Source organism: Malus sylvestris, chromosome 16 (genome assembly GCF_916048215.2).
Source record: "Malus sylvestris chromosome 16, drMalSylv7.2, whole genome shotgun sequence".
Lineage (NCBI taxonomy): Eukaryota > Viridiplantae > Streptophyta > Magnoliopsida > Rosales > Rosaceae > Malus > Malus sylvestris.
Window position 1 is genome coordinate 25,168,845 of NC_062275.1, and position 71,162 is coordinate 25,240,006.

Here is a 71,162-nt window from a genome sequence, read left to right on the forward strand (position 1 = left end):
ATGACTGAACTGCCGCTTGAATCGGCATCGGAGAGCATGGATTCGGAGTATTCCCTTGGTCTTTCCCCCCTTGGTGCCCTTAGTGAGGCTAAGGTGATCACAGGCTCGTGCCTTGGGTACTCTCGTTCCCTTGGCAGAGTTGATGCAGAGGTGAAAGAGGTGGCAGAAGTAGCTTTTGCTTTGCTTCGAGTCGTGATGCCCAAAGTGACACCACTTGCGACGAGGGCGCCTTTGTTCTTTGCGCCGATTATGGGAATAGCTTGAGCCTTCCTTGATGTCATTGATTTTGGAAGTGTGCTTATATTTCTTGAACGGAGGAAGAGATGAGAGGTAGAAACAATCCCACCGGGCGTGCCAATTTGTGAACACGGAAAATTCCTGAAACGAAAGAGACAATAACAACGTGCACAAACAAATATTTGTATTTGAAAAGTTTGGGTTACAATCTCTCTCAAATTTGATCCTCTGATTCGATCTCCGTAAGGTGTTGATTTGTGGATGTGCGATTGATCCAAGGGCTGTTGGGCTTGATCTAAGGATGAATGTTCTTCAAGGGCTGTGGGCTTGATCTTTGAAGGTGGATTTTGAGCGGGTCTTTAAGGAGCCGTTGGGGCTTGATCTTGAGGATGAGCGTTTCTTCAAGGGCTTTTGGGCTTGATCTTGAAGGTTGATGGATGAACGGATCTTCAAGGGGCTTTTGGGCTTGATCTTGAAGAACAGTTGGATGTGTGGATTTGTTGATGTTGTTGATCCAAAGGGCCGTCGGGGCTTGATCTTAGGATGAACGGATGATGAACGATGAACACTTTCTTCAAGGGCCGTCGGGGCTTGATCTTGAAGGTGGACGATTGTTGGTCCACGGGCCGTCGAGGCTTGATCTTGGAAGAACGATGAACGAAGAACGAAGAGTCTGTCTTGATTCTTCGGGAACCTGGATGCTTGAGAGCTTCGGAGTTTCAGAGTTTCAGAGCTTCAAGGTTTTGGTGTTATATCCCTCCTTTTTCCTTTTCTTAGTGAATGAATTAGCCTTCTATTTATAGAGATTTCCAAGGCCTAATTTTGAATATAATATTCCAGATGAAATAAGTCGTTTCTGCCAGGTGTTGACACGTGTCCTGTTTGATGACTTTTCCAACTTATTTTGATTTTTTGTTTAGACACACGCTACGTGTAAAATTTATGTAGTACATGAGCGTTGAAACTTTGATTTATCGGTCAACATTTATTTACCGAAATTTCGATGTCTACAGTTCTATTTTTATTTTACATAGTTCTTGAATTGTAATTATCACTTTTTATTTGTTTTGGTCAAATCGCAATGAAGACAAACCAAAATTTGGGTGTTCTGGGTAGTCACAAAAGCAATGGAGGTCTCCTTGCCTCCCTCCCACGTTTTGTAGATTTTATTTATCATTATTTGTAACCATGTCATTTATTGATTGAAATTCTCCGCATCACTTTTAATTAGGACTATTGGATATTATCGGATTTAAAAGTTAAACAAAAGTGTAATATTTCAAATACAATAATAAATAATAAATTATGAAAGAAATTTTTTGTTGCAATCAATAATCAATATAGTAATAAATAATCAATAATATAATGATTCTAAATATATTTAAAAAAAAACATAAAAACATCCACACGGGCTGATGGCATGGTGAATTTTCAAAAGGCGGTGTGGTCGTTTGAAGTAACCACTACGAGCATATCGCGTGGTGGTTTTGATATTCCATCACGGAATTAAAAACCGTTGTAAATTATTCACTTTTAACAACGGGCCGGAATCTAACCGTGGTGGATTAATGTTATCTACCACGAGCGACACTTGACCGTGGTAATTGAATAGTTTCTACCACGAGTTGTTGATGCCCGTGATGGAATTGACGTGGTAAATATGCAGTTATGTACTAGTGACCGATGGTATAAAACATTATACCATGATTTGCATGCAGCAGGTATAAATTATGTCATAATTTGCAATTCATTTCTTTAGTTGCATAAGTATTATTTCTCCTATTAGAGTATGTGTTTCTTTGAACAGCATATTATTTGAATCCTTGATACCAATACAGACTCGGTGTTGGAGATGATGGTACCCATATACGTGTTGTACATAATGTATACTCTAAATTAGACCATGCATCACCAACAGTTGGCCAATTTGGAAATGAGCTACACAATTACTTAAATTATAATAATTACTTTGTTGGATTAAACTAACACGATTTATTGAATTCAGCTAACATGGTTTAAAGATGCAAGAAGAACTTTTGGAGAACCAACATCAGTTGCTGCTCGAACAAAAATGTCTCCTAGTGAGTGTAAACATATTTCACGATACGTTTATAATAGAATTTGTTGGAGTTATTAGGCTTATCAACATTGTTTTTCATTGTAGCTGAATGGTGGATCATGTATGGGACTGATGCACCAACTGTTAGAAGGTTAGCAATCAAAGTATTATCACAAACAGCTTCCTCATCTGCTTGTGAAAGAAATTGGAGCACATTTGCACTCATACACACAAAGCAAAGAAATAGGTTGGTTCATAGTCGGTTGGAAAAATTAGTTTATTGCTACTACAACATGAAGCTTCAAATTCGAGATAATGAAGCAGAAATAGGTCATGTCGACCGTGGTGACCCACTAGATGTGTTTGATATTGTTGCTGAAGATGATGATACAGAGGGTAACCAACTTTATCAATGGATTAGACCTCTTCATTTAGATGATGATGAAGGCAACCAAGCTCTTAGAGTTGCTGAAGAAGCACGTAATGAAGGGATAAATGTAGAAATAGTATTAACGAATGAGGTGGGATCTAGCAGCGCTGACTATTTGGAAGAACTTTTGCGCCCAAGACCAAGAAACACTGGAATTCCACCTTCTTCCAATCCTACACAACCACAACATCGTGCTGATACTAATGATAGCTCTAGTACAAGATCAGGAGGAGACTCACTTACCACCGGAGGTGGGAATGATGAAGGATATAGTGGAGTTGGAGGTAGTGGTGGTGGATATGGAAACTATGTTAGACCACCTCCCGGATTTATGAGCCCCTTCACTGGTGAGGCAAACTTCACGCATGCAACACAGGATGAGGACCATGGCAGTAGGCGGGCAGGACCAGGAATTGGTGCCATAGGGAAGGACTATACTCGTAGAGAAAGAGGCAAGGGGATTTTGTCAAGTCAAGAAAATGACTCGTTATCTATAACTTCGGACTCTGTTGGAGTAGGAAGTAGTAACTATGGTTATACTCATAACCAGCCATTTCCCTACCCTTCATATCCCATTCTTGTTGGGATGGAATCGAGCGACTCATGGAAACAATCTGAGACTCAATCTTCAAATGATTTTGCTTATGGACAAGGTCAACCAATCTCGGATCCATATGGGTGGCATGTTAACAATTACATGCAAAACTATTTTGGGGATTTATCATTTGATAACTACTCTTCACAATACACTCACTCTACACATAAAGATGATGAAGATAGTGAAAAATTTGAACCTCATAAGAACTCTATGTGGTACTAAGTCACTTATGTATCTTACCATGCAATGTATAAAGTGTAAAATATTGTACTAATTCATTATATATAAATGATTATGGTGTGTTTAAACTTCTTTCATTAATTACTACATATTTTCTACACTCACAATGTTTGCCAGCTCGCTATATAATCAACTTGATAATGTTAAATCCATCATGCAATGCATTTCCTTCCAATTTTTTATGATAAACTAATAGATAATTGACTAAATAAACATCCTACAAAGTTTCAATAAAAATTTCCAAGTTTTTCTTACAATTTCCGTGGTTTCCATATTATTTTTATCGATATCGATATTATCCCGATATTTCCATCGATATTTCCGTGTTTTCGGACTACCGATATTTCCAATATCATCGATATTTAATACCTTGATTGCAGGTGAGGGATGGATGTAGTTGGCCTGAAAAATGGTGGAAGGTGGCCAGAGTTAGAACCGAGTCGAAACCGATTTTGTTTTGTCTTGGGTGTGGATGACGGGAAGAGGAAGGTTTCTTCTTCCTTTTTTTTTTCCTTCTCCTCATTAGTCCTCTCCCCTCCTTAATTTCATATTGGTCCCTCAACAACTAATCTAATTGGTCCTCAACTTTGATTGGTTACCATTCCCACATGGTAGGAGTTTAATTAATTTAAAACCCATAGTTTAGTAAAACGATTCCAAACGTCCGTAACTATACCGTTATAATTTGAACTGGCAAACGGCTTTCGCCTATATGTTCGTGAGATTGAGTTCTATTCAAAAATATAAATTGTGACCTCGAAAGAACTACGGATTTTAAATAATTAATTTCCAAACTTCAAACTTCGTAACTAGTTTAATTAAAATCTAAATTCAAAGAAATTAATATAAATTTCCAAAAATAACATAAAATTTCAATAATAACAATACGTAGATTATAATAGTGAAATTCGGGAACGGGATTTCACAAGTATACTACAAAATTACTTGAATCTATCAAAAGTGCTACTCTCACCATATTTTCATACCACATTTATACTACTTTTCCAATAGAGATGAAATCCATATGTGTTGGTGAGCTCTACCTCTATTAGAGGGATGTTATAAACGTGGCATGAAAAATGTGATAAATTTAGTATTACTTTGACTCTATACATAAACATGTACTAAATATTTAGAAAGAACAATAAATTACATGTACAAAAAAAATTGAGAGTGTTAGAAAACTTGTAAAATATATAAATTTTCAAATTACATTCCAAACTTTAGGTTACTCCGATTTTGAAAATTTCAAAATTTTCGAGTTTAAAAATTGTGTTCCTATCTAATTCGATCCCGAAATTTTAGATTGAAAAGTGGAAACGTGGTGTCCGATCCAATCCGTCCAAAAACACCCTTAGATTATCCCATCCATTGACCATGGTAAAAAATAAAGTAAAAACCTCAGAAGAAGGAATTTTGAGGGTGGATGAACTCTCATTTTGTCCCTTCTACTATCCCTTGGCTAAAGGGGACTTTAATGAGTTTATATGGGATTTTGAGAATCAGGAGGGACATAGGTGCTTTATAATTGTCTCAGATACCTGATTTCATGAACTGTACAGAGTTGAAGGATCTGGACTTCAACGAGCTAGCCTTTACATGGAGAGATACCATAAACTGTGTTCTTGTAGAGGAACGTATTGATAGGGGTCTTCTCAATACTCAATGGCAGAAGCTTTGGTCGACTACTACTGCCACCTATGGCACGATATTGGGCTTAGACCACTGCCCGATCATCATTCAGTGCGAGTCATGGACTAAAGGAAGAAGGAAACTATTTCAATTTGAAGCCTTTTGGTCCAAAGAGGATGACTGTAGAAAGTTGGTGAGATCTTGCTGACAGAAACCTGGTGAAGAGGATGTGCTTCACAAATGGCACGAAAAGATCAATGATTGCCGGTCAAAACTCATACAGTGGAGCAGGAAGAAGTTTAAAATGAAAGGCCGACAAATTGATGAGCTCCTAAGCCAACTTGGAGATTTCAACAGAAGTGGGGAGAAAATGTAGAAAAAATCAAGGAGACATAAAAAAAGGTTGATAAATTATGGGACAAGAGGAGAGCTTTTGGTAGCAAAGGTCTTGGGTTAAATGGTTTTGGGAAGGTGATGCCAACACCATCTTCTTCCATCAATCTACTTTACAACGGCAAAAATGGAATAAGGTGTTGAAGATCAAGGAGGAGAATGGGAATTGGGTGGAGAATTCGGGAAGGGTTCAGAATTTGGTTGATAACCATTTTATCAACCTGTTCAAATCATCGGGGCATAGAGACTGGGGGTCGGTTTTGGATTGCATTTCCACAACTGTCACTGATGAAATAAATGAGTCTCTAATGACATGGGTCTCAGTGGAGGAGATCAAAGTTGCGGCTCATCAAATGGGGGGCTTAGGGCTCTAAGGCCGGACGACTTTCAAGGTATATTTTACCACTCATTCTGGGAGGACATTGACGTGGAAGTTAATGAGTTGGTTTGGGCTTTGGTAAATGGGAATGGCAGCCCTAGTTAGATTAACTCTACACATATAGTGTTGATACCAAAAGTTCTAAACCTGGAGTCTGTCTCGCAATTCCGACTAATAAGTCTTTGCAACTACTCATAAAAAGTCCTATCCAAGGTACTTGCGAACAAGCTGAAGCCTACTTTACCTGCCAAATCTAATCTTTCCCATGCAAAACACTTTTGTGGCCGGAAGACATATACAACATAACATTTGGATTGCATATAAGCTTTTCCATTTCCTTAAGCTTAGGAAAACAAAATGCAAGTTTGAACTTGGTATCAAGCTTGATATGCACAAAGCTTACGACCGGGTGGAGTGGGATTTCCTTGAGGCAATTATGGAAAAATTGGGGTTTAATCCTACGTAGTGGAGGCTTGTTATGGGCTGTGTCAACATAGTAAATTTTGTCATTATCCTTAATGGGCAGCTCGGGAAAAAGTTTGCTCCATCCAGAGGCCTTTGGCAAGGGGATCCATTATCTCCCTACTTATTTCTCCTTGTTAGTGAGGTTTTATCTCGGATGATTCAATCGGCTGTTGAAATAAGGCATTTGGATGGTGTGAGGATGAACCCCCACGGCCTTATCATCTCGCGTATCTTCTTCGCTGATGACACGTTAATTTTTCTAAAGGAAAACAAAAGGAATTGTAGTAAATTGGTCATATTGTTTGGAGCATATTACTCTGCTTCTGGGCAGGAAGTTAATCTGCATAAGGCAAGCGTGTTTTTTTGTGCAAATTTTCTGATGGCTACTTTCAAGGAAATGGGAGATTTACTTGGAATGCCTACGATGAATGATCCTGGCACTTACTTGGGTGTCCATACTATCTAGGGCTAGCGTGCTCCACGTGAACCCATACGCCACCCGCACGTCCACTCTGAAACTGAGTATCCAGCTTGGGTCGGGTCGGATCCAGTTTGAGTCTGGGCTAGGGTTGTTGGATTGGACCTGGGCTAGGGTTAATGGGCCAGGTTGTAGGGTTGGATCTAGGCTAGGATAAGTGGATTAGGCACAGGAATTTAGGTAACCTTTCCCGAGCTACGTTCGAGCTCAAGTCAACACCATTTGTAATGATTCAAAAGCCAAAATGAAGCTTGACATTAAGGGAAGAGATTTGTACCATTTTGGAGTTGTGTCGTGGCTGGAGTTGGTCGGAAATTAGCTCAAAAGTCGAATGACCTCGTCGGAAAATATGGAAGTGAGTTTTCCGAGGTATATCTGCATTCAATAACCACAAAGACTACTCAAAAGTGTCCCTAACTTATTCCTAAACACGATCTATGAATATTTAGAGTTGTTAATGAGCTTACCTCATCGGAGAATGGCAAGAGCTTGCCGGATCAATGCTTTGCACAATGAACGTACTGTGCAACGAGGGAAAGAGAGAAAACAAGTGATATCTTTGTGTTCAAGGTTCGTAAGACTCACAGGATAGGGAGTAATGATGGAGTGGTGGTCGCCGGATGGAAAAAAGACGATGAAGGTCTCGATGGTTATTCACTTAGAGGAGAAAAGAGTGAAGACGAGAGAGAGAGAGAGAGAGAGAGAAGGGAGAAAGGTTCTAAAGTGAGAGAGAGGTCACGGGAAAGAAGAAGAAGGCACCCACAAAATAGGGGGTGCCACGTGTCAACCATGTAGAGGTCCAAAGTGGGGAAAAATCTCCACTTATAAAATTACCAAAATGCCTTTGTCGTTCCTAAAATCCTAAAATCATAGAAGCTTTGTTTTAGCTCCAAATTCAATTTTGATCGCCCCTATGCGTCCGTATCGACAAAAGCTACGAAAATAAAATAAACGAAAAATTCTAATACATCAATGGATGAAAGTCAATGTTTCCGTCACTAGGGGTATTTTCGTAATTTTAACTAATTAAAATGGAATTTTCGAAACAGGCCGTTACAGCTCTTGCAACGATGGTTGAACTTTTCAAGAGGAGATCCTCCCCTTCCCCAACTTGCCCAATCTACCATAATAGTGATGAATCTGTGGAACATCTCTTTCTTCTGTGTTCGTAGGTGGAAACAATCTGGTTTGATGGGGTGCTAAACTATAGGGTTGACAGGGATGGTACCTTGACATGGGCGTAGTGGCTACATTGCTTTCTCACGTTGCCATCACATGCTGGCATATCTGGAAAGCGAGATGCAACTTCCTTTTTAACCATATGGAAATCAATCCTACACAGATCCTGCTAGCCATTTCGAATGCGACTAGTGCATTTTTCGTGGCAGCCTGCAAATCTATGGATCTTCAAACCCCAAACTCTGGTGGTGCTGTTTTGGTTGTCTGATGGTCCTCTCCAATTTTTTCATTCATTAAAATAAATGTTGATGCAAGTTGGAATACATCGATTGTATCTGGCATTGTGGGGACAGTAGTACAAGACGTTGAGGGTAAATTTATGGCTGCAGCAAGGTACACGATTAAGGTGCAGAATGTTGCTTAGGCTGAAGCCTTAACATTCCTTCATGGATGTCAGCTAGGTATCTCTTTGGGCCATAGATTGGTTATTATGGAATCCGACTCTCTCGAATCTATCTTGTGTTTAAGGGATTTGCTGGAGAATGGCAGCTGGGAGGCCTATCCTACTTTGGCGAAAGTCAAACGCTTAGGGGAATCCTTCTAGGACTGTCGCTGGTCTTGGATTCCAAGATCAGCCAATATGGTGACGAACTTGTTAGCGTCGACGAGATTTTTTGAGATGTGCGATGTTTCATGGGTCGACCGACCTCCATCTTCGTTGGTTCATGTCCTTAACAATGATGGTTTACCTTGTCCACCTTAATTTTGTAATGGCAGTGCAGGGGGCGACACCTTAGCATTTGTTGCAGGATCTTTCCTCCTTGTACCTCCCTGTGCTGCTTGGATTATTTTCTGCCTAGTTAGTTGTTTTGCCTCGGTGCAGGCTTTCTATGTAATCTTGACATCTTTGCCCTGATAATGAATGTCCCAGTTTCCCAAAAAAAAAAATTAATAAATAAATAAATTCTTTTTGAAGGTATCATGGTTCCGAATTCAATGATTTCGTTTGCGGAAAGTTTTATGCACTAATCAACACAATGTTTATTGTTTAATACAATTTATTAGTTTGATAAAACTTGTCCCTTTGTTGGGATGCTTCGAAATATTCCTACAGCCCACCATCCCTCTACTGCGACTCCTACTTGCACAAAACATGAAAAGATTTTGTAAAAAAATATGTTATCTAGGAAAACATATAAAGATTTTGACTGAGTTTTAATATGTCACGCATGTGTCAACAGAACGTTACCCAAGGGATGAACAACATCGAAACCTGAAGGAGTTTTGTGAAAATCACATATTGTAGGAAACTCGGGTTCATTCCGATCGACCTTACACACTCCACTATTTCTTTCTGGCCATGGGATGAACCAGCTCAAACGAAAATCAAGGATTAAAATTAAGAGAAGTAAAAAGGAGAGTGAAAATCCAAATGCATATTGTCATTTGAGAGCAAAGATCACCATGGAAATAAAGACTTGTAAATAGTAGCAGCTTTATTTGTCTATTTGTTTGGTTGAAAACATACACAGCATAAGCTCGCAGGGTTAGGTCAAGTTCGAGAGCGGTGGGGAACACATTAAGATGGGTATAGGTCAAGCATTCAATCCCTTCTAAGCTCCAATGTAACCGGAAAAGAAGATCAAAGCTTACATTACTGGATTAATGAAACTTGGCAGGTCAAGACTCGCTTGGAAGAACATTGAAGAAATGATAAACTTCATCTGCGTCGATTACACCTACCTCAGTTGAGCAAACTAAGCAGCAAACTTGCTTGACGGTCTGCTTACCTGCAGGAGTTGCTTCATGCTCCGAAGATTCTCTCCCTCTTTTGCCCTTTCTAGGTCTTGCTTCTTTTTGATGCACTATTTGATCACTTCCAATCTTGCAGTTCTCAACAAAAATTGCTCTGTACTGGGTCACATATTTTTCATGCCTGCAAGAAATCGAGCTCAGATAAGCCACCTCAAGAAGTACTGCCAAATCCACCAAAGTAATCTAACCACTGCCAGCCAAAACCACTACATTCTACTACTGTTAAAAGACTTCCTTTGTTCAAACCTCGGTTTCATTTCTCTGCTGTCTTCTTATTAGGTTATTCTAGTTTACTCTTCAATGGTAGAAAGAACAATTCTACAAATAATAATTCTTTTAAAGCAGCAAACCTCAATCATCCTAATAACAGTGAAAAACAATGTAATACTTGCAATTTGTCACTAATCTTCATAAGACTTGGAACTTTTCTAATCCCTTGAAAGCAGGAGGGCTACTAACAATGGAATCAAGAACAGTTTATGTCTGATAATGTAAAAGGTGTCAAATTTTCTCAAAGAGATTGGAGAACTTAGCTTCCGTTGAAATTCCATCCTTTAAACCGTGAGACTTCAACAATTTATCTAAATAGTTCAAATCTGAATAACAAAACCTTGACTGGACAGGTTACGAAAATGTGGCTAGACTGGACAGAATACAGCCAATTAAACTGTGAAGCTACTCCGTCTTCATGGTTTCTGCTGATTGGCAATACAATTGACCATGAAAGTTCCTTCCCACGATCAAAGTTCAAACTAATCAGAAGTGCGGGAGAGAGTTCAAGTTTCTTTTTCTTTCCCTTCTCCTTTGGTAACCTAAAAAGAGTGCAAATTATATCCCTAATACTTTCCCACTCTTAGCGTCCACTTTTTCAAATGTCTCGACCTAAATCATAATTTGCCTGGGATCCTAATATTGCATATGTCGAGTGCTTTTATAGCCTAAAACACCCAAACAAGATTGAGAATGCTGCTGTAAAAAGAAAACTCCGAGCTCCAACCAATGCTAAACTCAGACCCACACAAAGAGATTTAAAGAGTAAAATAGATAGAGCGATTAATCCTCCCCATAACTATAACAGCAAGAAAAGGAAACGGCATGCCATAAAGATATTTTCATAGATAGAAAAGAATGCTACTACCAATCAATCCGCGACAATCTTGTAAAAAATAAAAAAAAGTACTGACATTCATGTAGTGTATATACCTTTGACAGTCGAGGCAGAGCGTGGTGAAACAAGATGGACAACTAAGCACAGCATCAGAAGTGCCACCTTTCCTTTTCTTTTGAACCCATAACTCATCTTTGTCATCAATATCTGAATCATAGAACTCTGGTTTGACGGAGTAGTCGATTTCATCATCATCAGAAACTGAAAATACACAACATATCAACACCAGTTAAATGAACAACTTTAAAAGTTTGACTTATTACACTTACACTGATTCCAATTCTATAAAACAGCAGTTAGCTGAGGCTAAAAGCAATGCACAGCTAAAAGAATGATTTGAATTGCAAGATTACAAACCCATTTGGGAAGTTTTCGAGCTTATCACAACACATCATTAATTTGATTTGATGCACAGTTTCATTGCATATGTCGAATATACAAGTAAGACCACTCTCATAAAAGTCATTGATTCAATATCAAACTCAATGCATTACATTCAACACATAATGAACAATACCTATTAAAACATCCCCAGGACTTTGCTAATCAAGTTAAAAAAATAAAAAAAAATCCTTTTCTTCAAAATTTGCTCAATACCTTGGCACTAACAAAAAAATCTTACTAAATTTTAACAGAAAACAATCACATGACAATCCTCAAAGTCGATCAAAAGAATATGCAAATCATGAAATAATAACCCAAATTAAAAAATACATAAAAACCAAGAAAATTGAAAGAAAAAAAATTCTGGGTTTGGAAAAGCAAGCAGTTAGGAGGAGAAAAATACCAGTTTTCTGAGAATTGGATGGAGAGGCCATGTCGTCTGTCATCTTGTCCATCTCCATCTCTCCAGGGTTTAAGACTGTCTCGCCTCTTTCCCTTTTCCTTTGTTTTAATTTGTTTAGTTTTATTTATGGCGGTTGTATTTGGGTTGCTGATATTTTGATGAGCCCACCCAGCATTATCTGGGATGGGCTGGGCTGGCCTGGGCTGGCCTGGACTCTGGAAGGAGTTGCCTCTTTTTGTTTGTCTTGGCCCATTATTATTAATGTAATCCTTTCGTTGTGGTTAGTTTTTGTCTTCCACTTGAATGAATCCCCTTGCCTTATTCGATTCGAATGACATAAAGTAATTAGGGATGTGATATCTACACACCTCTTTTTACTTCTCTCACACCTTATTGGTTTTCGGCTGTCGGATCAGATGAATTGAAACAGATCAATAGACAAAAATTAACAAGGGATATGTGAAAAGTAAAAAATAGTGTGTGGATATGAAGACAGTAATTATTATTGGGTGTTATATGAAGACAAAAGCTTTGCACAAGTCACTTCCCAAATAAGTTAGTACAAAACCATATCATCTTATAAATCTTTAACATTCTTAACGAGCAGCGGAAGACCAATACTTGGCATGGCCATCAAACCGACCAAACAGATTGATCTGAACCATATTAGTCGGTTTGGTTTGATTTTGACTAAAAGAAGTCAAACAATTCAAAAATCAAACTGAACCGCTTTACTTTTGATATTTTAAAAAATGATATAATCGAATTAAACCGAAAATGTATTCAAGTATTAAATTTAAACATGTCAACATATTATAAGTTGTTTGGAGATTCATATGTATTTTAAGTCTCAAAATAATATAAGATTAATGAATAGAACAGTTAGAGATTTGTATGTATTTTATGCTTATGTGATTGTGAGCTTGTAACTAATAAATCGTTTGGTAGTATGAGATTTTTTTTATTAATTGAAACATAGTTTTATTTGATTTGATAAATTTTCTTATTAGTTCCGAAAAACTTAATTCAATCCGAAAAATGTTTTGATCAAATTGGAATGTGAAGGATGTGTGGATGTTTAAAAGATTAAAACTTTTGTAATGTTAGACTTTTCTTTTATTGATGTGTTGGATTGGGGCTTAAACCAACCAACTCAAATTGACTAACAATGACTTGGTTTGGTTTAGTTTCAATAGTGGTATTGGTCAAAAGCCAAACCGAAATGTTAAATGGTAGTTAGTTTGATAATATTTTTTGTGTCAAACCGAATCAAACTGAACCACGCCTATCCTTATCCAAAACCACAATTGAATGTTTGGTTTGATTTCTAAACCATTTCACCTTTTTATTGTAAAAATGGAACCTACAACAACTCATTACAATTTGTGTGTGGCTAGTTTGATGTCCACCAAACAAGTTATTTGGAACGTGTAGTCGTGTGCGGTCTTTTTGTCACAAAGTAGAGCCGATTGAAGAGCCTCAATTCTATGTGTGACTAGACAACCACATGATCCGATGAGTAAAATTTAAAATTCTCCTCACCAAGGAGAGAGCCCTTGAAAACTAAAACCCCTTTCAAATTGAAAAGATATGAAAGTGAAATGGGAGGTGGATGATAAAATCCAGCACATAAACTGCCTCCCCTCCCCTCCCTTCCACTTGCACAGTGGATGGCATGACAGCATTTGGTTATCGTTTCGTGGCCAATAACCTCCCACGCCAAGTGCGATACAAACACTGCCTTCCCCCTTCACTCAAAACCCACTCCTTCTTTCCTCTCTGCCCTCCTCCTTTCTCCTCATTTGAAGAGAAAAAACATGGACGCCAACTTCGTCTCCAAGCTCGTACTTCCTCCGGTCCGTACAGCTACTTAAAGCTCTTACTCTTCGCCCACCGCTCCAAAGCTCTACTCCTCATTCTTCTGCGGTTCTGGAAGCCAAATAAGACAAGCGGGCCTTGGCAATTCTTCTTCTTCTTCTTCTTCTTCTCGTACGGTTCCCAAGTTTTCAATTGCTTCGAGTGCTGGTATTCAGGAAATTAATGAGTCCCAGTTCCGGGATTCGGTTCTTAACTCGGACCGTCCGGTTCTCGTCGAGTTCGTTGCCAGTTGGTGCGGCCCTTGCCGCTTAATCTCGCCTGCGATGGAATGGCTCGTTTGGGAGCCTTTGGATTTCCCATTAGTTTTTTAGGATTTAGACTTGAACTTGAAGTTTGACCACTTGACTACTGTCTGAAATAATGTTTAAGCGGGAGGCTAGAGGTCGGTCCTCTGCACTGTTAAGCGTGAGTAGAAACTTATCGGAGGAAACACTTGTGCTCATATACGCTTTTTCTACTAGAAGCACAACAAACTTTCATTAAAAATCCAAGTGCTTCCTGAAAAAGCAATTGGAAGTGATTTGTGAAGACTCCAGAAAGCACCGAGAGTGCTTTTAGAATCTAGAAGCAGTTATAGATATTCTATGCTAAACACTGCTAGGCTAGAAGCGCTTTTAGTTATTCTGTGCCAAACCCTGCTAGAAGCACTTTTGGAAAGTCTTTGACCAATAAGACCCTATTAGTCTCGCTTCCAGATACAATGTTTGATTTCTTGTCAGAAAAGAAAGACAGAAGCGATGTCATTGTCTTTGATATGTAGGGTCATTTTGGAACAACGTTTGGAAATGTCATAAAGAGATAGGGAGGACAAGTCGTATCTTTCAAGATTTGGACATCAATGTGCCTTTGATTGTTGTCCAAACGAAAGAAATTATCTTAAGTATTAGTTTATATGTTGCGCTCAGGAATACAAAGAAAGGTTAACCGTTGCTAAGATAGATCATGATGCAAACCCAAAACTGATTGAAGAATATAAAGTTTATGGGTTGCCGGCCTTGATTCTCTTCACAAACGGAAGGGAAGTTCCAGAAAGTCGGAGAGAAGGCGCGATTACCAAAGCGAAGCTTCAAGAGTATGTGGATGCGTTTTTGGAGTCCATGCCAGTTGCATAGTTCCACTTCCATTTGAATTTGAAGAGATCCCAAATTCCTCCTTTTCTTTTTAGTTTCTTAAGTGTATTCTCCGAGTACATGTTGTATTTTGAGGAATCAGTACCCAGCCTCCTCCAATTTTCGCTTCTTTTCTTCTCCACCTAGATGGGTGATTATATGGAAGATTACTCCAAATCTAGACCATGTTTCTTAAAGCACGTGAACGTAAAAAAGGCGGTATATTAGTTGCAAAGTTGATGATTAATATTATTGATTGTATCTGATCTACGTGCACGTATAATTTGTGTTTGAGAAGGAAGAATCGTGTATTCTTATTGACTTACAACTCGAAAATGAGTAGGACAAAACAAAGTGATTCACAAATATCATCCCCCGATCCCCTAATTGTCTCTCTATCGAGATTGGTTTCTTTCCCTTGTCGACTTTTCAATGTTATATCAGAACCCAGATGCTTGGATTATTTACAAATCCAACTGTGATTTGCTCCATCAAACTACAACTTTGTCTTGCCTACCATAATTGACAGCCTCATCAGGGATGTACTTGCCCCAGAACCAGTGAGCTTTCCAAACTCTATTCATCTCTTCAATCGGAACATTCTTCGTCTCGGGCAAGAAGAAGGCGATGAAGATGGTCATAATGATCACAAAACCGCCAAAGAAGAAGAAGAGACCAAACTTTAAGTGGCAAAGCATGCTGAGGAAGACTTGACCAATGATAAAAGTGAACAACATGTTCACCGAGACGTTGATGGCTTGTCCGGCTGATCGGATCTCCAGAGGGCAAATCTCGCTCGGCACCAACCACCCCAACGGACCCCAAGACCATGCAAATGCTGCTACATATGCACAGATCGAGAACAAGATCCAATTGGCTTCAGTTTTTGTAAAGGATCCGACTCCACTAAGCCCAAATTTCATGCCTATCATCACTCCAACAGCAACCTACAATGCATGTGTGGAAGTTTGGTAATGTCCTTTACAAATTAAAGGAGGCAAACAATTGTTTTTATTAAATTGATGTGTTTAAGTACCTGGCACAGGAGCATCTGCACACCACCTTGAAGGAATAACACCCTTCTTCCGAACTTATCGACTGCGAGAATGGACACAAAGGTAGCAACCATGTTAACACCGCCGGTGATGACTGCGGACATTAGGGATGCTTCGTCTCCAAACCCCAAAGTCATGAAAAGAACTGGTGCGTAAAACATGATCACATTGATCCCGGTGAGCTGCTGGAAGAATGGAACGAGAATGCAAATGACAAGTTGAGGCCTATATCTCTGCTCTGTGATGTTGGTCCATTGGTTTTCCACTTTTTGGGCAGCGTCAGTAGCATCAAGAAGGTCTTGGAACTCCTCATCAACGTTGTCGGTGCCACGGATTTTTTTCAGCATTTTCCTGGCCTTATCGAGGTTACCTCTTTCTAGGATGGAATTTGGAGTGTCGGGAAGAAAGATTGCAGCGAGAGTCATCATCAAGGAAGGGACGGCTGCAAGAGCAAGAGAGACTCTCCAGCCATATCCGCCTTTGATCTTGGCTGTGCCAAAGTTGACAAGACCTGCCACTAGAATACCAATGGTGATGGCCATTTGGAACCCCATGTTCAATGCTCCTCTAATCTTTGTTGGAGCCATTTCCGCTAGATAAATGGGAACGGACTGCAAATCACGACGAGAATTTTGAACTAGTTAGCTACCGGTCTAGCTCTAAGTTTCAAGGATGCTACAGAGATCATATTTTCATGCAACATCGACCGACCACATTATGAGGTATACGTGGTAATTGATACATTACCTGTCGTCTAAAATGCGTTATTACCTTAAGGATCGTATGTTTTAATCAACCTGTAGTTAAAGATAGAAGATATATGTACCTGATTAGCAAATCCCACTCCAACACCAAGCAAGAGACGACCAATGATTAGAAGGATAATGTTATTGGCAATACCATTTAGAATTGAGCCAACAAGAAAAACAAGGCCTGCCACAAACATGGATATTTTCCGGCCAAATTTCCTAGTCACCGTTGAAGCGAAGAAGGAAGCCACCAAGGCTGCAAGGTAGAGGCAAGACGTGAACAATGTGAGGAGTTGGCTGTCAAATTTGCAGTACTGGTTTTGATTAGCAGTCTCATTCTTCATTTTGTGGAACACAGACGGGAAGAACTTGCTCAAGAACGACTCCATTGAAGTCACACCCCCTGCATATATGCGCGATAATTCAAAACCCGATTAGTACTTGTTTCTCTTGATGACCTCAATTCTTTTAAACATAGAGACAATCACAGATTTAATTACCTGAGATCCCGAGATCATATCCGAAGAGGAGACCACCCATGGCAGCTGCCACACAAGTGAAAAGCACAAAGATGGTCACACCTCCTTCATAGCTCCTCCCTCCTCCACGGCCAATATATGCTCCTCCAGCCATCGCTTTACAAAGTTTTAGAGTCTTACAGCTCTTTGTAGTTTGAATATATTAAACCGATATCTCACAAATCTTTTGATCTTTGTTGCTGACTTGTATCTCAAATCCGAAAATGTTTGAAGTTTATAAAGGTTCGAAGCTGCAACAAAACCAGGCTAGAGTTTCAACAACTTAGACCTAATCTTATTTTCTAGTTTCTGCAACTCCTTACCTCCTTGCTAGTTCTGCCATATTTAGGCATGAATCGTTGGACATGTTAGGACAAGAGGATAATAGCAAAGTTCTTGTTTCGGTTAGGTTGAGATAATACTAGTTCTTGGTATTACACCATTAATCTTGCTGTCTACAGCCCTAATTTTGGCAATGTGTGATGATTGTTATATGTGAACGGATATGGGTCAAAACTCAACACAATTTAACAGGCATGCAGAACTTTTTTAGTGTGTCAAGAACACTGTATGGACATCAAGTGTCATAATAAAAGTGGTTGGAAACTTTTTCTTTTTCAAGTATCGAACCACCTGTATAATGACACTTGGTATACTGAGTCGTGTTCCTGACACCTTGAAAAATCTCTCATTTACATGTAGCATATGAAACGCCGTACTTTAGATTTGAATTTATTTTTTAAGTTATATATCTTAACAACATAATTAATCGTACTTAATTTTGATGTCGAGTCCGACACATCCAACTGTGATGTCGAGCCCTAGCGTGTAGTCCTGCTTGCCTCTTTCTTCCCTTTGCTAGTGAGAAAATTTTCAGTGTCTCAGAAACACGGTCCTGTCCAAGTGTCATAATAAAAGTGGTTGGAAACTTTTTTTTAAAGTATCGAACGACTTGTATAATGACACTTAGTGTATTGAGCCATATTTTCGACACACTGAAAAATCTCTAACAGACATGTAGTATATGAAAAGCAGTACTGTAAATTTGGTTTTATTTTATAATTTATATATTTTAACGAAATACTTAATCGTACTTAATTTTGATGTCGAGTCTGGCACATCCAACTGTGATGTCGAGCCCTTGTGTGTAGTCCTGCTTGCCTCTTTCTTCCACTTGCTAATGAGAACTTTTCAACTCATCATAATACAAGTGGTTGGAATTTTTTTTTTTTCAATTATCCACCACTTGAATTATGACACTTAATCTACTGGGCCATGTTCCCAGCACATTGAAAAAACTCTCATTGTCAGCATAGTTCTTACTTCTCATTGTCTACACTTGTAAAAACCATTGTCCTAAAGTCCCTCCCTAGGCACTTGTCTAGACTCTCATAGGCACCAGCCTAGACTCTCATAGGCACCAGCCTAGGCTACTTAGTTCACAACTCTTACTTAGATAGAAAATGTTTTCGACATTTAACTTTATTTTTAATTTAATATTTGTTAACTATTTGAATTTAATACTTGCTAAATTGTAGACAAACTACAATTTTGACGACATAAACAAGTCAATGGACAACTACCTGAATAAGTTATTCTCGGATCGGTACAAGTAGTGGAAGAGCGACCTCCACAAACATTTTGAGTTGTTCGATGGTCTGGAGGTCGCTCTTGAGGAGGGTTGCCCATTGGAGTTGGAGGACCGGGCGGATGATTGAGATTGGCTTTGCGTCCATTTTCAGGAGCCCGCATGTCTAGTACGTATGTATATATTTATTACTTAATTATTTATAAGTTTTAAAAATTATTATTAAATTTGGTTAATTCTTGCTTTATTTTCTTTAAATATTATACTAATACGTTCATTTTATGTTAACATAAAAAGGCGAAGGCGAACGATCAACCGGGATAAGAAGACTTTTCTCCACCATTCTAGTTCGAGGCCATTCTCTTATAGGATGGACGCGCGATGGCAAGTAATAAAGTGTTTAATATTGGCACTTCCAATTTCTGACAAATATTAATTTTTTTTTTCCACACTAACATTGTTTTGATCTTTTTTTGTTTCAGGGGGGGTTCAGAATTCCCCGAGAAAGATGCATTTAAGGACGTTTATGTTCACCAAATGGATGAGCTCACTGAGTAGCTGGACGTAAGTAAAAGTTAATTTTAAATTAGTATCTTACACTTCCAAGTATTATAACATTTAATTTAATATTAATTATTACCAATCTAAGTCTTATTGTCATAGGCGACGATGGTGGAGAATAGCCCATCTGTGCTTCAGAAGTCTGCCTTCCAGCCTCCCCTGAATACTCCGATCGAGTCCGTGGATCCGCCCGAGGATGCGGGGTTTCAGATCCTGACTGAGACCTTGGATCAGACCATTGGATGAAGGCCAGGGAAGTATTGTCGGAGGATAGGCCATGCTCGTCAACACGCCACTAGGGCCTCATCATCGCCTCAGCCACAAGGCCAGGTCACGACTTTGACGCATGAGGTGGCCGACCTGAGTAGTAAGCTCACGCTTATTGTTGAGGCCCTCAACATCTGTCTCCCACCAGTCGTTGTTAGCCCTTTCACTTCTGAGCCTATCCACCCACAGCAGCCCTAAGACTTGTCAACCACCCAGCCCATCCACCCGCAGCAGTCCTAAGACCTGTCGACCTCCGAGTTCGTCCAGTACCCCTGCCCAGTAGCCTGATGCACAGCCTGTTCCCGTAGCCCACCTTATATAAGGACCAAATAGATTATCACTTCCTTTTTCTTAGTTTAAAACTTTCGGTTTGTAGCCACTTAGTACTACAATCTAGTGGTATTCCTTTTCACTTGTAAGTGAGAGGTCTTAGGTTCGATTCTCGCAAAAAAAAAAAAAAAAAAGCAAATTTGAACCACATTATTGCTAGCCTATTGTGAGGCTAAGCCTACCCCTTGTCTCTTTGTAGATAATATTGTTTGTTAAAAAAAAAAGAAAAAACTTTCGATTTGTACGTACATTTCTCTTTGATTATATAAATACATTATTTTTTACTCTATTTATTATAGTTGCAATTTAATTAAAAAAGTAACTATTATTTAAAATAAAATATGTAACCAAAACCCAAAAAAAAAAAAACAAAAAATTGAACCTTGCGTGATGGAGACTTCGTCGCGCAAAACCTAATACAACTAAAGTTTTTTGTCATGCAATAATTATAACGACAATATTTTAACAATTTATTTATGTTAATTGTTGCTTTAATGTTTACAGGATGAAAAATATTCGTCCCGCGAAGTTTTACCCAACGAAGGTCTTGCGTCCCATTTGTTGTCTTGCGATGAAAGGCTTATGTAGCTTTATTTTTTGCATGGCAAAGTGATGTAGTCCCCCTAACTTTTGTGCTACGAAGAAGAGTTTTGTTTGCGCACTTTGCTTTTTGCGCGACGAAATTTGATTATTCGTCACGCATTGTCATTTTTCACGACCTTTGCACGACAAACATTGCGCAATGAAATCTTCGTCGCTTAGACATTTATGCACGAAATTTGTCTTTACATGACGAATTGTCCTTCATTGCGAAAATTGTTAAATGTAGTAGTGATGTTTTACTCATCCCATGCCATTTGTGATATTCTTGTGACCAAGTTAGCATTGTACAATTAATCTCCATTGGATTTAGGGCTTTACCTTACCAAAGTAAGGAGTTGCTCTCTGTCCACAAACCCCAAATTAACATCAATGCAAGATTAAAACTATCAATGCAAGATTAAAACTATCTCGATAAAGAACCCGCAAGTGCAGCCACCCATTCAATCATATGTGTTGACTATCATTGACCAAACGCCAACTCAGCATAGTTTGCTAAGATTGCCAACTCAGCATAGTTTGTTAAGATTGCCAGCTCAACATGGTTTGTTGAAATATGGTACTGCAACTATTTTAGACAGTTAGAATAGTTGTTAGCGTGTAAGCTAAGACACTGCAACTATATAAGCTGATACTCTCTGTAATTCTCTTGAGTTTTTCATACATTCAATATAATCAATATATTTTCCTCTCTGTCTACTTTCTTCATTGCTTTCTTGTCTCTTAAATCTCCTACAATGGTTATAGTCTATCTTTTCCATATTGTTAATATGGTATAGAACCCAAATTATAGTCTATGAAGCCTTGTTTGGATATACTAAGTCTTAGTATAATCAACCCTATGTTCTTGAGATAAGTCTTGTGCAACCAATCTAGCGTTGTACCTTGAAACAGCACCATATGGATTCTTTTTCACCTTGTAAACCCACATACTACCCACAAAAGATCTATTTTCAGGAGCTGGAACCAAGGTCCATGTACCTTGAGCTCTAAGTGAGTCATATTCCTCTTGCATTGCACTTTGCCATTGAGGAATTGATGCAGTTTTCCTAAAGCATGAAGGTTCAGTTGCATCTGTAATCTCTAAGATAAATGAATATCCTCCATGAAATGAATCCTCATCACTTAATTGCAGTGTTTAAAGCTCAGGAAAAATAGCTAGGTAAGCAGCATAATGTTTCATCTCTATTGCACCACTTCTTAGTCTTGTCACCATTGGATGAACTGATGTAACAATTTGATTCTCCATAGATCTTTCAGATAAAGAATGAGATACTGGTGAAATAGGTGGAAGAATTACCTCAAGTTAAGAGCTTTGAAGAATAGGGAACAAAGGTGATTGAGATGTAGCTTGTGTATCAGAGTGATGGTGATGATGATGAAGACTTTGATTTGCAGAATCAGAATTCACTAAATTCACAGAGTTAGTAGTTGCAGAGATTGATTCGTTTTGTTATGAGAAAATAGGACTTGTAGATCTCACCTGACTTGTACTACTAAAATATAATGTACATGTTGCAGAAACTGTGTCATTGTGTCCTAACACATCATGACTGAATTGTCTTGTGGAACTTGAATCTGCATACTGTGATTTGTTCTCGGTGTTTGATAATGATTCCATATTCTGGATTGTAGAACCAATTGAAGGCAGCTGAGTCATAATTGGAACCTGAGAAACTTTACAAGATTGTTGTTGAATTGTAGCAACTGAAGACACTCTATATTTACATGGAAATATTTCTTCATCTTGTATAACATGTCTAGACAGTATCAACTATTGTATGCATATTATAGCACACTACACCTTTATACCACATTACATAACCAAGAAACACACATTGAGCTAACCTTTACTGCAACTTGTTCTCATTATAAGGCCTTAAAAATGGATATGTAGCTATTCAAATACTCTTAAATGGTGTACTTCTGGAGTATGACCAAACAAGACTTGATATGGTGACTTCATTTGCAGAGTTCTACATGGCATTCTATTAATTAAAAATGCAACATATGAGCATGCATGATACCAGAATGTTGAATTCAAATTTGCATCAGACATCAAAGTTATTGCAGTCTTAACCACATGCCTATGCTTTCTTTCAGGAAGTCCATTATGTTGAGGAGTATATGGACACCATGTGAACAATTCCTTTATTCTCAAGAAAACTAGTAAACAATTTACTCATGTATTCTCCTCTCCCATCAGTTTGTAAGCATTTGATAGACACATTGAACTGATTTAAAACAAAAGCATGAAACTTGACAAATATTTGAAATGCCTATGATTTACTATTCATTGGAAAAATCGGCAAAAAAACGTGAAAATTCATCTACAAAGCTTATATAGTATCTATATCCTTCTATTGACAATTTTGGAGATAGACCCAATGGTGTAGCCCTAACTTGCTTTACAGTGAAAGATTGTTTAGTTATTTTTCCATGAATACAAGATAGACAAAGAGAAGGACAAGAATCTGTACTAACTAAAATATGTGAACTCTTCAACATAAGTTCCAAGATATCTTCTGCAGGATGTCCCAACCTTCTATGCCATACTGAAATTTGAACCTTCTTTCCAAGAAAAGCAGCACACTTATTCAACCTTGCAGCAAAGGAATTATTGAAAACATGGACTGGTATAGTGAACAGATCCCCACCATCACTCTTTCCTTGGTACAATATCACCTTTGTTGCCTTGTCCTGCATAAAAAAATTACCACATCATCACATATAAACCAACAACCATTATCCTTGCATAACTTCTTAACAGAGAGTAAATTCACAGTAATCTTAGGAACATATAAGACATTTTTAGTAATAAAGGAACAATAAAACTTAACTGGTCCAAACAAAACCAATTGCAGTATAACCAAATAAACTAAACACAAAAATCAACGACATATACATTGTATTCTAGTAGTACAAGTCCTATTTTCTCACAACAAAACGAATCAATCTCTGCAACTAGCAACTCTATGAATTTAGTGAATTCTGATTCTGCAAATCAAAGTCCCCATCATCATCACCATCACTCTGGTACACAAGCTACATCTCAATCACCTTTGTTCCCTATCCATCAAAGCTCTCAACTTGAGGTAATTCTTCCACCTATTTCACAAGTATTTCATTCTTTATCTAAAGGATCTATGGAGAATCAAATTGTTAAATCAGTTCATCCAATGGTGACAAGACTAAGAAGTGGTGTAATGGAGAGGAAACATTATGTTGCTTACCTAGCTACTTTTCCTGAGCCTCAAACACTACAATTAAGTGATGATGATTCATTTCATGGAGGATATTCATTTATCTCAAAGATTACAGATGTAACTGAGCCTTCATGTTTTAGGAAAGCTGTATCAATTCCTCAATGGCAAAGTGCAATGTAGAAGGAATATGACAGAAAGAATGCATTTTTGCATGGAGATTTGCAAGAGGAAGTAACTTCAGAGATTTATTGACAGTTATTATCCAACACATGTATGCAAATTATTAAAATCACTTTATGGTCTAAAACAAGCTCCAAGGGCTTGGTTGAAATTGATAAGCTATCTTCTAGTTATAGGGTTTTCTGCATCACTCTCATATTCCAGTTTATTCATAAAGACAGAAGATGAGGAGACTATCATACTACTTTTATATATAGATGATATAATTCTCACTGGATCAATTCTATAAAAATTCAAAAAACCATTGAAGAACTAGCTACAGTTTTAGACTTGAAAGATTTGGGGAAGCTTACATACTTTCTGGTGGTGACTTCTTTGATAATCAAGCAAAGTATGTTAGGGATTTGATTCATAAAGTAGACATGGACTCTTGTAAATCATCTACAACACCTTGCAAACCTCACAACCAATTACTTGCCTCAAAAGGGACAATGATCACAGATCCAAGTATGTACATGAGTATTGTAGGATCACTGCAATATCTGACCTTCACTAGGCCTGATATTATTTTTGCTGTCAATTCAGTTTGCCAATTCATGACAACACCAATAGATTTACATTTTGGGGGTAGTGAAGAGGATCCTGAGATATCTTCAAAGAACAATAAATTATGGTATAGTGCATTCAGCAAAGTCAGAATCCAACTTGGCAGCATTTTCATATTTAGACTGGGCTGTTAACTTGAACACTAGAAGATCTGTGACAGGATATGTTGTTTTTATTGGGAACAATCCTATGTCTTGGCAATCAAAGAAACAGTCCTCAATCTTAAGGAGTTCAACTGAAGCAGAGTATAAAGCTCTTGCACACACTGCAACTGGTATTGCTTGGGTGAGACAGATTTTGAGAGATGTAAAATTTCATGTTCCTTATCCACCCATCATACATTGTGATAATAAGTCAGCCATATCATTGAGTGCTAATCCCATTTTTCAGTCAAGGATAAAACATTTAGACATAGACTATCACTTTGTAAGGGAACGAGTCTAAAAGAGTGATTTGGAAGTGCTCTATGTACCTACTGAAGAACAAATAGCAGATGTGTTAACCAAAGGCTTACACAGTCCCTCATTTCTTCTGCACTGCTACAATCTTAAGCTGGGAAATCCCAGTTAAGATTGAGGGGGCATGTTGACTATCATTGACCAAATGCCAACTCAGTATAGTTTGCTAAGATTGCTAACTCAACATAGTTTGTTAAGATTGTCAGCTCAGCATGGTTTGTTGAAATATGGTACTGCAACTGTTTTAGACAGTTAGAATAATTGCTAGTGTGTAAGCTAAGACACTACTACTATATAAGTTGATACTCTTTGTAATTCTCTTGAGTTTTTCATACATTCAATACAATCAGTATATTTTCCTCAGCTTTCTCTCTTTACTTTCTTCATTGCTTTCTTGTTTCTTAAATCTCCTGCAATGGATATAGTCTATTTTTCCATATTGTTAATAATATGCTTTTGTCGATCCTCCCTGCTTCGCATATCTAGCATCAAATGTTCAATTGTTTCAGCACTCCCATCACAAAACAAACAGGTAGTCTCCATATACATCTTCCTTTTCCTAATATTATCCCTGGTTGGTGGAGCATCCATGCAACACCACCACACACAAATTTTAACCTTCCCCGGTACACGGGCTCGCCACAATGCTTTCCATAAGAACTTTACTTTCAGGATCATTATTGAACCACTTGGTTCATTACCACTTATCTCCCCACACGCCCACGCTAGATGGTATGCACTTCTTCTTGTGAATTTCTCATTCTCTGCCACATTCCAAATCAAAGTACCGTCCATTTGAAACAAACTGATGGGTATTGATAGGAGCATATTTATGCACTTCTTAGTTAAGTTAGTATTTTAATCTATTTTCATGTGTTTTCAGGTTTTAAGGATAAAGTAAGCAAAAAGATGCAAATTGGAGCATTTTGGAGCAAAATTGAGCTAGAATGGAGCTCATGCATGTGGAGCACAAAGAATGGACGAATTTGAAGGATTGAAGAAGCTAGGAATGTGTTTCAAAGTTGAAGAATAGAAGATGCAAAGTTTCCTAATTGAAGTAGGAAAGTGCTTAATTGAAGATGAAATCCTAGTCAACAAAGGATTCCTAGTTGAAGAAGGATTCCTAGTTGAAGAATGATTCCTAAGTGAAGTTGGATTTCTAGAAGATTGAAGTTTCCTACTCAAACAAGGTTTCCTACTTGAAGAAGGGAAGTTAAAGCCAAAGAATCAGCTCAAGTGAAGAAACCTTATCCAAAACATTATCCAAACCTTATCCTATCCTATCTTATCCTAATCCTAATCCACCTATATTCCAGCTGCGAGGGAGGATTCCTAACTATATTAGGATGCTTAAAATCAGATTTCTAGAAGACCTAATCCTTTCCTACAAAGGTGGCGCCTAGAACCTTTCTAGAAGACCTTTGCCTTGCATTGCAATTTTGCCACTTTCCCTCCAATTCTTGCCGTGAGTTTTCACCCAATTCCCTTGGGATTTTGGTTTCTAGAAGCCCTTATCCTTTCCTAGTTTAATGCCGCACCTTATCCTCCTATTCCCTTTGGATTTCTGATTTGTTTTCCTTCAAGGATTGTGTGTTATTTTCCCATGCAAATTAGGCCTTTAAATCCTTTTCCTTTGCTACCTAGGGGTTGTGATTTTCAGCCTATAAATACAACCCTTTGCCGCACCAATTGATCACCACCCTCTACCATATTTTCACTACACCATTCACCCAAACATCCCTCTTGTGCCGTGAGTTTGCAAAGGAGAAGGAAGGAGACTCTTGGAGCCGTGCATGCCATTCAAGAAGCTTGGATTGTTGGAGCGTTTCTAGGTGTTTTCTATCTTTATGTCAATGTTTAAATTTATTTATCTTTGTTTATTTGCGAACATGAGGAACTAATTTCTTTATAGTTAGAGTGGAATTCAAAGCCATGATCATATGTTTTATATGACTTGATTTCCTCCAGTTATGATTTCATAAATCGTGAATGTGGTTTACTTATCTATTTGATTGATAACATGTTTATGTATGTTGATTGAGGTTCGACACTTAGTTTGCATGCATGAATTTGATGCTAGAGTATAAGGGAATTTCACCTAATCGTTATTAACTTATATTCATAAGTAGTAAAAGTCGCTAGTCACGATTGTGTTAAGTAAATCCTTGGCAAGAGTAACATGCGTATTCCATAGTTATGAATGCCTCTTCAATGCTTATGATTTCCATTGAACTTAATGATCTTTGATATGTGTCTCTATCATGCGTATTCCATAGTTAGGGTCCTTGATAAGAATAATTTGGTTGTAATGCGTATTCCATTCAATTTAATGAATTTAGGGAAATCTGAGAATTAATTGGTGCAATCTAGTTAATTTGGGGCATTGTCATTCATGGTTTGTTGAAAGAGTAACTGGAAATCGAGTCGTATGCATATGTTTCATGTGTGGAGAAGGAACCCTCGAACTAACCTTTTACCATTCTATTTCATCCAAAATCGTTTTTGTTAAGTTTGTTTTCAAAGTTTATGTTTTAACTTTCAATTTCGTCAAAACAAAATCCCCCTTCATTAAGTCTTGTTTTTAGAGTCAAAACCTGTTTTCTTTTGGTCTTTTGAGTCTTTTAAGTTCTATTTTCGTCCAAATCACTTATTAGGTCTAGAATTGAGTCTTTTTTTATTGTTTCTTGCTGTTTTGAGTGTTTTGAGTCTATAGAGTCTAGTTTAGTGTTTTTGAGTCTTATTTGTGTTGATTAGCATCCCTAGTTAATCCCCGGTCTAGAACGATCCCTACTTGCATCATTACTACAATTGTCATCAATAGGGTTTAATTTGTGTGTCAAGTTAATTTACACATCAGGTATTCGTTTGATCAAATTGTGACCAAGACAAAAAAATCTGTCTTTAGGAAGATGCTTGGCTTGAAATAGTCTTGCCGCAATTGACGTTGGTTGTTGTAGTAGCCTTCACCCTTGTTTTGCAAGCAACGCAAGATTGAAAGCGTAAAGATCTTTACAACCCAGGCCACCTTCAATAAATCATATCTCATTTTTCTTTGCCAACCAAAGATAGTTTAATAATATAAGTAGGTTGTTTTTTAGAAAGTCCTAAGTTTGAATTTTCTATTTAATTTCTATTTTGTTTTCTTATAAAGAAAAGAGAGTGAATGGCAAACTTATCTCTTTAACGCATTTCATTGTATCTGTTATACTTGGAATATTTTATTTCCTTGTCAATAGAATGCTTAGAGTATGTTTGGAATTGCTTACGTAAGAAGCATTTTCGGTCAAAATATCATATTTTGAAAACAACTCTTCATATTATTTTGGTTTTGACACAACGATATATTTACATTAAGGGATTGAAGAATAAATTAATTTCGAATTATCCATCTACAAAATTCAATATCTCTCACTTACAATTGATAAAAAAAAAAAAAAAAAAGAATACTAAACCCGTAGTGACACACAACTTTCATACTTTTGAATTCGTGTACTAACTAGAATCACTACTACAACTTGCCCAAAATGACCTTTGTAACCACAAGCCATTGTAAATTAGATTACACCACCTAAAACCCAGATTGACTTAGCTCTCGAACTCCTCCTAAACTCGTGAAATTTCTCCGATGCACATTAAAAAATCTAACAAATCTTGTTCAAATATATAACTTAAATGTGCAGGTTTAAGTATTTTGTTTTCGGCTGTTGTCTACTGAACCGTTACATGGTTTGAATTGATTGCTACCGAATAGAATTGGGCTTCCAAGGCAGTGAAGCCCAACAGTTCCCAATAGGCGGCATCTTAAGTCTTGAGGCAAAACGACAGCGTCCAAGCGTAGTTTATGCGATTTATACGTTGTTTCACTACAGGTTGATCATTGAGCCGCGTTAATAGGAAGAAGACGAAGAAGAACCCTCTAGGGTTTACCAGATAAAGCTCTACCAGGTACACACACGCACGCACTCTCTCTCTCTCTCTCTCTCTCTCTAAGATATGCTTTGGTCTGAATCTCAGTAAATATTAACTGTTTGAGAATTTCGGGAAAGTATGCTTTGCTATTTTCTGATAAACGTTGCAAAGAGGAACGAAATAGAAACTAGGGTTTGTCTTGGTTGATGCGTGTAGGGGTTTTGATTGTACTTGAATTATGTGAAATGGCCATAAGTTAACAGTCAAGATCTGTGAGTTTGTTTGATAGAACCCCACTTCAACCTTTACTCAAATGCAAGATATACTAACAAGAACACTAATACAATCAAATATTCATTCCCCCATTGCATCTGCACATATCTCAGCTTATATAGCTGGTTGCAGGCTAAAGAAATCCAACTCAACAATTGACACCTGGCTAACTAAGTGAAGCCACTTGGCATCCTAACATTACCCCTCCCTTAGAAATCAACCTTGTCCTCAAGGTTTAGCTTTGAAAATTCCAGTAGCATTCTTTTGATTATGATTTGGCAATGGATCCAACTACCATAGGTTGATCTAGAGACAATGAGCGACATAAGCCAGTAGTATATAGCAGCAGCATTCCTATTAATTTGCTGCAGCAATATGCTTCCACAAGTAGTACAAGGACTGATATGTTTTTCCCTTGTAAACGAGCAACAACATATGTACTGAACTAATGAAACCATAAGTCTGCTTCCACCAAAAGCTCACTGCTGAAAACATTAACTCCACATTACACCCTGTCCAAAATTGAGCAATGATATTGACCATACAATCAGAATTTCCAGCATGCATAAGGATACCCAATGCAACTATGGACACCACTACTCCATACATTTCAATACCCACTTGAACAGCCTGACTTGTACCTCTACTCTCAAAGTATCCAGCAAGCAAAGAATTCCAAGAAATATTTGGTTTAGTAATTTCACACAAATCTGGGTCCAAGAAAAACCTCAAGGCATTATGCTCATTGCCACACCTAGAGTCCAGATGCATAATGACACTACTCACATGAACTGAGCACCTACATAGAAAGTCCACCCGTACACCAACCCTATGAATTTTTTTCCTTTCTTTCTCAGCAAACAAGGCACCAATCACAGCAATAAACACAAAATTAACAACCATGCTCGTAGTATTATTTGGAAATTTGTGTATTAATACCAGTGGCCATATCGGTTGACAAGAATCTGCCCTCTCAATTGGCAACCCCCAAGTTTTGCTCAACACAGTATTTCCCACAATCCAATTTGTTTTACCAATTGAGATGAGTATGAAACGTAAAGCCTCATCTACAATCCAAGGTGGAAATGCAAATATAGCTTTTACAATGGGCAGCAAAGTAGTACTAGCTTCCCAGATCAAATTAGTTCTCCAGAGAGTTAACAATAACAAACCCAAAACACTAGACCCATCGTTTAGTTTTGGCATGTGCATTGCACCAGTGATGGCAACATCCAATTTCCTGTGCTCAACATATTTACTACTAAGATGGTAAAGAATACCATGGTCACTCATTGTCATCATTCTTCTACCAGTTAATATACCACCCTCAAGTAAATGACTAGTATCTGGCAAACCAAAAGATCCATAAACATTCCTTTCAAATGTTAGTTTCTTCTGCCCGTAAAAGCTATGAACCAAATAATCCTCCCTAACATTTGGGAATTTCTTCTTCCCTGCCCCGCTCAATTGAATATTTGAACTATAAAATTCTCCACCTACAACCTCAAATATTCCATCTTGGCTACATTCAACAGAATCTCCAGATGCATTCATACAAGAAAAATGAATATTCAGAGCAACCATATACCTGAATTTTGAACCTCTACCCTTATCTTGAATACCCTTGCAATAGTACATGTCATAATTGACAACAACAAGACAATTTGAGTCAGGAATTTCATCAAACACGTTGAGAGCAAGACAAGTTTTCTCAGCAGGTACAAGAAAGGGGTCAGCTTCCTCCAAAAAATTCCTCTTTTTTGCATTAAGAACAAAACCCAACTCACAAATTGCCAAAAAATCCATTGAGTTGAATTCAAGGAGACAAACAGTTCCATCTTTGTTATATGCAGTAGCATTTTCAGATTGTTTTGTAGAAGAAGATATAAGGATTGTACTAATCTTGTACCTGAATATTCTTGAATGGTCCTTCCAAATCTTGTCTTTTGCCAAACCACCACCTTTATCACGAATTCCTTTATGGTAGTGGAATTGAAGAATAAGAACAACACCAGTAGAAGCATCATCTTGCACCAAAATGGTTTCAACTTTTCCTCTGGTGTCAGAAATCGGCATATGATAGCCCAACTGAAAATCACAATATATTGAGTGTGACCTTTCATCAAACACCTGGGTTGTAGGTGAATCAATTTTCACGAACCTATCATCAGAAACAGGAATTGTGAAAATGAAATCCTGGACCACATCGTTCTTGCAACTAGATTCACAAATAGATGAAGGCGCCATCCCGAACTGAATGAATTTATGTCCAAAAGAAGTAGCCAAGCCATTACGAAATGTAGAACCCAGAACACAAGCTTGAACCTTGGATTTCCTGCAATCAGAATCAAGAACTGGAGAAGCTACTATAGAATCTTCAACTTTCTTGTTGAATAAAGAAACCAACTCCTTTGCGGTGCATGCCTTGCGATAGAATCAAGAAATGGAGGAATTTTCACAGAATCTTTAGCTTCCCTGTCGAACAAATTGAAAACCTTTTCGTCCTCCACAGCCAAAGCTTTCCAAAAAAACCCATAACTTTCCTCAAATTTGGAATTGGAACGAAATATTGCAGAACAATCGTCGTCGTGTTTGCTGTAGTCGCGAACTTTCTTGAATCTCTTCAATATGGGTCATAAACAAGGACGAGTCTTGGGCTTGTAACTTGGATGAAATTGAGAGAATTGATTCACTCTCTCTTTGGCATGAATTTTTTCCTCATGGAAGGATTGAAGCTTGAGAACGACTTGGTTCGATTTCTCAAAAGAGATAGGAGATGCCATTTTGATGAACAACAGATGCGAACCCATATCGCATTTGTCCACAAAATCGTGGTATAGTTTCTTGAATCGAGCATCAAAAGAATCTTGACGAGCTTCCATGGCGTCAAATCGCTGGATTAGCACATTGAGAGTGTTGTTAATCGCAGCAAGATGGTTATGAATTTCCATGGCTTCCTTCGTCGACGCACGATTCAATCGGAAAAAGAGAAGGGATTGAGGAATCAAGACTGCCTCGATACCAATGATAGAACCCCCACTTCAACCTTTACTCAAATGCAAGATATACTAACAAGAACACTAATACAATCAAATATTCATTCCCCCTTTGCATCTGCACATATCTCAGCTTATATAGCTGGTTGCAGGCTAAAGAAATCCAACTAAACAATTGACACCTGGCTAACTAAGTGATGCCACTTGGCATCCTAACATTGTTAGTGGGCATTTGAAGTAGTTATTTATTTAATTATGTGTTAATTTTTAGACGGGGAATTTTGGATTGACTTGTAAACTTTTTCAGTCTAATTAATCGATTTGTTTTGTGGGATAGCTCATGGAAAAAATGGAACAGTGGTGTGGTGCAGGGAAAAAAACTGACTGCATTCTAGAATTCATTGCCTTTTTAATTAACTTGGATTATGATACCAACACGCAAACCCCTGTATAATCAGGATTATGCTTTGATGGGGATGGATGGGGTTGGTGTTACAGTTGGCTAGGCGAATTGGTTTACAATGCAGTTGGGTCACGGAATTTTCAGTTACTTTAGAAAAGCTTAAATCCTGGGATGCCAGATTTCTACTAAGCATACTATGAAAGAACTTGTAAACGGCTTACTATGAAAAGGCAAGGAAAGTGGACTTTCTCTCTTCTTCGACGAACTAGCAATACATTGTTTTCTTGTTTTTCTCCACCGTTTAGTAAAGATTTGGGCTTGCGGTTGTCTTGCTTTTTATCCTTTTGAGTGAATGGGTCTTTCTCATTCTATAGTGCTTTTATTGTGGAGCAACTTCTTGACTTGATGGTGGCAGAGAGCTGATTCTTCCAACAATCCCACCAACATCCATTTCTCCTTGCAAACATCACTTCTTTGTTACGATAAATTTTAAGGTAACTGTTTTCACAGGTAACTATATGCACTGAAGTGGGATCACAAAACAAGCAGTTTCTTTTGTTTTTTTTCCCTTCTGAGAATTAAGATCTTCAAATCTCAGCTCACAAATCTTATCATGAGTGATTGTACTTGAATCTTGGGAATGGAAGAAGAAAGTTGAAGTTTTGAAGAGAATATAGATTTTTAGGCTTCATTTGTTTTCTCTGTACTTCCGAAACTGGGTCACAAAAGGTCATTTGTCTTTTTTTATTTCAAAAGCTAATCCTAGCGTTTCTTTGAAAATGCTCATTTGGATTGTAAGATAATGGATTATTTGCTCCATACGCACTTAACCTGTGTGCTTAGGAGAGAGAGAGAGACCGCCTCTACTCTTGTTTGCATGGTGGCTAATATGTGACTTCAGTTGTGTGATGCTGTCTGATGACAAATTGGAAATTGGCTCTGCTGTTACCTGTGGCTGCCTGCTGTCATTGTGGTTTTTTCTTACCCTGTGCATGGATGAGGGACTTTAATGATCCATGGAAGTTAGGCTAAATTTGTTAAAAAATAGGAATGCACTACAAAAATTAGATAGAAGGACTTGCAAGACGACTAGAAACAATACATTTGAGAGAACTTTCAAATGACTCCTTGAGTGGTGCTTTGTAGTGTATTGTAGTGTTTTAGTAGTAGCTATCAAGTGCTCGAGTAGTTCATGGTAGCGTCCAGTGCGTTTTAACTAGTCTAAAGTTCTCTGGGACTCTGAAAATCCCTCTTCCAAGTCTAAATTTCTATGTTTATGTACTTATTCTGGTTTGCCTAGCTAGATTTTAAGCTGAAATAATTTGATGTTTGCAGGGTGTGATAGGTTATTTAATATATAATATATTTGCTTATTTATTTCATTTGTATTGTAGGATTCGATCTCACAGGAACCAACTGTTTGCTGTTCAAATACCAGACAGAATCAATGATGCATTTTGCTCCTAGTGAGGGTGAAAATGCTTTGTCGGTAGTTGGTCCAAGGCCAATGGATTTGTCTACATACAATGGTCGCCCAGCACCTGGACCAAATGGGAAACAAAGGACTTCCAGCTTGGAATCACCGATCATGTTGCTGACAGGCCATCAGAGTGCTGTATACACAATGAAATTTAACCCTGCTGGAACAGTTATTGCGTCTGGGTCCCATGACAAAGAAATCTTTGTATGGAATGTTCATGGGGAATGCAAGAACTTTATGGTTTTGAAGGGGCACAAGAATGCTGTATTGGATCTTCACTGGACAACTGATGGTTCACAGATTATATCAGCCAGTCCAGACAAAACTGTGGGGGCATGGGATGTTGAAACAGGAAAAAGGATAAAGAAGATGGCTGAGCACTCTTCGTTTGTGAATTCTTGCCATCCTGCTCGAAGGGGACCTCCTCTTATTGTCAGTGGATCTGATGATGGAACTGCCAAACTCTGGGATATGCGTCTGAGGGGAGCGATCCAAACATTCCCTGATAAATATCAAATTACAGCTGTCAGCTTCTCTGATGCATCCGATAAAATCTTTACGGGAGGTATTGACAATGACATTAAGGTATGGGATTTGCGCAAAGTTGAAGTAATGATGACACTTCAAGGCCATCAAGATATGATAACAGGTATGTCATTGAGTCCTGATGGCTCTTATCTTCTGACTAATGGAATGGACAGCAAACTCTGCATTTGGGATATGCGCCCATATGCACCGCAAAATCGCTGTGTGAAGATAATGGAAGGTCACCAGCACAATTTTGAAAAGAACCTGTTGAAATGTGGCTGGTCCCCTGATGGAAGCAAGGTCACGGCTGGCAGTTCTGATCGGATGGTCTACGTATGGGACACCACTTCCCGACGCATCTTGTATATGCTGCCTGGCCACAGTGGATCCGTCAACGAGTCTGTTTTCCATCCCAACGAACCCATCATTGGATCGTGCAGTAGTGATAAACAGATCTATCTAGGGGAAATCTGAGCTTTACTGGCATGTAATGAAACATCTACCTTTCTGTTGTGGTAGTGACTTGAACAGTCTTGAGTTTTCGAAGGATTTTATCGCGTTGTAGTTTTGAACTTGAATCTTGATGGATTTATAGTTTGGTCTCTGAATTTCGCATGTCGTTGCTATGCTCACGGCGCCATGCTTGCCGCGTGCGGCGTCCCGAATATCCCACAGTTGCCCTCTTTTTTGGGTTACATTCATCGTGTTATATTTAGATTAAGTGAGTCGACATCTCCCCTGTATTTGTTATTTGTTTTGCAAAGTTGTTAAAGACGCAGCAAAAGTATTTTAAGAATGCATGCATACATGATGAACTTACTCTGTGGGTTTGGATAAGGAAGAATTTTTATCACTACTGGGAACGGGCGATGTGCTCCAATCTCTCTCACTCGTATGTGTGATAATTTTAGTGAAATAATAGTCACGTGCTCATGTTATTAGCACACCAAAAGATTGTTCATGTCAAAAGTCGTGATAATTTCAGTGCAACATTTTAGTGATATTCTTTTTAACTAGTAGGTGAGAAATGTTAATTTCAAATTCATACACGAGTTCAAAACCAATTTAGTCTATATGTATGGCAAGGAGTCTTTTCATGCTTGTTATCACTTTAATGTTTAATAAGAAGGTTTAGGCTTTACTAATAGAATATATAGTGCTTTTCTCGCTTGTTTAACTTGGTATTGCTTTGTGAGGATTTCTTCAATTACTCAAATAATTTTTTTTTTCAAACAAATGATATTGTTTGCATTAACCAAAAACTGAAAACAGAAAGAAAAAAAAAAGGGATGGAACACCGAACCAAAATCGAAAAACCAAAAATTAAAATACAAAAAATAAAATAAGGGAACCGAATTCAACCAAATCAAATCTCTTTACACTTTATGAATGATGCCAATGATGTTTCTTTTGTGAAACTTTACTGCCAAGTTTGAAACTAAGCCTAGGGATTTTTCAAGAAGCATACTTAGTTCAATTAGGGGGGATATTCCAATGGTTATATATGAAAGTTTTGGAAGGCTTTGGAACTTGGAAGAACTTCTGTATTTGTTTACTTTTAGAATGGATACGGTGATCATTTTTCTTTACGATTGAGGTTGTTGATAGAATAAGATTGGTTCATATGATCTTGTATAGGTACAACTACCTTCCCACTTTTCCCATTTTCTTATTATTAGTGTATCAATGCAAGCCTCTTTTCTCAATTTCATATTAAAAAAAGATCAAGTTTTATAAAATAAAAAAACCGAAATCGAACCGAACAAAACCATATCGAATAAAAAGCGAACTAACAAAAACCATAAGAAAATTTCGGTTCGGTTTCGATTTTGACAAAAAACCAAACCGAATGAAACTGAACCCCTTAGGCTAAGCCTCACAATGGGCTAGCAGTGGTTCAAATTCACCTACAGCGAGAATCGAAACCTAAAACCTCTCACCTACAGATAAAAAAAAATACCACTACTAAAGTAGCACTGAGTGACAATTACTCAAATATTGACCAACTGTAATTACTCGAATATCTATATCTATATATATAAAGGGAGAAGACTAAATAAGTGAAGCATTTCAAAATGTCAAAAAAGCCCCTTTGTTTTCTTCACAATCAAACCTTCAAAAGTTCAAAAAACTAGGACAAATTGGTAAAAAAAAAAACATAACCGAACAAAAAAAGGGTATTGGAAAAGAATAAATTCAAAAAAAAAAAAAAACAAAACAAAAGCATTATAGTTATCAAATCTGAATCCACACTGGATCCTCTTTGTGAGGATTTTGGAGATCCGTCAATTGTGTCCGTTCATACATCATACGGTCAGAAATCATATTAAATTTATTTATTTAAAATTAAACACAAATAGTACTTGACAAAAATTGACTGCACGATGTACAATGAATATATACGATTCATGAATCCTCAGGATCCTCACAAAGAGGATCCGGAGAGGATCCTGTTGGATAGTTATCCACTAAAAATTAGCAGTTTTGCGGTTTAAAAAGTAAAACAAAGAAAAAAGTGCGTCCAGCTCCTCATCTATCAATATATACTAGCATTTGCCTACACACTTTGTGTGTATGAACACATTTTTTTAGAAAATGAGAAGGATAGAGGGGAGAGAGAGAGACAGAGACAGAGACAGAGAGAGAGAGAGAACATGGGAGGAGTGGGAGGTTTTTGTTTTTGTTTTTTATTAATTTTATATATTAGAGATATTTTAATATCACCTGTTGGTGAGGTTTCAATAAAAAATAGTAAAATTTGACCTGTGAAATTACATTATTGCCCATCATTTTTTTTTTTGTGATAGAACACTAAGTTGTCTTTTCATCCTTTTTTAGTTGACAATGAGAGTTTCATTAATTAGTAGAGATAAAGCCAGAACAACAAAATGGTGAAGCATTTCGAAATGCCAAAAATGCCACTCTACTTTTTTTTTAACAATCAAGTCCAAAAAAGAGTTTAGCCCATCTCATCCTCTATAGTGTAGAAAATATCGTTTGTTAAAAAAAGTCCCAAAAAAAAACAAAAATAGGACATATTGGTAAAAATGTATAACCGAACATTCACTGTATTGAAAGAAAAAAATTAATTTTTTACTAAAAAGCAAGAAATACAAATAATAATCTATTAATTAATGAAACTCTCTTTGTCAACCAAAAGAGGGTAAAAAGACAATTTAGTCTTCTATCACACAAAAAAAATGATGGGCAATAATGTAATTTCACAAGTCCAAATTTTACTGTTTTTAATTGAGACCTCACCTACGGTGATGTTAAAATATCTCCAATATTTAAAATTAATTTTTTTTTTAAAAAAAAAAACCTCCCACTCCCCCATGTTCTCTTGCTCCCTCTCTCCTTCTCATTTTTCTAAAAAATGTGTTCATTCACATAAAGTGTGTATGCAAATGCTAGTAATAATAATAATAATAATAATAATAATAATAATAATAATAATAGACGGAAATTAAACCGAATACTGGTAAAACAAGTCCACATAATTGATAACTGACGAATGTAATATTGGTAACTGGTCTTGATTTAAAATTAAAAAAATGAAAACACAAAGAGATAGATGCAGTAAAAACACCAATAAAAAACAAAATAAAAAAAATTATTGGAAACTGAGGAAAGAAATGTGGGAGAGAGACTGTTGTTTTCAAACTGCTTTCAATTTACAGGCTCTCATGTGACAACTTGTCCCTAATTTGATGTTTTTATAAATTTTAAAAGCGTGAGTTTACGAAACTTTGACTTCTGTTGACCATTGTCTAGAGGAGCGTAGGACTTATTCTTTTAACGTATCCTTGTAGTGCTCGTCACTACGAATGCGTTGGCATAAGCGGAATTAAAATCGGAGCTACGGTTAAGTTTTTACGAAACATCGAATACCGAAGGTAAATAGGTAATTTTGTGTTAGAGATAGTTTGAATTAATTGTGAGACATGTGGGGACCGCGCCCTATACCTCCACCACTCCCCGTGCCCATTTTCTTCCCATTTTTCCGGGCCTCTCTCATTCTCTTTCTTGTCAAATCATTCAACTCTCTCACTTTCTATTTTTTTTAACACTCTTCTCTCCCTCAGCTCTCTCACCTATCTTTTCTCTCTATAAAAAAAAATGGATCCAAGCTCCCTCACCCCACACTCTCCTGTTCTTCTCATTCCCATCCCGAGTTCTGGAGATCTCAAACTCTGCTCACTGCATAGTAGCAACCTGGACGATGGGACCACCATCATTGGCTTTCTTCTTAACCTAGTGGTTCATTGTGCTAGCATGATTCCTTAGGGTACTAAGGTCGAAGGCTGATACTGGATATGGTGATGATGATGAATTGACAAATGGATGTTTATGCTAAGGGACTCTCTTTCTCGCTCTCTTTATTCTCTATGCACTGAAGCATTGTGCAACCATGGTAAGTCTCGAAATCCTTCTTATTTTTCCTTTTAAACATGATCTCGTACTGTCTTTTCAACCTTAAATGAGAATTGGGGAAAGGTTAGTGCAGATGAATCTCACCAGGAGGGAGATTCCCCAGAATTTTGGAAGCTTGGACCCGTGACCATTTAGCCCATTTCAGAGGATTTTTCAAGCCATCTCGTTGACATTTGGCCCTCGAAACTGGTATAGCCTTGTTCATTACATTTCTAGCTTCAAATTAGTTTTTGAATCATCAAATTTGGTTAAGTATCGAGTTAGTTATTAGCTTTGAAAATAGGGAAGAAATTCCCAGATTTCTGGAAAACTTAGACCGTGGCCATTTGGCCACTTTCAGGCCATTTTCCTGGCCATCATAGACCTTAGCTCGGCCCTATTTTCTTATAGACTTGTTCCCTACACTCCTAACTTCACATAGGTTATGGTATCATTGATTTTGGTACAAAATCGAGCTTGTTAGGAGCTCTGGAAGTTGGACCTTCAACTTGCAAATTGCAGGAACTCGCGATGAAGGCAAGTACGTATGTACTCGTAGGCGCGTAGGCGTGCGTGGATGCCAGTGCACCGCGTTGAGGTGCGTTCGGCCTCCGATTGATCTTTTGTCAATTTGTGTAGGTTGGTGACGTCGAGTAGATCGATTTCATATATTCAAACCCGATGTTTGAGCAATTTACGAAGGTTTTATTTAAGTTTCCATTTATGTGTTATTAAACTAAGTTAATTAGTAACTTCACATATAGGGGAAACGTATCCCAAGGACGTACGGGTCAAGCAAGGCTCGGACACTTCGTTTCGACTACGTATCTATGAGTGGGTAGATTATTTTATACCTATACATATTTACAGTTTCCCTAAATGCGTAGTTACTTCACCTTTACGCTTATATTTCCAAGTATTCGTTATTGTGATAATAAATGTGATAAATGCTGCTATATGGCTGAGATATTACTGTCATGATATTCATACATATTTGTACATTCTCATCTTGCTGCACTAGTGTTAGTACTTGCCCCAGGGCCAGGGCCAGTCCTTCATGTGTATGTTCACATCGCATCGTTCGCTCGCCTTGGATCCAAGTTATGTGCCAGTCCTGTCGGGCATATTGCATTAGGCAATCCGACTTGTATGTGACGTGCTTCTGCACCAGTCTTCACGTGATCGTAGTACTAGAGCGTATTGATTTCACCCAGTCCTGTTTGTGTCAGAAATTATCTGTTCGAACTCGTGTGTCAGCTTAGATGGATGAGCACTTAGCTATACTTGATTATCACATGATTATATTACTGCGACATTTGATATATCATGACTTGGCATATTTATGGTTATAATGCTATTGTATTATTGTTTACATACTTACAGAATATGTTTTAAGGAAACTATACTTGTTTTACGGTGAGGGGTTAGTATATTTGAAAATAAAGGTTTTTGCAAAACATTGTTTTGCTAACCCACTTAACTTTGTTTTTCGCCCCTCCAGGTTTAGTAGCAATGCTTATGTATATACGAGGATTCTGGAAAGTCTCAAGAGATGGCTACCTTCAATGGTATAACCCTCATCCTATTCACTTTATTGTCTTATGCTTTAACATCACGTGTGAAAGGGTTCAATCCCGCTCACCCGCGCACTATTTTGTTTAGGCACTTTTAGATTTAAATTTATTCACATTCTTTTTCCACTAAGCTACACTATATGGCTTCGTCACCCTCAAGGTGTCGGCCAACACAACTCAATTCGGAGTCCAGTGGAACTTTCCGGGTCGGGGTGTGTCAGTTTGTCACATCCCGGCCCGGGCCCCCACCACATCCTGGGCTCGACTCCACCGTAGTACGATATTGTCTTCTTTGGGCCCCGACCACACCCTCACGGTTTTGTTTCTGGGAACTCACACGAGAACTTCCCAATGGGTCACCCATCATGGGATTGCTCTCGCGCGAACTCGCTTAACTTCGGAGTTCCGATGGAACTCGAAGCCAGTGAGCTCCCAAAAGGCCTTGTGCTAGGAAAATGTGGGCATGTACATATAAGACTTAGAGGATCCACTCCTCTGGGCGATGTGGGATGTTACAATCTACCCTTCCTAAGGGCCCGACGTCCTCGTCGGCACACTTCCGGCCAAGGATTGTCTCTGATACCAAATTGTCACATCCCGACCTGGGCCCCCACCACATCCCGGGCTCTACTCCACCGTAACACGATATTGTCTGTTTTGGGCCCCGACCACGCCCTTACGGTTTTATTTCTAGGAACTCACATGAGAACTTCTTAATGGGTCACCCATCATGGGATTACCCTCATTCGAACTCGCCTAACTTCAGAGTTTCGATGGAACCCGAAGCCAGTGAGCTCCTAAAAAGCCTCGTGCTAGGAAGAGGTGTGCATGTACATATAAGGCTTAAAGGATCCACTCCTTTAGGCAATATGGGATGTTACAATCCACCCCCCTTAAGAGCCCGACGTCCTCGTCAGCACACTTCCGGCCAGAGATTAGCTCTGATACCAAATTGTCACATCCCAGCCCGAGTGCCCACCACATCCTAGGCTTGACTCCACCGTAACACGATATTGTTCGCTTTGGGCCCCGACCCACCCTCACGGTTTTGTTTCTGGGAACTCACACGAGAACTTCCCAATGGGTCACCCATCATAGGATTGTTGTCGCCCGAACTCGCTTAGTGGAACTCCAAAGCGAGTGAGCTCCCAAAAGGCCTCGTGCTAGGAAGAGGTGGGCATGTACATATAAGGCTTAAATGATCCATTCCCGTGGACGATGTGGGATATTACAATCCACCCCCCTAACATCCTAGTTGGCACACTTCCGGCCAGAGATTGGCTCTAATACTAAATTGTCACATCCTGGCCCAGGCCCCTATCACATCTTGGGCTTAATTCTACTGTAGCAAGATATTGTCCGCTTTAGGCCCCGACCACGCCCTCATGGTTTTGTTTCTGGGAACACACACAAGAACTTCCCAGTGGGTCACCCATCATGGGAATGCTCTCGTGCTAACTCGCTTAACTTCGGAGTTTAGATGGAACCCGAAGCTAGTGAGCTCCCAAAAGGCCTCGTGCTAGGAAGAGGTGGGCATGTACATATAAGGCTTAGATGATCCATTCCCTTGGGCGATGTGGGATGGTACAATCCACCCCCCTTAGGGGCCCGACGTCCTAGTCGGCACACTTCCGGCCAGGGATTGGCTCTGATACCAAATTGTCACATCTTGGCCCGGGCCCCTACCACATCTCAGGCTCGACTCCACTCTGCATGATATTGTCCGCTTTGGGCCTTGACCACGCCCTCACGGTTTTGTTTCTAAGAACTCACACGAGAACTTCTCAATGGGTCACCCATCATGGAATTGCTCTCGCGCGAACTCGCTTAACTTCAGAGTTCCGATGGAACCCGAAGCCAGTGAGCTCCCAAAAAGCCTCGTGCTAGGAAGAGGTGTGCATGTACATATAAGGCTTAGAGGATCCACCCCCTGGGCAATGTGGGATATTACAATCCACCCCCTTAAGAGCCCGACATCCTCGTCAGCACATTTCCGACTAGGGATTAGCTCTGATACCAAATTGTCACATCCCAGCCCGAGCGCCCACCACAACCTGGGCTCGACTTCACCGTAACACGATATTGTCCCTTTTAGGGCCCGACCACGCCCTCACGGTTTTGTTTCTGGGAATTCACACGAGAACTTCCCAGTGGGTCACACATCATAGGATTGCTCTCGTGCGAACTCGCTTAACTTCGGAGTTCAGATGGAACCCGAAGTCAGTGAGCTCCCAAAAGGCCTCGTGCTAGGAAGAGGTGGGCATGTACACATAATGCTTAGATGATCCACTTCCCTGAATGATGTGGGATGGTACAATCCACCCCCTTAGGGGCCCGACGTCCTAGTTGACACACTTTCGGCCAGGGATTGGCTCTAATACCAAATTGTCACATCTTGGCCTGGGCCCTTACCACATCCCGGGCTCGACTCCACTGTGCATTATATTGTCCGCTTTGGGCCCCGATCACGCCCTCATGGTTTTGTTTCTGGGAACTCACACGAGAATTTCCCAATGGATCACCCATCATGAGATTGCTCTCGCGTGAACTCGCTTAACTTCGGAGTTCCGATGGAACTCGAAACCAATGAGCTCCCAAAATGCCTCGTGCTAGGAAGAGGTGGGCAAGTACATACAAGGCTTACATGATCCATTCCCCTAGGTGATGTGGGACCCCACCTTAGGGGCCCGACGTTCTCGTCGACACACTTCCGGTCAGAGATGGGCTATGATACCAAATTTTCACATCCCGGCTCGAGCCCCCACCAATCCTGGGCTCGACTCCATCGTAGCACGATATTGTCCGCTTTGGGCCATGACCATGCCCTCAACGTTTTGTTTCTGGGAATTCACACAAGAACTTCCTAGTGGGTCACCCATCCTGAGATATCTCTCACGCGAACTTGCTTAACTTCGGAGTTCTTATGGAACCCGAAGCCAGTGAGTTCCCAAAAGGCCTTGTGCTAAGAAGAGGTGGGCATGTATATATAAGGCTTAGAGAATCCGCTCCCCTGGGCGATGTGGGATGTTACATCTCCTGCTATTGCTAATGGAATAAAAAAAAAAAGACCTAATACATTTAGAATAGAACTGCTATTCGGCAGTTGAATCTTCAAGCGTGTGAAGGAAACAGTTTTGTAAAATGATAAACGTGAACATGCATGAAAATAAAAGCAAACTTGGGAGAGGAAGCAGTTTTGTGGGACATGTAAATAAAACACAAAATAAAATAACCTCAAGAAAACAATTTCAAATTGTTGTGCTAGAGCCTGGAGGAGAAGATCAAATTGGAGAAAAACCAACAAGAACTGGTTGTTCTGTAGTTCTCAATTATTAAATTTGTGTGTTTTGTTCTCCATCACAATGCTTCTTATTCCTTAATTTTCTCATGCATTTTCACAGGATTATTGAAAATTTTGCACGTTAATTGTAGTGGTTTGATTGTGGTTTTTGTTCTCTGCAGGTTTTTCTTCTCTTAACATGTCAAATAAATCAATCGATAGGTTAGGCTTTCATTTTTTTTATTTTTCTTCAGAGGACTTTTAAGGACATCCTCAAGTCACAGTGATGGAATCAAAGTCTTCAGGTTTGGATGTTTTTTTCCTTCTCTTTTTAGAGTAATTTTTCGGGTTCCTTTCCCCAGTCCCCCAAAATAACAATAACAAATTGGCTTCTTCATTTTCAGACTCTCTTGGGGTTGGCAGACAAGGGGTTGCTTGCATTGAAACCTCGCTGTCCAGCTTCTCCTTTCTTATGAAATTTTATCCCTTTCCTATAAGCCAGTTCGTGAAGGCCCTTTTCAAATTGAGGTTTTGTATATTCTGTCTCTTAAGATTTGATTCTTTCTGTTTTTGGCTTATTTTTTGTCTGATTTCTCAAACAATTTGGCTAAGGAAGAGTTTATGGATATACAATGGGAGAGTGTATTATTTTCTCTCTGTTTTATATGTTTATTTAGTTTTACTGTAGTTTTCATCTCTGCCTTGAGTTTTGACTTCTCTATTTTTTTTTATCTTTTGTAGCGTTCCAGGTAAATGGCGAGAATTATTCAAGTGTGCGACATCATTTTAATTTCCTGTGAAAAATCTTCTCTTATAATTCTATTTGAGTGATCGAATGTGCACATGTGAGCTTTTAGGTTTGGTTTTGTATTTATTGGGTGTAGAAAAATAGGAAGCGAGGCACACAATAACCCTACCACAATTATGTATGAAATAAATTGGATCTACTAAAAATTCATATTTTGGGTGTGTTGTTAGGAAGAAATGCCTAAACTCCGAATTTGTATGGAACAAATTCATTATAGAATAAATTAATTGTATGTGTTATTGCTTTTAGTACTAAATTGACTTCTTTGCCCTCCTACAAGTCATAGCTTTGATAATAAATTAAGAATATGTCTGATTTAGTTTTCTTTTTTTTCTTTCTATCTGTTGATTTTTGTCTGTAGGTGCACAAAAATATGCAGATTTGCTTTCAAATTGAGAGGCCTAAGGACAATCTTTGTTCATAGAAAAAAAGTTGGACAGAGAGGGCATGGGTATGGGAACATGATTGGTTGTTATAACTTATATTGCTTTGGGGCGTTTTGATATTTTAGTTTGTGGAGATTTTGCTTTTCACATCTTGCTTTGTATTTGAACTTAAGCACTAGAACTGAACTTACTTTTAAATTATAGGACTTCAAAACGCGACCGCGATTAGGATTAGAGAGGGCCAAGTATATATGTTGAGAAACTAGACATTGCAAGTATATAAATTCCAATTTGTATTACTGCTAAACTATATATATCAAATGTAATTAGGAATTAAATTAAGTACAAACTACATGGGGATGGAGAATGTTCAATGACTGAACCCTATGCCCTATACTATAGCAAAAACTGATGCATAATTATACAATAACTACACACAAAACATTGAAAGTATAAATGCGTGCAGTAAGAATGAATGGTAAAAATGCCATGTTCCTTTTAACATTGCGAATTAGCGAGTTTTCTGGAGGAAGTATACATACGAATGCACAATACAATGAAAAAAAAACTAACATTCGCGCGTGATGCAAAAATGCCCATCGGATGCACGTTTGCGTGCGGAGAGGCTAGGCCTTAATAACGGGAAGAAACTCTTCTCCAGCCTCCAACGACGAAAACACCAGAGAAACTCGATCCCCTTCATCTCTCGAGCTGATTCGAAATCAGTAAACAAAGAGAACCTATTTCCAGATTTCAGCAGTGAGAGGCTGAAGAACGATTCAATTGGAATTTTGTTTGGGCGAATTAAAAGGTTAGACTTTGAACACTCTCTCTCTATTACTATTTTATATGATTGGGTGCTGGAATTTTGAATGGGATGGGATTGGATGCATGCTTTGTGCTTTCCTGAATGTGTTTACTTTTGTACAGATTGAAATATTCCTATTGTTTTGTTTTTGTTCATGTAAATTGGGTTCATTGTTCGTTTTGGGATGAGATTTGGGCTCTATTTCTGTTTCGGTTTTCGCATATCGAATTTTTGAGAGCTATTTGATAAGAATCAGGTTTTATAACTCAAACCATTCCCTGTAGCTATTTGATGATAGGACGAGTAGTTAAGAATCAAAGAGTGACGATTCGTCGTGGTCGAGGAGATTAAGAAAACAGATTATGCCCTGTTCTAGTGTCAAACGTGGAGTCAACAATGTTCCAATGGGACACTCAAACTACCAATTATCGCACAGGAGATCGACTTTTCCTAAGCACTTGGCTGAGAATCTGCAGCCCCATCGGTTTTTATTCTTTTTGAACGTGTCGAGAAAGCTAATTATATTAGGTTGTCCACTGTTTTTCATTTATTTATTTATTTTTTTGCAGAATAGGGTTATGGGTTTCCTTTTTTTTTTAAGATTTGGGTTAATTTTTTGGGAAATTGATTAAATGGTCACTTTACAAATCCCAATTGTGGAACTGATCAAAATCAAATTGACGACGTTTAGATAAAAAAAACAAAGCCTAGAGATCAAATACTGATGGCATATGGATCACATACTAAAAAGTTATGATTTCATGGGTGTTGTTCGAGTGTTGAATCGTTTGTTGTTTTTTTTTATCTCAATGATGTAGGATTTTGGGATGAGGATCAGTAAAACAGAGGTGAATTTGAGGAGGCTGCTTGCATCTGCGCCTCAGCAACATAACCAGGCAAAACTTGTACATGTATGCTGTTATTAGAATTATAGGTTACAAGGTGTTATCCATTTTTAGATAATTGCTTTGTGCCAAATATTTCCGGTTTCTTGGCTTTATATTCAAAGTTCTAGGTTTTTTTTGTTTTTGCTTGGGGGATATCTACCATTTATGGATGACATAAGTAATGCTACTTTGCAGTATGTTGCTATTTACGGGAACTGGTAGAACAACTAGCTGAAGAGAGAAATCCAGAAGGCTTACCAAGGTATGAGGGAATATTGATTCACATTCCAAACATTGTTTTGTTGATACTGGGTCCTACATTAGCTACGCCGATCAACATTTTCATATTATCCATATCTATGTATTTTGTTGATACTGTTCCCTACTTAAGAGTTTATAAGATTCTTAGTTATTGAAATCATTATTTGCGATTTCATATACAGAGTTTCAAAGGCTGTTATGAGTGACTATTCAGAGAGGATCGAAGCCATTGCTTCCAAATTAGCTGCTCCACCGGTGTGTACATATAATCTATAAATCATTCATGTCGCTATTGTTGAAGTGTTGATAATATGTACTTTAAACCAGTTATTGGTAAAATGTGTACTTTTGATTTACAATTTTCTATGGAATTAAGTATCATGTATGATTCAAATCAATTTTACTAATTTAGTTTGAAGGTCTGGAAATTATAATGATAAGGTATGAGGAACAAAAATATTGTTCTGCTGAAACGAATTGCTTGGGAGACTGGTTGACACAACACCTAAAATATTACAGGTATTTTTAGCTGTGATGGATGGTTGGACAGTTTTTAGTTCTTATGCAGGGAACAATTTCTAGAGACAGTTTATAGTTCAAGTTTCATGATTGTAATGATTCTGAATCTCCTTCAGTGCATCAGTACATGTAATTTGTTGCGTCATTTTTGTTATCTTGAGAGTGAATCTGTAATATATGGATTATGTTCTCTTGCATATCTGACATGGTATATTATCTGGCATCACATATGAAAGCAGGAGTTTACCTGATCAGTGGTCCAGATTAACAGCTTGGCAAGAGAATATTTCTTCAGAATGTAATGTTTTTAATTTGTTGGTCAAAGAATGTAGGGTATGTATGTGCAATATATGAAGTTCCTTGCTCCTAACTGTGATTTATTTCGCAATTCCCAGCCTGATATTCAAACACCTGAAGAGCCCTTTGCAAGAATTTCTGTCAAAGCAAACTCTTCTGATACAGGAGACAATCAGATTCCCGCTTCTCCAGGTCTGAGAAGGAGATTTGTTTAAGTAAATGATAGTTAGGATCACTATGGTTTCAGTTCCTTAGTGATTTTTTGTCTGCAATGACTTGTTTTATTTTAACCGTGGTTTTGTTAAATAGGCCTCCCTCTAATATCGAAGATGGAGCTCGCGAGACTGTTAATGTTGATTCTTTGGCACCTATTAAACTGGATGCTGCAGCCCAAGCACACATTGAAAAGCATAAGTATATTATTACTATCTCAATTTCTTCTATTAAACTGGAGTAACTAGACTGGATGAATTTGAAAACGGGAGTTCTAGGATGTTGGTCATAAATTGGGACTGAAATGTAGTTATATATGTTTTCAATATGAAGTTACTTTTCTTTTAAGCCAAGAAAGAAGTGGATTTTTGTTTAAAAATAAATGGGATACGCTTCTTTTACAAATAGAAATGACATGGATGCTCCATTGGGATATCTAATAAAATTAGAGCAATAGAATTGGGCAACTTTGGGATTAGTTCCATCTATTTGTACACTTTTCTTTCTTTACTTTGTTGGTAACAAAGACAAAACACTACCTAAAAACAACTCTTGGTCTACAAACCCACCTGTCTGTCATTCAGAGTGCTTATTAAGGAACTAGGAGGACCATCCAAATTGTATCAACCCAAGTCCATGTCCTGCCCATGTCTTTCCTGCCATCTGCAGCGATACTAAGATCTTTCTGCATGTTTGGTACACCACCGCCAACAGATGGTGGCTAGAATCAACATGACCTTTAACCAGAACCCACCAGAGTAGATACTGTTACTGTTAGAGAGGAAATTGCTTCGATCCCAAGTCAATTGCGTCCATAAAGTAGAGGTCACACAATTCGGCAGTTAAAACTTCAAGTGTTAATTACATTTCCCTTCCACATTATGTTTACGACTCTTATAAATTTTCTCTCTTGTTTTACAGAAAGCTTCAAGAGGATTTGACGGACGAAATGGTTGGATTGGCTAGGCAACTCAAAGAGAGTAGTCTCATGATGAGTCACTCCCTGGAGAACACTGAAAAAGTAAGATACCCTGAGATATCTATTGCAGGATGTTGTAAGGTCTATAGAATCAATACTATTGGATTTAGCTGGCTGTGGTTTGATTTGTTTAGGTTGACACTGAAGGGAAGTTAAGTTGAATATTGCGTAGTATTTAGAGGGTGTGAGATTAGGAGAAATGCTTGAAAAGGAAAATGTTAGACAAAGAATCGAGTGTTCGGACTGAAACGAGTCCTAAGAGCCTGTTGGTATCCTATTTGGATCCATGTTTTTATACTCAATAATGATTTTTTTAGTCACAAGCTAATAATTCTCTCTCTCTCTCTCCCTCTCTCTCTCTCTCTCTCTCTCCCTCTCTCTCTCTCTCTCTCTCTCTCTCTGCGAGTGCGGGTTCAACTTCGCCGCTAGAGCTACTCTCTTGTTGTGCCATCCTGAGTCGATGCGGTAGGAGAGAGATGTACTCTGTTGGATATGGTGGTGAAGTAATGGATCTATCATCTGATTGGCTAATTGTGGATTAGAGCTTAGGGTGACTGGGGAGGTCGACGGAAGGGGAACTGATTGAATTTTTGTTTCGAAATGGTTTTAGAAATGATGAAAACATTTGAGTAGGATACCAAACGGGCCCCAGGACACGGGGGCTAAAACAAATAGATTTGCTGAGGAATTTAAGTGGTAACAGGAGAACTGATTAAATTTTTGGTTAGAAACGTATGTTACTTCAAGAAACTAGTTGTAACTGTTTACTCTCTGGTGTCTTAGATGTAAATTCATAGCTGGTGGAAGGACATATACGTTGATCTCATAACTTAGTTATGGCTTGTATGCAGATACTTGATTCCACAGAGAAGGCTGTTGAAAGTAGCTTGGCAAACACTGGCCATGCCACTACACGGGCGACAGATATATACTCAAAGACGTCCAAAACTACTTGTTTCACATGGCTTCTGATGTTTGTAATGACATGCGTATTCATCATGGTGGTTCTTTTAATTCGCGTCACTTAAGGGTATGTTGTGTTAGGAAGACTCATCTTTCGTCCCACAATTTCTACATATAATTTGCAACGTTGAACATTGACAGTGTACGAATAGATATAATCTTGGAGCATAGCATTGTTGATGGATCATCAGAAATGAACAGGGAATGGATTGAAATGTTAATGATACTACGACGCTAGTCACCGGAACATTTTCAAGGGACTGCACTGCAACTTTCATTGGTGAAGGTCCTGCTACATATTGTAATTAGAATTAGCAGATGTTAACTAGTTTCTACTCTCCAAAGGGTTGTACACCATGTAAACAAGCGAAGAACAGTATTAGAAAAGTCTCACATGAGCCTACTTTTAACATGATATCACACCAGTTATTCTTGCGTTAGTTGACCCGTTTGCGTTGTGTTTTTTGGATCATTGATGCAAATTGGACATCGCGAGAGCGAATCTCTCATTCCTCTCCCCTTATCTATCTTAAGGCCTAGTTTGGTATTGGTGTGCATTTTAAAAAAACTGTTTCTGCGGTGTTATGATATTTAATGTGATAAATTATTATAAAAAAGAATAATGTAAGGGTAAAAATTGTAATTTGGTAAAATATATGGGGGTATACTTGCAATTTGAAAATTTTATTAAGTGCGCAATGATTACTATACTTTGAAAGAAAAAAAATATACTTTTTATAGTAACATGATAGACCCTACTTAATGCTTTTACTTTTCTATGCTTTTCTATTCTTATTGTTATCATTTTTAAGAAAAAAAACACCTCTTTTGATTTTTCTAAATAAATTTGATGTCCTAGATTTTTTTAATAAGCTGTTTTTTATTTTTTAAAGCACTACAATTCCAAGCCAGCTCTAAGAAGAGGCACTTAGCTTATTCATGTCTAAAGTAAGGAGAAGGTTGCATGCGTTATGACATGAGGTTTACAATTTGAGACTACTTTTCCAACCTAATCAGTTCTGCATATTAACAAAGTTACATTTGTTTTGACCTATATGAACAAGTAAGCGCATAAGGACATATGTTTAGCTACTAATTTATCGTGACTTCAAATTAGAAAAAATAATAATAAAAAAATAATAAAAGCCAGGTTTATATCAGAACATTTTACAGGGCACGAAGATTGCAGATCAACTTTTGGAACACGATGATAGCAACGCCCGCCATTCTCTTCTCTATATAAACTGTGAAGCAGTCTACCATTTGGGTATAACCTTCTCTCCAATCCATTTACTTCATCAAATCCTAGTAGCTTCCGTTACTAGCTATACACCATGGAGTACATTAACCAGTACTACTGCAAATGTATTATTTTGGCTTTGATCTTCATGCTGGGAGCCTTGTCTTCTCAAGCAACTTCTCGCACTCTCCAAGATGCATCAATGTATGGGAGATACGAGCAATGGATGGCTCGTTATGGACGTGTATATTCTGACATTAACGAGGAGGAGAAGCGCTTCAATATTTTCAAGGAAAATGTTGCCTTCATAGAATCTTCCAACAATGATGCAAACAAACTTTACAAATTGAGCGTCAATCAATTTGCAGACCTTACGAATGAAGAATTCAAAGCCTCGAGAAATAGATTCATGGGGCACGAATGTTCCGCAAAGACGACTTCTTTCAAATATGAAAATGTTACTGCACCACCCACTGTAGATTGGAGAAACAAAGGAGCTGTGACACCAGTCAAGGACCAAGGCCAATGTGGTAATCAATTTTATTTATAACTTGGAACTTCATTAAACGGTTTCTAGTACTCTAACTATGATTTAATTGCAATATTATACAAATCTATGTCTATTAAATTAACCACTACTTAATTTATGCAAAAAAAAAAAAAAAAAAAAAAAAAAAAGAACAACATGATATCTAACTGCAACAAAATACTTGCAGGATGTTGTTGGGCTTTTTCAGCGGTGGCAGCCATGGAAGGAATTACTAAGCTTACAACTGGTAAATTGATATCTTTGTCTGAGCAAGAGTTGGTTGATTGTGACACAAGCGGTGTAGATCAAGGTTGTGAGGGTGGTTTGATGGATGATGCATTTCAATTCATCAATCAAAACCATGGGCTTAGTACCGAGACTAATTATCCTTACACCGGTGTTGATGGTACTTGCAACACCAAGAAGGAGGCCAACCATGCAGCCAAAATAACTGGTCATGAAGATGTGCCTGCAAACAGTGAAGAAGCCCTTCTGAAGGCTGTTGCAAATCAGCCAATTTCTGTTGCCATTGATGCTGGAGGTTCCGATTTTCAATTCTATTCAAGTGGTGTCTTTACAGGAACTTGTGGAACGAGTCTTGATCATGGGGTTACCGCTGTTGGTTATGGAGTTAGTGCTGATGGGACTAAATATTGGTTGGTGAAGAACTCATGGGGCACTGAATGGGGTGAAGAAGGATACATAAGAATGCAGAGAGGTGTTGAGGCAAAGGAAGGTCTTTGTGGCATTGCTATGGAAGCCTCTTACCCCACTGCATAACTTGAATTACCATCCAAATCAATGCCTACAATATCTAATACCCTGGACTTGTATATCGTAATATGTACATGATGAACTTGTACGTTTAGTACAATACGCTATATGGTCTGCGCATCGGTAGTACCAAGTTTATAATTACAAATGAAGAACTTATTCGGTCTTTTAGTTGAATTGTCTAGTTACGCTAAATTTAACCACTTGCTAAAATTAGGTTTATGTGTTAATTCTCTGATATGATTCTTCCCCTCAAAGGAGGTATATATATAGTCAACGAGCCTTGCAGAGCAAGAATAATAATAACTCCTAATTCTAATTACAGTAGGAAACGAAACCTAAATAGGAAATGTAACCCACTAATTACTAATTACAATTAATCCTACAAGTCAAGCCACGCTAAAGTGAGAGGTTTAGGTTCAATTCTCACCACACATTATTACTAGCCCATTGTGAGGCTTAGCCGACTTCTTCACCCCTCAATGTCGATAATATCATTTGTTCAAAAAATAAAAAATAAAAAAAATTGGTGCATATATGTCATTGATGCCCGACTTGCTAAATGTGTTGTAAAATGCCTTGCTCCAAATTGCTTTTATTAGCATATCAGCTAATTGGTTCTTCGACTTCACAAACAAAAATTGAACAATCTGACCTTCCAACTTCTCTTTGATGAAATATTTATCCACCTCAACATGTTTGTTGCGATCATGTTAAACTAGATTATGAGCAATTTCAATTGCAGTTTTATTGTCACAACATATATTCATATGAATTCATTCCCAATTTAATTCCTATTATTGAGGAACCCTATATTAATTTTATAATATTTTCAACTACAGATCGGGATACAAACCAAGGGTCTTGAGCGACCAATCCGGCAAAACAACTCAAAAGATAAAGAAGTAAAATTAATTTCTTCATGCTCGTTCCAAGTTTGAAGTACCATTAGTACAAATGAGAATCTCCTTTGTTACATGATTTCTTCTTTATATAGATAGATGTTGGATCTATGGAGCAATTACTTAAAAGTACATTTTGTACAACAATCCTTCCTATCTCATAGAAAAGGATACCATGATCTTGAACCGATCTAACTTGGAATCGCAAATCCTAAGTTTGTCTATGAAGAGCATATCAAATTATATTAGTGTCTATAATTGATTTCTTTTGTGTAATACTAATCGATGGGATCTCATTGGTATGTGCTACCAGATCTCGCACATTAGCATATATTAACCCATATATCATTTTTTATCATTTCAATTGTAATTAAAATTTATTAGGCGATGAAATTGTAGGACTAGATGATTCGTCAAAAAATTGGATGATAGCTATTTTTTTTTGTGCATAACAAGATTATTAATTACTCGTTGGGAACAACAGCAAATAACAACTTTTTTGCATGCATATTCGTGGAAGTAAATCTCATTATAAAAGCTTATCTTTATCCATATAGAAATTGAATGGGAATGAATTTTGAATCGGATGGCTCGCCCAATGAGAGGCCTTGACCCTGGCAACTGAAAAAAGAAAGAAAAGAACAGAAGGAGAAAAGAACTTCTTTGGAATTCTCTAGAAGTCATATTTAAATTTGAATACTATTAATAAATTTTACATCAATAGTCCCGCCATGATTTAGTAGCAGTAGGTGGCAAAGTTGATTTCTTATCTATTACATTAGGAACTGCAGATTTTTTGGTGCATCACATTCATACATTTACAATTCATGTGACGGTATTAATACTCTTGAGAGGTATTTGCTGGTAGTTTGCATTTGATATTAGATAAAGAAAATCTTAAAAATGAAAAGAAAATGGAAAATATGCTGCATTGACCTATCATTTGTTCAATTTGATCGATCTGATACTTAGTTAATTCTTTTATGTTTATGTTCCCATTGATACAGAATAAATAACGAATCTGAATGGCTTTTTAGGTCCAATTCCATCAATTTTTGTTGATGCAATTCTTACTTGTTCATCGGCAAAGCGTAAAGTAACCAAATTTCGTCTAACAAAGGTAAACTAACTATATGGGGGTCTTCTGTTAGTGATATTATCTGCTCAATCAGTTAAATTTTTCTATGCCCATAAAGCTAATTAAGTTTTGTTGATGTACAAAATCGTGAGACTTTGAAACTATGTAAAGATGTACAAAATCGTGAGACTTTGAAACTATGTAAAGTGTTAAATTAAGTTTGTGACATTCTCAAGGTTTCTCCATCACCTAGTGAGGACAATATGTAAAGAGATAGAGATAAAGAACTAAACACAAGATGTATGTGGCTCACCCTAAGTTAGGCTATGTCCACGAGGGTATAGGAGTTCTCATTAATAATGAAGAGTTTACACAATACATAGGTTCAAGCATAATCATCATTAGTGAGTTCTAATGATGAGTTTAAGTACAATAATGGCATTAAGGATTAATTAAGAAGAATGGTCTCCTTTTATAGTTGAGAAGAGTCTTCGGATTTCATCTGTGGTCGATGTAAGATTCTAGAAGGTTTATTCTGATGTCGCCCCACGTGTCACATTGTGATTGGCCTCCTAGTTTGGGAGAAACTCTTGTGCTTCGGCATGGGTTCCTTAGCACGAATTCTCCAGTGGGTCATTCAAGGTATGAAGTTGATCGATACTCGGTAGTTTTCAGATTGGTAAAATATGGTAGAATCAAGTTTAAAGAGAGGTTGGTCATCTTGAGATTAATTAGAGGTGGATTGCTATTTAGTATTGCGGTTTAATGATATTCCTCTTCACATGTAAGTGAGAGGTCTTAAGTTTGATTCTCGTCAAAAATGAATTTGAACCGCATTATTGCTATTCCATTGTGAGGCTAAGTCTACCACCCTTTTCGCTTTAGTGTAGATAATATTGTTTGTTCCAAAAAATAAAAAATAAAAAAATAAAAATTAGAGGTGGATCAATTTGACCGGAAGCATTAGGTGGCGTGACTTGTAGAATTAATTGTAATTATTGTAATTGATGGGTTATGTTTTTTGTTGGACATGGAATATCACTGATATCCGATCCATATCTCTGTTATTTTAAAGTTGTGTAGGGGATTTGCTTACATGGTGAAGTAAGAAGTGAAAGGTGGCCGCTCTACTTAGTGCATAAGCTGAGTATGGAGGAATAGCTAAAGGACTGTGTTAACTTCTTCGGTTTAGAGGCTGCTTTGGTTACAGAATTTAGATTTGCTTCTAAGTTTGTGATGAATCTATAATTTGATCAAAGATCTACGACTGACATTTCGAGTAAAGCAATTTACAACTTATTTGGCAAGTTGAGCATTAGCAACATTTATGCACCAATTTGAGGGACATTGTTAGCATAAGCTAACTTGTAGGATGTTGATTCATTGTTATTATTGTTAGAGGGATATGATTCCTATTTTAATTTTATTTCCTATTACAATTAGAAGTAGAAGATGGAACACGAACACATTTTGCTAAGTAGACCCTAATATCTCTCTAGGCTGGTTTGGAACTACTTTAAAAAGAATTTTTGCTGTAAACCACTTTCAGTAAAAGCACTATTAGAAGCACAATAATTTTTTTAATAATACGCAAGTACTTCTTGAAAATGCACTTGAACTGTTTTCTGAAAGAAGTGCACAACAAGTGCTTCCTGAAATAAGCACACAACATGTGCTTCTTCTAGGAATTACTTCGCATGTTTTTTTTTAATCTAGAAAGACTTCAAACTTTTTTTGCCAAACATGGTCAATATTGTACACTATATATTTGTTTCTAGGATTGTAAGTTGCTTGAAATAATTCGAGCTTGCAATGAGTTCGGCTCGTGATAGGAGCATATTTATGTCACTTAGTTAGCTTGTTCTTGGCATTTATGTTGTTAGTTCCTAGTTATTTTAGTATATTAAGCTATTTTCGTGTGTTCGTAGGTCCAAAGGGCTAAAGGAGCAAGAAAGTGTATTTTGGAGCCTTTTGATGCAGTTTTGGGCTTGAAATGAATAGCACATGCTTGGAGCTAAGTAGATGGATGAAATTGAAGATCAAAGGAGGTTAGGAATGAATAATGAGATGAAAGAAATGAAGAAATGAAAATGAAGAACAAAGAGTTCAGAATTGGAAGCCAAAGTTCTAAAGTTGGAGGTTTCCATTCTTGAAAGTTTCTATTCTTGGATTGGAAGTTTCCTAATACTTCCTCACCTATGTTCCAGCCACAAAAGGATTCCAAAATATGTGAGGACATTTAATTACATATTCTAGAAGTCCTAAACTTGCCCTAAAGTCCAAGCCGCACCACCCTAGGTTTTTTCCTTTTCTTGCCGCACAAGGGATCCTCTCATTGCCTAAATTCTAAACCAAAATCACATTCCCTTTTCAATTAAAAGTCAGCCGCAACTTCCTTCCCTTTTCTCTCTTAATTTCTGACCTTAAATACCTTTCCTATATTGTGCCGCATCTTTGTTATCTATTTCTCTTGAAATTCTGATTCTTTCTTACCTATTCAATTGTAGGACAAATTAGTTAAGTATTTAAAACCTTTTTTCTGAACCCTAGCCGAGTTTTAGCCTTTAAAAAGCTTTAGCTGCACCACTCAGAGGAGGGCCATAATCCACCTATCCACCCTTCACCATAACTCACCGATATCCATCTACCACCACAATTCACCATAAAAATCATCAACCACACCTTGTGCCGCAGCAAAGAAGAAGAAGGAGAGCCCTTGGACGTGCTTGCCATTCAAGTTAGAGTTGCTAGAACGTTTTAGGTGTAATCTTTCTTTTGTTTTCAATGTTTAAGTTCAATAATCTTTGTTTTGCGAACATGAGTGGCTTAACCCGTTTTTGCTAGAGGGAATTCAAAGCCATGAACATATTTACAATATGAATTGATTACTTTCAGTTGTGATTTCATAAACCTTGAATGCAATTTACTTAACTGTTTGGTTGATAACTTATTCTTGTATATTGATTGAGGGTCGACACTTAGTTTGCATGCATGAATTTGATGCTAGAATATAAGGGAGTTTCACCTAATCGTTATGAACTTATATTCATAAGTAGTGGAGGTTGCTGGTCACGATCGTGTTAAGTAAATTACTGGCATAAGTTTCATGCAATTCATAGTTACAAGTGCCTTGTCAATGCTTATGATTTTCATAGAACTTAATGATCTTTGCTCGTATCTCTATTATGCAATTCATGTAGGGAACTTGTGAGGAATGATTTGGGTTGTCGCATGCATTCATCCAATTCAATGAAACTAGGAAAATCTAAAGGTTAATTAGTGCAATTCACGGTTAATCTGGGGCATTGAGGTTTATGGTTTATCGAAAGAACAACTGAATATCAATTTGTATGCTAGTGTGTCATGTGTGGAGAAGGGATTCTAGCTAACCAATCATCCATATTTTTCCCTAATTTCGTGCAATTTTGTCTAGTTCTAGCTTTTATTTTGTTTTTACTTTATTTTCATCCAAAACCCAATCCCCTTTTACTTTAGTGTGTCTAATTAGTTAGAATCTGTTTTAGTTTGTGTTTTTAAGTGTTTTGAGTCAAGTAAAAGTCAATTTTCGTCCATAGTCATTCCTAGTGTCTAGTTTGAGTCTATTTGGTTGTTTTAAGATGTTTTGAGTATTTTAAGTTTGTTTTGAGTCTTGTGAGTCTTGTTAAGTGTTTTTAATTTTATTTTTATGTTTTAAGTCAGTTTAGAGTAGATTAGCAATCCCTCCTAATCCCCGGTCCAGAACGATTCCTACTTATCCATACTACAATTGTCAACAAGAGGGTTTAATTTGTGTATTGGATTATTTCATATCAAATTTTTGGCGCCGTTGCCGGGGATTAGCAAACCCGTTGTTTCTTTTTGTTTATTTTCGTGTCTTTTGCTTTTGATATTTGATTTAGTTTTCTTTCTTTGATCTTAGGTACTAGAGAAGCATGATATGGAAATTGCTAACATTCAGGCTCAAATAGCAAATCTTACTTCTCAATTGTCACAGTACATCAACAGGACCACAATACAAAGCACCCCTACATTCGATGTGTCCTATACGTAAGGATATCAAGCTGATTAACATCCATAACAAAGTTGGGAGAGTGTCAGTACCTGGGGTTATCAAGATCACAATCAATCAGGGAACAATTTGTTTTCCAACATGTACAATTCGGATTGGAGTGATCATTCAAACACTATGTGGTGGGAACCTCAATCAGTTCAACATGAAGCATAATGGAAGCCATATGAGGAGTTCTATTCAAGACTTGTGCAGCCACCACAACCTCATATACAATATGCTTAACCAAACTCAGGTTCATCAATAGATTATGATCAAATTCTTGATGAATTAAATTCTTTGGCGCATGGCTCACAAAATCAAGCCAAGGATGCTCAACAAGGAGAATATTGGCAGCCATGTGAGGAGTTTTATACAACACCAATGCATGCACCATAGCCTCCCCCACAACAATATGCCAAACCAAATTCAGGTTCGCTATTTGATAATCATCAAGCTATTCAATTACTAACTTCTCTATCGCAAGGATTACAAAATCAAAATAATTGAATAGCAAATCAAGCCCAAGTGATGTGCGAATTGAAGAATTGAATGCGAGAGATTGTAGAATTCAAGGGGCAAATTCAAGAACAGAGTGAACTCCCCAACTCAACTATTGTAAATTCAATGGGAGATTTTGAAATCATTGAAGCTATCACTTTGGGAAGTGCTATGGAGATTGGAGATGGCCTAAAAATGTCCAAACATAGCCTAGAAGAAGAGAAGAAGCTACTAATTGAGAAGGAAGAAAACACACCAACGGCAAGGGAAGAACAACCCTTGCCGCAGGCCCTTAAAGCTTCCATGCCATGCAATTCAGGTAATGTTGTTCCAAATTTAATTCTTTCTAATCCTATTCCACCAAATGTCCATTTTCCTCGCAGGTTCATGATTTCCAAGGAAGAAGAGAATGAAAAAGACATCTTGGAAGCCCTTCCAAATGTGCAAAGTAATCAAGTTTCAGAATGCGTTGAATTGTTCAAAGAACTTTGTACACCAAAAAGAATAATTCAAGAGAAAGAAGTGGATGGGAGATATCAAGAATTTACCAAAGAGGCTGTACATGAGACAACAAAGCCCAAAGAAGTTGAATTTTATGACATGGGACAAGTTCTAACCATCACATTCAATCTGGCCAAGTCCAATCTCCCTGAAACTTTCAAAGAAGTGGTGTTTGTCATTGAGTTCTTGTCGGACAAAGCAAGTAAGTCATCTTCTCCAATTTCCATTAAGTTTTATACTAACATGTTGATTTTAATGATTCAGGCACCCATTCTAGAATTTGAACCAATGCCGGATCATTTCAAGTATCACCTTCCATTCAAAGATCAATTCCATGCCATGGGACCTAGGGGAGTTTGAATGGAAGCATCGTCCAGCTGCAAGACGTTAAAGCAAGCGCTTCTTGGGAGGAGGCAACCCATGCATTCAACAAAGGAACGATGGAATTCTCACTCCAAACTCAGATTTGTGTTCCTAAACCCTTCTTTTTACTGTTTTATTTTGCTTTGTTTGTTCGTTGTTTGTTTGTTTGCTTTTATGTAAGTTTCTGTTTTGAAACATTGAGGAGAATGTTTGATTTAAGTGTGGGGGGGGGGTAAACAAAGTGTTTTTATTGAAAATCCGTGGGTTTTTATCACCTATCACTTCTAATGTTGTTTCTCACTGTTTTAAGTGTTTTTAGTGTGTTTTAAGCTGTTTTAGTATGTTTTGAAAAGAAAATACGAAAATTTGAAAAAAAATTCGAAAAAGTGTTGAAAAACAAACCAAAAAGAGTTGTTTTTGTGTGTTTGTTTGTGTCTTAGGGTACCTTCCAACACAATGATGAGGATTTGGTTTTTAATTGCATGACTGTTAAAGAAAGTTAGAAACATGGGTGGAAGTTTGATATGCTCTTTGGTTAATACTTGGTTGTAGTTATAGTTTACAAATTCACATGTAATCATAAAGGATAAAATCAGTTTTTGTAACATGCTTGAAGGAAGGAACTCAAACTAACGCTACATCCCTGAGAGACTTAAGCCTAAACGTTTATTTGAAGAGTTATTAATCTGTGCATTCTTGTTTTCTAAAGTCATTGCATGATCTCATTATTCTTTGCTTGGTTGCTACTTAGAATTCGTTTCATCATTATAGATCCAAATACTAGAACTCATGCTCATTCCATTCAAAGCATGATATTGAGTGCATAACACATATTCAAGATGAAGTTGTTTAGTTAAACTAGAGCCAAAAAGCCTATCCCTTTGTCTTATGTTCTGTAGGTTTAACCCCTTTGAGCCTTCATTAGCCTATTTTCTTTGTTAACCACATTATCCCTACCTAGCCTAGATTAGGACTATCCATACCCTTGTTCTTAAAGAATAGTGAAGCATGACTTATAGGGAATTCCCTTTGATTTTTGCAGAAAAACAAGTGTGGGGGAAGGATTTCAAAGTGTATGTTTTGTGTGCCAAAGAAAAGGGCACGGTTAAAAAAAATAATAAAACAAATTCGTGGAAAAAGAAAAAGAAAAGAAAAAAGTGTGTGAAAAGAATGAAAAACAGTTGAAAATAAGTGAGAATAAGCTCATAAGTGTTGATTGTTGAAGAAAGGGTCCAAAAGATTGAATCTGGCCCTAAGTGTTTTGTGAACCTTTCCCTTGTGTTTAAAGTGGATTTTTGCATTCAAAAGTGAATTCTAAGTGTCAATTTCATTACTTTGCTCACTATTGCTTTAAGAACATTTGTTTATCCTTACCTTTTCTTGTTAGCCAATACCCTAGCCCCGTTACAACCCTTGGAATCTTAGGTGCTATGTGTTTCAATCTGTGGAGTTTGGAATTGGTATGAGCATATAGAATCCATGGTTCTCGCTTCTAAGTAGTGGCATTCCGTTCATGAGATCATATATATACATGCATTAATAATTCCAAAAAATTGCTTTCTTTGTTTAAAACATATGTGAGTACTAGTTTTCATGTTTACATCAATCTTCTCACATATATTTAGTGTAGGGTGTGTAGTCAGAAAATCTGAGTGAAAATTGAGTGCATATCTAGTAAGGAATTGAGGGAATTCTCTAAGGCATGTTACTACATTCAAAATGTTGTTTTCATTGATTAAATGCGAGCTAGTGAATGGTGACTATGATTTAGTGTTTGCTCGAGGGTAAGGATGGCCAAAATCTGTGTAAGTAATGATTTTTAGCATGTCATGTTCATTGGAAATCCCTAAGACAATTGTTGGAAGGTCTAGATTGTGTTTTGTTTCTTTTGTTTGTTTCATTTTGCTCGAGGACTAGCAAAAGCTAAGTGTGGGGGAATTTGATAGGAGCATATTTATGTAACTTAGTTAGCTTGTTTCTTGGCATTTATGTTGTTAGTTCCTAGTTATTTTAGTACTTTAAGCTATTTCCGTGTGTTTGTAGGTCCAAAGGGCTAAAGGAGCAAGAAAGTGTATTTTGGAGCAGTTTTGGGCTTGGAATAAATAGCACATGCTTGGAGCTAAGTAGATGGACGAAATTGAAGATCAAAGGAGGCTAGGAATGAATAATGAGATGAAAGAAATGAAGAAATGACAATGAAGAACAGAGAGTTCAGAATTGGAAGCCAAAGTTCTAAAGTTGAAGGTTTCCATTCTTGAAAGTTTCTATTCTTGGATTGGAAGTTTCCTAATACTTCCTCACCTATGTTCTAGCCACAAAAGGATTCCAAAATATGTGAGGACATTTAATTACATATTCTAGAAGTCCTAAACTTGCCCTAAAGTCCAAGCTGCACCACCCTAGGTTTTTTCCTTTTCTTGCCGCACAAGGGATCCTCTCCTTGCCTAAATTCTGAACCAAAATCACATTCCCCTTTCAATTAAAAGTCAGCCGCAGCTTCTTTCCCTTTTCTCTCTTAATTTCTGACCTTAAATACCTTTCCTATATTGTGCCGCATCTTTGTTACCTATTTCTCTTGAAATTCTGATTCTTTCTTACCTATTCAATTGTGGGACAAATTAGTTAAGTATTTAAAACCCTTTTTCTGAACCCTAGCCGAGTTTTAGCCTTTAAAAAGCCTTAGTCGGACCATTCAGAGAAGGGCCATAATCCACCCATCCACCCTTCACCATAACTCACCTATGTCCATCCACCACCACAATTCACCATAAAAATCATCAACCACACCTTGTGCCGCAGCAAAGATGAAGAATCAGAGCCTTTGGATGTGCTTGCCATTCAAGTTAGAGTTGCTGGAACGTTTTAGGTGCAATCTTTCTTTTGTTTTCAATGTTTAAGTTCAATAATCTTTGTTTTGCGAACATGAGTGGCTAAACCCGTTTTTGCTAGAGGGAATTCAAAGCCATGAACATATTTACAATATGAATTGATTACTTTCAGTTGTGGTTTCATAAACCTTGAATGCAATTTACTTAACTGTTTGATTGATAACTTATTCTTGTATGTTGATTGAGGGTCGACACTTAGTTTACATGCATGAATTTGATGCTAGAATATAAGGGAGTTTCACCTAATCGTTATGAACTTATATTCATAAGTAGTGGAGGTTGCTGGTCACGATCGTGTTAAGTAAATTCCTGGCATAAGTTTCATGCAATTCATAGTTACAAGTGCCTTGTCAATACTTATGATTTTCATAGAACTTAATGATCTTTGCTCGTATCTCTATTATGCAATTCATGTAGGGAACTTGTGAGGAATGATTTGGGTTGTCGCATACATTCATCCAATTCAATGAAACTAGGAAAATCTAAAGGTTAATTAGTGCAATTCACGGTTAATCTGGGGTATTGAGGTTTATGGTTTATCGAAAGAACAACTGAATATCAATTTGTATGCTAGTGTGTCATGTGTGGAGAAGGAATTCTAGCTAACCAATCATCCATATTTTTCCCTAATTTCGTGCAAATCTGTCTAGTTCTAGTTTTTGTTTTGTTTTTACTTTATTTTCGTCCAAAACCCAATCCCCCTTTACTTTAGTGTGTCTAATTAGTTAGAATCTGTTTTAGTTTGTGTTCTTAAGTGTTTTGAATCAAGTAAAAGTCAATTTTCGTCCATAGTCATTCCTTGTGTCTAGTTTGAGTCTATTTGGTTGTTTTAAGTTGTTTTGAGTATTTTAAGTTTGTTTTGAGTCTTGTGAGTCTTGTTAAGTGTTTTTAAGTTTATTTTTGTGTTTTTAAGTCAGTTTAGAGTAGATTAGCAATCCCTCCTAATCCCCGGTCCAGAACGATCCCTACTTATCCGTACTACAATTGTCAACAAGAGGGTTTAATTTGTGTGTTGGATTATTTCACATCAACTCGTGCCAGAACCAAGCAAAGCCTAATTAATTCGACTCAATTGAAAAACAAATCAAGCATGAACAGACATCTTCGGCTTGTAAAGCTTGTGAGCAGCTCAAAACATTTTACGAGACACTCGAGGTAGGCTTGAGCTCGGCTAGGTAATTCAAGCTTGACAAGTGTTAATATATATATATATATATATATATTTTTTTTTTTTGTTATTGCAGGGTTTTCATCTCACAAAATGGTGCAAGCTGGGAAAGAGATCATAAAGGCCCAATTAAAGTCAAAGCCCAAGAAAGATTAAGAAGCCCAAAGCCCAAGGGAGTTAAAAGAGAATATGTCTGAGCGATAAAGCTGACCGCTCACCAGCTTAGTTTGACTAGACTCCATAAAGTACTTGTCACCCGCTAGGTGCAAGTGGGCATGCTGACAACTTTAAGGCACAAGAATTAAGAGGCAGGCCTACTCAGACACTAATCAAGCCACATGTCATTCAACAATTGGAAGCAAGAGTCTAGGACGGGACATAAAAGGTGGTAGGGTAGCTGCTCGGGGTGATATGGTTAATTAATCAAGGACAAGCAAGTCACTCGGCGCACATTACTCTAAAAGGCGTGTAATCTCAACTGAGCACATATCACTTCACCACCGTATATCTATTGATGGTTAAAGGAGTTTTCAGCACATTAGTTGATGCGAGCGGTGCATTAAATGCTACAAAGGTGATAGAGAGGCTTTTTGAGTTCATTGAGGGCCTATGTAAGGGGGTGAAAATCTCTTGTAAAGGGTCAAAGGACTAAAGCTAGAAAAATTCCAGTCTTAGCGGAACGCTATTTGTAACCTTTGAAATCAATATAATCCGAGCAACATAGTGGATGTAGCCCAATTTTGAGGGTTGGACCACTTAAATCCTGAGTCCATTTCATTTTAGTTATAGTCCATGCCAACCAAGGGGTAATTGTTTTATTTGTTAACTCGCAAGTTTTAAGAGTTAACAACATTTATAAAAATTCTCAACTTTAATTAAATTTGTTGTAAGAATAATAATTTATTTTGTACTTCTTGTATAATATGGAGACTCATATTTAACTAACTCAATTAAGGAAAATTACAAAGGATATATGGTTTGATATAGTTTCTTCTTTCTTTGTGGCTAATAAGTAGAATAAAACTTCAAGTTGCCGCTCAAAGAACCCTAAACCATGCAAAAAAATAAGAAAAATCAAAGTCTAATTGTCGAATTGTTCATTGTTCCCAATGCTAGTATCTGCTTCAAAAAAATTTAGAAGTAATATTTTTCTATAAATATAAATTTCTCATTTGTATAGTAGTATATACTGAACACTATATCTAGTGTTCTAAAAAGCCTCACTTAGGGATGCCTAGGTGCTAGGCAGTTGACCACAACCATGGTTAATCTCTAGGCAGTTAAAAAAAATAAGAAAGGGCGCCTAGACCTGCCTATATGTCGCCTAGCACACCTAAACCACCTAGGTTGCGACTCTCTCATAGAGAAAAATAGATAGCTTTTCATTTTGTATTGTAAGAGACTTGTTGGATACTTGGATGAATATTCATTATATGCTTCTTCCCAATGTTTTAATATGTTCTAGTACTTTATAATTTATGTCATTCTATTTTGCAATTCATATATCTCAATAGAGTTATGCCTTTTTAAGTATTAGTAGATATTTATTTATAGGGAAATACCCCAAAATGAGACAATTTCTTAATTTTGGGACAAAAATAGGACAAACCGGCCATGCACAAGGCACACCATGCACAAAACTAAAATTACTAAAATACCCACATATAAATGGATTATTTCCTCCCCTTTTCTGATTTTTCTATCTCTCTACTCTCTCTCTCCCCTTCCTCTCTCCTCTCACTTTCTTCCTCACGTACTCTCTCTCCTCTTCTCACTGTGCACACATGGTGCATTGTCATCCCGACTAACACCGTCCAAATTGAACTCGCATTGAGGGTGGGAACAAAGCCCAGTCATTAAATGTTGGTGTTTTGTTGGATGATTTTTTTTTCATGATTTGCTCACTATATGTACTTGACATGCACATGATATGCTCACAGATCTAAGCCAACCCAAAAACCTAGAGCTCACAACTCTCTTTTTGAAATTAGAAAAATGACGTCATCACATGTGATGTCACCACCATATACACTATATGCACATCGTATCTACAGTACATGCACATGATATGCATAGAACTAGAGATCGAGTAACGAGCTGCTTTTCACATTAATAAAGAACTTTAATGGCAACCTATTGGTATAGTGAATACAATTAAAACATAATTGTTACGTATATAAGTGGCAGTTTGAAAATTCTTGCTGCGTATATCAATCACTGCTTAAATGTGCACGTAGAAATCATGATACTTGTTGTTATTTCATGAACACGCATGATCCTTAACGTCCTCTAAACTTTTTTTTTTTTTCGCTAAGGCCAACTAGGTTGTAGTCATACTTGCTAAATCCAGGGCACAATATACGTGCATCATAACTAGTGAATTTAATTTCTAAGTATTAATTCACCCATTTGTTCCATAAATCATTGATGAAGGAACTTGGCCTAGATTTGTAAGCATAGTATGTGCATGTCGTGTACATACAGTGAGCAAATCCTGAAAAATTCATCCAACAAAAGACCAGCATATAATGACTAGGCTTTGTTCCCACCCTCGATGTGAGTCCAGTGGTGGTGCTCTCGAGCTTCGATTTGGATGGTGTTGGTTAGGATGACAGTGCACCATGAGTGCACAGTGAGAAGGGGAGAGAGAGTGCGTGAGGAAGAAAGTGCGAGAAGAGAGAGAGGAAGGGAGAGAGTAGAAAGAGAGAGAAATAAAAAAAAAATGAGAAGAAATAACCCATTTATATACAAGGGGAATTAAGTCATTTCAAGGTGTAGGCAAAATTCTATTTCTGTCTGATTTTTGTGCATGGCGTGTGCATATTCGAAATGTCCTATTTATGTACCAAGATTAAGAAATTGTCTTATTTCTGGGTATTTCTCTTATTTATATGTGATATAATAATAAATGTAATTGAAGTTAAAAAAAATACCTAGACCCCCGCCCAAGTCCCTGTCCGTTGCCTGACTAGTGGCAAGCTCATTTTAGAACCTTAACTATATATCAATCGATTGATACAGTCTACATGACAATATATATATCGTCAGACCTTTTTTTTTTATTGAACATTATATCATGGTTAGTGATTACCATGAAACACGATATTAAATGTTTGATATTGTAGTCAACTCTTATGCCTAAACTCTATCATAATATTGCAAAGTATTTTACACAATCGAACCAACTTTCTATAAGAAATAGCTCAAAACAGCTTAAACTCGGTATCAGGTTCTTTTTTTTTTAATCTCATTCGAGCTCGGCTCGTGGAAAATCAAGCCAAACAAACTCGAGTTTGGAAAAAAATAAATAAATAAATAAGCCAAACTTAAGCACAATAATATTCGGTTCAACTCGGCTCGTGTACAACCCTATTTACCTCCGACAAATAAAAGAAGCATATTATAAAATTCCCAATAAACCTAATTTTAGCATCTCAGGCTTAATTTGTACAAGAAAAGTTGCTCAAAATCGTATGAAGTAGTAGCAGTCAAAGGATTAAGGGAGAATGGTATCATAAAATACAAAAATTAGAAAATTGTAGCCGGTAGCAATTGAAATACAACTTAAACATTTTCCATTTACAGAGGTCATATTGTTGTTAGTAACAAATTGGGTTGCAAAGAAAAAGGATGAAGAGAAGAGAAGAGATCACGTGTTGGAGAATTACAACCAGAAACTACAAAAATAAATAAATCCAAGAAATATTTTCTCTTTCGAAGAAGAGCGTAATCATGTAATATTAATTTCAATAACTACGTACTAGAGCATACATATCACGATCTTAACTGGTTCTTATATTGTTAGAAAAATTAGAGTCTAATTACTATATTAAATCACATAGAAAATTAAGAAATAATTCATGCAATTATATATCAAAATAATGTATGCACATGAGTAATCAATGTTAAATGGACATGATATAATGGATTAGAAAAACCAAGAAAATACGGTCGAGGCAAGTGTTGGACACTTTGTACTTAAGACAAGTTTACGCCTCACTACGGTGCTCATGGTTGATCGGCGCATGTCTCCTAAGATACAACGACCACATCCTTATAATAATAGCACTCCAAATCACAAGGCTCCATGAACCACGATTGTGTTGAAAACTCTCTCATATGGACTCAATGAGACTCTCTAATATTGAATGCACTACATCTATGTATGACTATGTAAACAATGAAAAGTTCTTATATGATTATAGGGACTTCCCTATTTATAGAATATGAGATACTTTTTTGGAAAACATGTGACTATTAATGAAGAGTCAAAAGTTGCAACACTTCATTTAAGTAGACATATCTTTCTACTAAAAGGCTTCACTTCTACTTTCCATTCAATTAATAAATTTAATATAATAATAATATTATTAAATTTTCCAACAATCCCCTACATGAATGGAAATTGACGCAACACTATGCAAATGACAATGCAAACACTAGAGAGAGAATTCAGCCGCATTAGGATAAGTGGCTTTTGGCTTTGAACCTTCTGTAGTGAATTACTATCGGATTTACTTGGCTAATCAATGAACCCGATATCTTGAATTGCTCAGTCGTTTGTGTAAACCAAGACAATAGTAATCATACAATACCCTCCAAATACCCCATGATTGCTGTATTGTGTTCATTTTGGCCCTAACAATTCTTGGTTTCTCATGAGTGCTTTTAGAGAACTAAGCCCTTCAAAAAATTCTCACAACGGCCCCATTCCTCACTCAAGATAGGTGACTTTCCATTAACAGTATCCTGCAATACCCCACTTGTTATTTCCAAGTATAGGAATCATTAAAAGCAAAGCTTATCCTAAATACACTGCAAATAGCACTGTTTCATCATACGACATGGGTAGGAGATTATCTCTGCAGTGCTCCCATTGAATCATCCACAATTCGGTTGTCCCTTTGAACCTAGATCTTGGGATCTCCAGTTAGCTAGGTTGGGTTGCCATTATGGCAATTCTTAAGACGTAGGCTTTTAACCCATTCCCCTTGATGATACAACTTATTCTCTAGTCAAACCTTTAAAAATTGGTACCACTAGGTTGACCACTCATTATATGGCCATCACAAACTTTATATCCATGCATGGAACTAACTTTCGTTTGAGAGTAGTTGTTTTCCAACGTTAAGTCCTCCAAACATATATTAGGACTTACTAAGTAATTTGCTAACATTTGGGTTAACTCCCCCACATTTAAGGTATTTGCTAGAAGATCTCCAACCCTTCAATACCTTAAAACTTCAATTACAAGTAATCGTTATCTCTTTCAAGAAGCAAATTACTTTTGCATTATTTTTAAGTATACCAGATTTCTCAAAAACAGCTAAGCCACCCCCACAATTCGCACACTTTGTGGTTGTTTTAATGCTATTAATAACTCTTTCATCATACATCATACTTGAGAAGAAAGTCGATAAAAATAGACTTTATATATCATATATATCTTCATCTGTTAGGGCTCTGTCTTGACAACTTTCAAAGTTCCCATTGTTAAAGACTCATCTATAGAGTGTTTTAAGTCTTTCAAATAGACCTTGCCCCTCACAGTCTAATTGTCATCTTCCAGAGTTGAATATAAGAATCTGTTACAATGTAATAATGAGTTCTGACTACACCAAAAGGCGTGTGTCCAGTTCCCTTAGGGTTATAACTTATATACCCTTTCATATGAATACAACTTATTCCAACGGATCAGGTTTGAGAATGTGTTCTATCAATTAGAAATGCAAGTTGTTCGTGTGAAGTAAATTTTCTTGTGAACACTAAACTCAAACTTCACATGAAATCACACACACAAGGCAAAGCCTTTCAATTAGTTATGACTCATGGTACTATTCATGTAATCCAACATATGTGTTTGGTTGTTTTACCAATTAACGTATCTTTTCATTTTAAATGCAAAAGATACACCATTTACGTTTCTAGCATGAAGACATGATTGCCAACTGCAAACTGATGCCATTCATAGACACCATTGATCTCTTTCGTAAGTCTGAAAAGGATCAAATCATAACCACATCTCTGTAATATGGTTACTGTCTGACAATAGACCCATAAGTCATCATGCCCCTTCAACATTTTTGGAAAGATGGCATCTGTTTAGTCTTTCATGCATTTGTTCAGATTTGAACAGTCATGGCCGTTCCCTTTTTGAGCTTGGCAGGAAGGATGTAATTTCCAGCCTACCACATCCTTTCGCCAATCAGTAGCCAATCTAGGCAAATGTTATGATTTGTATTCAGATAATTAAACACTAGCAGAGAGCACACACTTTGTGTGTGTGAACAACCACCCACCTCCTCTCACGTTATCCTCAAGTGCAATCGCTTCAGTTCATTCAAACTATCCAAAAAATATCATGATTTCACTTACTTGTATAAAAAAAATGATGGTGAGACAATTTCTCTTAATAAGTGCATATTTTTATCTTATGCAAATATTTTGATACAAAATTACTATTTTGCCCTCCTTATGTAAATATTGTGTATAAAAAGTGAGGGCAAAATAGGAAAAAGGGATATGACGGTCATTTTATCAAAAGGTACAAAATTACTATTTTGCCCTCCTTATCTCAACATTGTGTATTAAAAATGAGGGGTAAAATTGGAAAAATTGGGCAAAAAGGTTGACAAGGTGTGTTCTCTTAATAATATAGATGGATAGATATGCATGCCTGATGACATACGGTTTGAATTGTCAAACCGTTCTACCACTAAATAATTACTTGTCAACATGCACCAAGATTAATATCATAATCATGGATCGTGATTCATATATAAAAACGGAAATATCATTCAGTACTATGGTAAGAATACAATTCATTAGACAAGCAAATGCACCGCTTCACAATATATATGTCTTCGAATAGTAAATAATATATGATATATAGGCAACACTATTGTAATCAATGTGCATAACAATATTGGACGCAAGGAAGAACATACAAAATTCTAAAATTCTATCTCGCCAACATATAGCAAATAAACCAATAAACTTGTCTTAAGATTGTTGGAAAAATTAGAGTCTAATTGCTATATTAAATCACATAGAAAATTAAGAAATAATTCATGCAATTATATATCAAAATAATGTATGCACTTGAGTAATCAATGTTAAATTAACATGATATAATAGATTAGAAAAACCTAGAAAATACGGTTGAGGCAAGTGTTGGACATTTTATCCTTAAGACAAGTTTACGCCCCACTACGGTGCTCATGGTTGA

At 37.4% G+C, this 71,162-nt stretch overlaps 6 protein-coding genes and 2 pseudogenes across 14 annotated transcripts; 5 read left to right on the top strand and 3 right to left on the bottom strand.

Annotated features, from left to right (window-relative positions):
- Window positions 1-9,511: 9,511 nt before the first annotated feature.
- On the bottom strand, window positions 9,512-11,993 carry LOC126606322 (uncharacterized). Its single transcript, XM_050273692.1, has 3 exons — window positions 11,861-11,993; window positions 11,109-11,274; window positions 9,512-10,026 (listed from the first exon to the last, which is right to left on the bottom strand). Exons 1-3 carry the CDS (start codon window positions 11,916-11,918, stop codon window positions 9,771-9,773), a joined length of 480 nt encoding a protein of 159 aa, XP_050129649.1. The 5' UTR covers window positions 11,919-11,993; the 3' UTR covers window positions 9,512-9,770.
- A 1,521-nt stretch (window positions 11,994-13,514) lies between these two features.
- On the top strand, window positions 13,515-15,097 carry LOC126606614 (thioredoxin X, chloroplastic-like; annotated as a pseudogene).
- A 51-nt stretch (window positions 15,098-15,148) lies between these two features.
- LOC126606613 (sugar transport protein 10-like) lies at window positions 15,149-17,284 on the bottom strand. The gene is made up of 4 exons (XM_050273999.1): window positions 17,152-17,284; window positions 16,729-17,054; window positions 15,884-16,513; window positions 15,149-15,794 (listed from the first exon to the last, which is right to left on the bottom strand). The coding sequence occupies exons 1-4, from the start codon at window positions 17,282-17,284 to the stop codon at window positions 15,339-15,341; spliced, it is 1,545 nt and encodes a 514-aa protein (XP_050129956.1). The 3' UTR covers window positions 15,149-15,338.
- Window positions 17,285-28,776: 11,492 nt separating this feature from the next.
- On the top strand, window positions 28,777-35,373 carry LOC126608189 (uncharacterized). Its single transcript, XM_050276020.1, has 2 exons — window positions 28,777-28,910; window positions 33,941-35,373. Exon 2 carries the CDS (start codon window positions 33,994-33,996, stop codon window positions 35,026-35,028), a length of 1,035 nt encoding a protein of 344 aa, XP_050131977.1. The 5' UTR covers window positions 28,777-28,910; window positions 33,941-33,993; the 3' UTR covers window positions 35,029-35,373.
- On the bottom strand, window positions 29,505-30,953 carry LOC126609236 (uncharacterized). Its single transcript, XM_050277212.1, has one exon. The coding sequence runs from the start codon at window positions 30,951-30,953 to the stop codon at window positions 29,505-29,507; it is 1,449 nt and encodes a 482-aa protein (XP_050133169.1).
- A 3,256-nt stretch (window positions 35,374-38,629) lies between the features above and the next one.
- On the top strand, window positions 38,630-45,380 carry LOC126608961 (uncharacterized). Of its 9 annotated transcripts, XR_007618041.1 has the most exons (6): window positions 39,191-39,606; window positions 39,732-39,805; window positions 40,469-40,535; window positions 44,004-44,126; window positions 44,226-44,349; window positions 44,563-44,960. XR_007618041.1 is itself a non-coding variant. In XM_050276978.1 (5 exons), the coding sequence occupies exons 2-5, from the start codon at window positions 44,108-44,110 to the stop codon at window positions 45,130-45,132; spliced, it is 315 nt and encodes a 104-aa protein (XP_050132935.1). In that variant the 5' UTR covers window positions 38,630-38,968; window positions 44,004-44,107; the 3' UTR covers window positions 45,133-45,380. The 9 variants fall into 9 exon arrangements, 3 of the variants coding, with proteins under 3 accessions (XP_050132935.1, XP_050132934.1, XP_050132933.1); XM_050276978.1 differs by lacking the exons at window positions 39,191-39,606; window positions 39,732-39,805; window positions 40,469-40,535 and adding exons at window positions 38,630-38,968; window positions 44,991-45,380 and having other exon boundaries at window positions 44,563-44,592; XR_007618042.1 differs by having other exon boundaries at window positions 44,226-44,960.
- Window positions 45,381-46,643: 1,263 nt separating this feature from the next.
- Window positions 46,644-50,382, top strand: LOC126608963 (uncharacterized; annotated as a pseudogene).
- Window positions 50,383-51,144: 762 nt separating this feature from the next.
- LOC126608585 (senescence-specific cysteine protease SAG39-like) lies at window positions 51,145-52,522 on the top strand. The gene is made up of 2 exons (XM_050276529.1): window positions 51,145-51,712; window positions 51,899-52,522. The coding sequence occupies exons 1-2, from the start codon at window positions 51,277-51,279 to the stop codon at window positions 52,489-52,491; spliced, it is 1,029 nt and encodes a 342-aa protein (XP_050132486.1). The 5' UTR covers window positions 51,145-51,276; the 3' UTR covers window positions 52,492-52,522.
- The last annotated feature ends 18,640 nt before the right edge of the window (window positions 52,523-71,162 follow it).

Bases quoted from the DNA above. Each gene is read 5' to 3' on its own strand.
- LOC126606322 (XM_050273692.1), bottom strand. From the start codon at position 11,918: ATGGAGATGGACAAGATGACAGACGACATGGCCTCTCCATCCAATTCT. The intron at 11,275-11,860 runs GTATTTTTCTCC...GTGTATTTTCAG, and splicing joins ATCCAATTCTCAGAAAACTG to TTTCTGATGATGATGAAATC. The intron at 10,027-11,108 runs GTATATACACTA...GATTTCTTGCAG, and splicing joins CTCTGCCTCGACTGTCAAAG to GCATGAAAAATATGTGACCC.
- LOC126606613 (XM_050273999.1), bottom strand. From the start codon at position 17,284: ATGGCTGGAGGAGCATATATTGGCCGTGGAGGAGGGAGGAGCTATGAA. The intron at 16,514-16,728 runs GTACATATATCT...CGTGATTTGCAG, and splicing joins GAGTGGGATTTGCTAATCAG to TCCGTTCCCATTTATCTAGC. The intron at 15,795-15,883 runs GTACTTAAACAC...CATGCATTGTAG, and splicing joins TGCAGATGCTCCTGTGCCAG to GTTGCTGTTGGAGTGATGAT.
- LOC126609236 (XM_050277212.1), bottom strand. From the start codon at position 30,953: ATGGATTTTTTGGCAATTTGTGAGTTGGGTTTTGTTCTTAATGCAAAA.
- LOC126608189 (XM_050276020.1), top strand. From the start codon at position 33,994: ATGATGCATTTTGCTCCTAGTGAGGGTGAAAATGCTTTGTCGGTAGTT.
- LOC126608961 (XM_050276978.1), top strand. The intron at 44,350-44,562 runs GTTTTGTATATT...TATCTTTTGTAG, and splicing joins AAGGCCCTTTTCAAATTGAG to CGTTCCAGGTAAATGGCGAG. The intron at 44,593-44,990 runs GTGTGCGACATC...TTTTGTCTGTAG, and splicing joins AAATGGCGAGAATTATTCAA to GTGCACAAAAATATGCAGAT.
- LOC126608585 (XM_050276529.1), top strand. From the start codon at position 51,277: ATGGAGTACATTAACCAGTACTACTGCAAATGTATTATTTTGGCTTTG. The intron at 51,713-51,898 runs GTAATCAATTTT...AAATACTTGCAG, and splicing joins CAAGGACCAAGGCCAATGTG to GATGTTGTTGGGCTTTTTCA.